This window comes from Molothrus ater, chromosome 12 (assembly GCF_012460135.2).
Source record: "Molothrus ater isolate BHLD 08-10-18 breed brown headed cowbird chromosome 12, BPBGC_Mater_1.1, whole genome shotgun sequence".
Lineage (NCBI taxonomy): Eukaryota > Metazoa > Chordata > Aves > Passeriformes > Icteridae > Molothrus > Molothrus ater.
In genome coordinates, this window is record NC_050489.2 from 16862705 (window position 1) to 16933174 (window position 70470).

The window sequence follows — 70470 nt, forward strand, 5'->3', positions numbered from 1 at the left end:
AGGTTGAAAACTAGGATGTTAAAGAGAATAATTAAGAATAATAAGAGGTAGGATTTGTATCAGAACAGTTTTAGAGTGGTATAAATCAAATATCTGCATGTAGGAACATGCAGACCATTTACTTTTTGCTTGTCTAGGACCAGCCTGAGCCTGTCTCCCTGAGCCTTCACCTCCTGGTACAGCACTGTGGCAGTACCTGTCTTTTGTGCAAGCCAGCTCCAGCTGGGATGTGGAGGCAAAAGGAAAATATTGCTTCACCTGGCTTCTCCAGTAAATCTGTCTCCTGGATGTGACTGGAAATATGATGATGCACCTCAATTATTCAGCTAATTGGGAGATGAGTTAATTTTTGTGTCAAGCTGTGCAAATAAGTCAATGGGTTTAAAGTCCTCCCAGCCCAATACCAGTCTTTTTGACATGCCTCTGAAAGCCTTTTCCTTTTTATGCTTTCCTCCACACTAAAAGAGAGGTTAATATTATTTATTTTTTCCAGAAAGAAAAAAAACAATATCAAGTGTTTTGAAAGCTGTGACCTGGAGGCTTTCATTGTGCTGTTCAGTCAAGGGCAAGGCTCATATTCAGAATTGCAGAGAGACAGACAACAACATGGATCAACATTATTAAAGTTATTCAGCTGAAAGAGAAAAAAAAAAAAGACTACACCAATACCCCAGACATCAAATATTTACTGGTAAGTGCAGTGAAACAGGTATAAAGAGGTGGTTGTGTTCTGAGTTTTAAAGACCAAATTACCTTCCCAGCAAAAGGGCTGCTGAGTGAGGCTTCCATCCCACCAGCAGCTGTGGCTTTTCTGTGAAATAATGGGGCAATTATGCCTTGTTGACTTCAGGAGTGTTTGTAGGGAACAAGAGGAGAAGCAGGAGCTGGTCAGGGCACACTGGCACAGAAGGAGAGCATCACCCATCAGCAGCAGCTCCAGACTGTCTCTGGGACAGCAAAGATGAATTTTAGTTTGTTTTCTTTTTTTTTTTCTTGCAAATAATGCCCTAGGCTGCTCTGACTCTGGCTGCTGGAACATGTTCAGTCCCACACAACAGCTTTGCCTGGTGCCAAAAGGCTGAGTGGGAGCCCAGGCTGAGCAGGGGTCATGGAGGCAGCTGAAGTCCTGATGTCCCTGTGCTGAGGAGCTGGGTGCTGCCCAGTCTCCCTTTCCCAGCTCAAAGGGCAGCCTAAGGTGGGAGCACTGCAGCAGCACAGATGGGCTGAGCTGCAGAAGGGAACAGAGCACTTCCCCAGATTTTCCCTCCAGTGCCTGAGCTTCTGAGGCTAATGAAGCTTTAAGGGATAATGTGAATTGCTGCATAAATTGATATCCTTTGCTAATTGCATCAGCATTTTGCTTTGATGATATTCTAGTATAAGGTGCCAAGAAACTAATAACATACAACAGCAATAGCTATGTTACAAAAAACAAAAGTTGATGATTGATTGATTGATTGATTGATTGAACATCTGATCATTCACGGAGCTGGGAGTCAGGTCACCAGAAGAGGTTTTGAAAAGTTCAGTGGAAAAGTATTTCAACATAGTAAAGGATCATCACTTTAAAAAAATCAGCCCCCAAACATTGTCAGAACATGATTCAGGCTACTCAGAGGAAGGTCACCTTGTTCTGCTGGCTGAGATGAGACTTACCACCACCCACAAGTTGCTTCAATCCTCTCTTGCTTTTCCCCCTCTCTGACTGCCAGCCAGTCATCTTGGCCCAGCTGCAGGAAATCAGGTGGCCAGAAAACCCTGCTGAAGGTCTTCAGAGCCAAATGACTCCCAGGCCAGGGCTCTGTGAATACCTCACCAGCATTTTCATGGCCAAATTGGACAGAGGCACGCTGACTCTCTTTAGCTCGGGGTCTGACAGAAGGAAAAGCCCTGGTATTCCTGCACTCTGCTGCCTCTGTGTCAGATGGTTGATGGCAAACAAATTGTTATTACCTTGGCAGTTGGTTGGAAAGAGAAACTCATTCACTCCGTCTTTTTAAGGACATCAAATGCTCATTGAAGTGGTGCCATGCCCAGAGAGCCAGGGGCTGTGTCCTGCATGCTGTGACCTCATTGCTGCTCCTGGCCAGCCTGTTCATCCTTATTTTGGACACCTCTGCCTCGACCTTGTGGCAACCTCCTCTCACTGCTGTGGTGTTGACAAATGCATTTCATGTCTGCAACTTCTGTGCTCCAGGGAAGCCCCTCCCCATCTCCCCTGTGTGAACCAGAGGTGTTTGCAGGGACAGCAGCGTCACACAGGGTCACAATGGTGACACCAAAGCCAAGAGCTGAGTTTGCTGTCCTGCTGAAGGCAAGGATTCCATGCCTTTATTTTCTTGGGTGTAATTTGTGATGGAAACTGTTTATGGTGGCTGTGAGGAAGTGGCTGGCTGGCCACTGGTGTGGGAGCTGGGTGCTCAGCCGGCAGGGCAGGAACAAACCCAAACATCCTGGCAGATCCTGGGACACATAACTCCTGGAAAGCATGGACAGAAGCACTGCTGCCTCCTGAAAAGATATAAAGTGTGAATGAGAAGAGAGTAGAGGTGAGCCCAAAGGTGCAGGGCCATGGGATGGTGTTTGGGGATGTGCACACACCCACCTCCCTGTCAGGGGTTAAATCACATCTCAGTGGTTGACAAAAATCATCCAAGTTGTATGAAAGCATTGCTAATTTCCAAATGGAGGAAGAACTGAAGCATTCCACTGAAACCACCTGGGTTATCCACCAGCATTTCCTCACTCTTCAGCTCCTGGCCCCTCTGCTTCACCTGCATGATTTTTATTCCCATATATTCCTTTTTTCATTGACACCAAGCATGTCACTGGAAAGTCTTATTGAATAATATAGAAATGTCTACAGGAAAATACATTGCTAAAGAGATTTCTGCAAGCAAATAATTTCAAGCCAATCTAATTTATTTCTGAGATGGAGCTACATATGCATAGATCTGTGTTTATCCTCACAGGACTTCAGATGTTGTGCCTGTGACATTCCTTTAAACCAGTGGAGGAAGTACAGGCTAAAAAAAATTTACAACAAAGTGGATGTATTAAAATGGGAAGGATGAGAAGAACTCTCATGATCTCAGCTCTGCATCCCTGAAAGCTATCCAGGGAAAATTTATGGATGTTTTGTCCAGGTGCTCAGGCTGATTGTACTGGAAGAAGTCAGTCCTCACTTGCATAAAGGATAAGATGATTAAACTAAGGATAAAATGATTAAGTTTATTTGAAGTTTCTGTGGTCATGGGCAGCAGTGTCTAAATCACACCAACAATTGCTATTAAGTCCTGCCAACATGAAGAATTTCTTGTTTAATCTGATTCCACTCTTCACATTAATTTAGCTAAATGAATGCAAGTCACAGTGTATTGAGAGAGTGGCTTACTTTAATTAATCTTAAACCAGTTCCAGGTCAAATGCAATAACTAAGAAGAAGTCACTAAAACTGATATAAGTGTGCCTGTATAGGGATTTCCCTGTTTAATTAAATGGGGTTTAAGTCTTGCTTTTATATAAAATGATGCAACTTTCACGTGCAAAGGTTTGGATCAGTTAAGCAACCTTAAAAATTTAACTCTAAAAAGTTACAAATTAATAAAATAATCAGAGATGTCGTCAGGAAAAACATATGCTAGAGATCCAGGACATAATTTTCATTATTCTGTTGGTTTAGTCATTGAATTTCCCTGTCCCTGTTGGGCCTGCAAGCTGTGGCACTGTGCAGCTGCATGAGGTAGGTGTGAAGCAGCTGAAATCTGGTCTTCAGCTTCTCCTTTCCTCCACATTCCTGACACATAATGAATTTCTCCTGCTTTTTAAGCAGTGTGATGAAAGCAGTGGCACTGCAGGCACTTGGGTTTGGTCCAGCTGGGGGGTGAGGCTGAGGTAAGTGTGGAGCTCTGATGGATCATTTGCTGATTCAGGATGGGGGCTTTGGGCCACAAGGGTGCAATTCCCAAATGAGTGGATCCCAGACCTTGCTCCCCCACAGCCAATTATACAGCTCTTACCAATTTTATGCTTTGTTGGGTATTTTTAAACCAGCCCAAAGGAACTGTGTAAGTATGGAAAATAATTGCTAACAGCACCGTTCATAACTCTTCTTCTGCTCCCAGTTTATGCCTCCACACTTGATGTTACCCATTATGCAGAGATCAATGTGTCAAAATGAAGTAGATTTACAGTGAAGATAATTCTGCTTCTGAGTTTGAAAAAAAAAAGTGTGATATTTTCACTGAGTTAATCACAGGAATTCAAAGGGGGTTTAAATCTTTCAATTTTCCATGGCTCATGGAGGAGATGAAAAGGGTTTGACCTCTAGTAAACCAGCTTGAATTCATGTGGTGGCTCTGTAGATAAATAAAATGTCCACCCAGACAGAATATTGATTACTTAGGTGCCATTTGCTGAATCCCAAATAGGACCATCAAACACAACGGCAAGGAAGTGTCATAAAATACATCAGGGCATCCAAAGTGTTGGGCTTAATGCAAAAAGACAAGTTAAATAAGTGGTATTAAACCAACAGGGCTGAGAACTGGCAGGATGCATTGTTGCAGTGCATTATTCATGGCACTGGCAGGAGCCCCCACTCACCCCGGCCCTTGCTTTAGGGGCAGCTGGATAAAGGCACTGAGGTTGTCAGGGCAAATTTGGCCTCCAAATGCTCTCACCTGGCACTGAGACAGGAGGCTCTGGCCAGGTGATTGACCAGAGCAGGAGTTACCCATCTGTGCCATTTGCAGGTGCATTTTTTAAAAGTGTTGGTTGTGGATCAGAGCTCACAGACTGCTGAGGTGACCAATGCTGGGGCTTCTGGGGACACTGGAAGTGTCACTGCTGGGGACAGTGGCCACTCTCACACAGTGGTGGGATCAGCACACAGGGGAGGATCCATCACCTCTTTAGACATTAGGAATGAAAGAGTTGGGATTTTTCACCTCTTAAGAGACCATAGCCCTGGATGGATATATCAGCCTGATTTAAACCAAACCAAACCAAAACCCAAAAAACCCCACAAAACCAAAACAAACAAACAAATCAAAAACCACACACAAAAAAAAAAAAAAAACCAAACAGAAAAAAATCCATAACACAAAAAAAAACCCAACAAAAACCCACCAAACAAAACCAAACCAAACCAAACAAGCAAACAAACAAAGGAAAATCTGGGGAGTTTGAGTAGTTGTCTGATTTCTGAGCAGAGACCTTGTGGCTCTGATCCTGTGAGGGATTATCACAAGTGAGCAGAGGGTACAGAATCACCTTCCCCACCTGTTAGGGATCTCTTCCATGCTGAGCAGTGGTGTGGGAAGTAAGAGAAGAGGATCATGGAAAAAGTGGCATGAAAGATTCACTTCTCTTTGCCTTCCTTATGGAAGTGAGCTCTGGTCAGTCCTGCTGGGTGTTACATTGCTTTTACTATCAGAAAAAACTGAACCAGTAGCAGGGCCCAAAGAGACAAAGTTACAGATATTCTCACATGAAAGAAATTAAAATAACTAACTTTTGCTCTTTTATATTTGTGCAAGAAGTCACCATGAAATCCATATCCTGTTTCACCTTCTTTCTACAGAAAATACAAAAAGTGCAATTAATTTCGAGTGTAGCAGCACTGCTGGAAGAAGTGCTCATAAGCCAAACCTCAGACTAACAATCTGGTTAGTAATATTTCCAAGTTGAGAAAATTTTGGACTTGTCATCTTTGGCCAAAGTTCCAAGCCAGGCATATTTTCTTTTGTATTAAATATTTTATGTGTCATGAGGCAAAAATGAAAATAAACCAGGACTTATTTCATAGAGCTGTCTTCAGACAGAGCTGTAGAAACTGTTTGTTTGTTTGGTTTCTCTTGCATGACAGTGGACTTCAGATTGAAAGAATCTGTGCTGTGGGAGGCCCAGAGCAATCCCTTCAGCAGATGTGGGTATCTCCAGTAATTCTTGTAGCAGGGTAAGAACCTCTGGACCTGAGCAGAGAAATGGGGTGGATCTGGGTCTGATGGGGCTATGGACACTTTCACCCTGCTATGGAAATCTTGAAGGGAATGAATTCAGAAAGAGAGCCCTATTTGCAGCAATTTATGCCTTTCAGCACTTATCCAAAGCCATTCTGCCAGGGATCTGCTGAATTACTGCATGAGCTGAGGTCAGCACCTCAGCTCCTTCTGAAGGGCTTTTTTATTGCTGGGTTTTGGTGTAAATGAGGGGGATGGACTTGCACAAACATCTTCTTGGACCCAAGGAAGCAGAACAGCAGGACAAGGATGAGCTGGAGTGAGAATCTACCAGCCAAGGAGGAACCTGCAGGTGTTATGGCTTGTGCTAGTGTTTGGCCATAGGGGGAGGATTACGAAAATATCTGTGTTAAAAACCCCAACAGTTGAAGAACAGGGGTTTTGAGAAAAAAACCAAAAATAATTCTGTTCAATTATGTTCATTTCAGTATCTAAATATCTTAGAAGTCAGACTGTAGGTTCTAGGTCTGATGGGCAGACACCTGAACTAGCACCAGCTCCTTGGTGTTAATGAGGGAAAGAATCCCCAAAACCCAGAGGGGTTTTTATGCTTTGGCATGGGCTGTGCTGCTGCTCTGGGAGACCTCAGGAGGGACCTGATAGGATTTGCACATGGCCCTTGCTCTGTGCATCCTGTGTTTGAGCACACATCTGGGGAGGTTTCCTGCATTTTAACTGGCCCAGGTTTGGAATTTGGGACACTGGAATAGGCTCCAGTGCTCACTGAGCTGGTGCTGGACTGCCAAAATCCCATCTCTACCTGGGCTGACTTTATGTGATTTTGTGCCTGTGAGGTGAGAGATAAAGTGGATTTTCCTGGGGCTATGAGAACAATATCTAATCTCTATCCCCTAGATTTTGAATGGTGTGATTTCAGGTTAATAATTAACAATGCAGGTTAATGGAAATAAATGTGTCAGCTGCACTGATTGCTGGGGCCCTTTGTTTTCTTATGGCTGCCCATGTTTTGGAAATGGAGGAATTCCCAGAAGGCTTTCCTGATTTATTTGTATGTGGAGCCATTTGGTCCATCTCATCCCCAAATCTCCCCTTGTCCACTTTAATGCTCTGCTGGTGCTGCTCTTCCTCAGCTGCTTCTTTGCAGGAATACCAAAGAGGGGGGTTATAATTTTACAGATAAAAAGGCTGGATAATTAAACAGAGCTTCTATAAGTGCATTAAGGTTTAGCCTGATGGCTGGTTGGAGAAACTTGATTTTTTAGATACCAAACTATCCTCCTGCCATAAAAAGGCAAAAGTCATATACATCCCAGAGATGGGAGACAAAGCAGAATTCTCTGAGCTTGGTGTTGATTATAACAGGGGGATAATTTTTTATTATTAATGATTACTTATTTTCCTCTTATTTTCTTATGGTCCTGGCTGGGCACAGACTACCAAGGAAGTAAAATCCTGGTGACATCTAGTGGCTGCTGGGGCTTCTCTGAGGCATTAGAGGTGAGAGTGCCTCTGCTCTGGGCATTTCAGCAGAACAGAGATGGAAATTAACCTTTCAAGACCAACAGACTCCCACAACCTGAATTTAGAGATCTCCCCATCTTGCTCAAGGACAATATTGCTGGAATTGCTTTGATTTGTGCAGCAGTCTAAGCAGTCCTGTCCCCTCTTCCTGGTCATACCCAGCACCTGTGATGCTTTGGAGACACCACCAATAGGTGATGTCACCAAAGTAAATAAATCCAGCTTTCCTTTAGAACAGTCCCTGATGTCCCACTGCCTGGCTGTGTGCTCAAATGTATCACAGGAAGATTGGTTTGCAGATGCCTGGTGAGAGAAATTTGGGCCAATTACAGAAATATTTTGAAAAGCCAATTTGCAAGGAACATAACGTGGCACTATGTGTTAATTAGGCAAATCCAAAAGGAAATACTGAGTGAAGCTGGGAGATTTGGGGTGGGTGGTAGAACAAAAGCTGCTTTCATGCCAAGGAAAGCTGGTGCTTAGACAAGGAGCATTGATGTGATTTGAGTTTGGACACGAAGTTTGGGCAGGCTGCAAGAACAGGCTCCTGCCAGTGTGCATCAGCAATTGGAGGTAAGGGTGGCTGAGGAAAGGCTTGAAAACAACAACTGCAGACAGAAAGCAACACCTGTGTGCTGCAGGGCTCCTGGCAGCTGTTTCCCCCAGGGCAGCCTCAGGGAAGGGTTACCCTCATTAAGGCTGAGCACAGATGCCAGCTTGGTCTTTTCCCTTTGCTCTGTGCCTGGAATGGGGAAAACAAGCTTTGATTTTGTGATGAATGAGTGAAATTGTATTTGGGTTGTGCTGGAACAAATCAGCAGTAATTTCAGAGTGCCTGAGCCAGGGACAAGGCTGGCACGTGGGGCAGCACTGTGTTTCTGTGTGTTGCTGCTGTTTCTGTGTGTTGCTGCTCTCTCAGGCAGCCACAGCCTGGCATGAGCTGGGCACTGCCTCACCCAGCCAGGGCTCTCAGATGCAAACACAGCATCAGCAAACACACACACAGACCCAGTTTCAACGAAATAAAAAATCCCAGAGGTGTACAGCCAGGCAGTCATCCCTTCCCACTCACCATCTGCCCCTGCACTTCCACATCTACCCTGGTCATCCAGCTGGCCTGGCTGGTGCTGTGGGCAGCTGGGCAGAAGCTTGCACGTGTCCTGCACTCATGGCTTGCTGGGGAGGTTTAAAAGAGAGAGATTATAAGGGAAACTGAGGCTCTTGATGGTGCAGTTGACAGGTTTCAGCATGGCCAGTCAACACAGCACGTGTCCAGCTAGGAATGGGGGTGGCCCATCATGTATAATTCATCAGGAAATGAGAGCTGCAATTATGATGTGTTTGCACAGCAATATGCCTGTAATTACTGGATATATTTACACCCATTACAGCTCAGTACAGAGAGAAATGAACTCCTTCCCCTTCTGTGCTGCAGTGCTTCGAATCCTCAGAGTAGTCAGGGCTCAGACCACCAACACCCTCCTAGGAGGAAAAAGCAAGCAGTCTCCTTTTGACAGGAAGCCAGGTTAAAAATGATGATTGGGTACCAATCAGGCAGCAGGTAAGCTGTGTGGGAATACAAGAACCCTACAAATAAAGAGGCAGAAAGAAAACCCCTGGAGGGAGCAGGCTGCAGAGGGGGGAATGCAGCACATCCCAGGCTCCAGATGTGGCTGGAGAAGGCTCCTGCCTGCCTTCCCCTGGCTCTGTGCTGCAGGGCAGGAGTGGCGCTCCCAGGGGAGCCTGTCTCCTTCCTCTGCTGCACCCCAGGTGAGAGCTGAACCCAGTGCAGCTGAGCCTGGGCTTCACAGAACATTCAGTAATTCAGATCTCTTAGTGGGGACTCCCACTTCACTCAAGGGCACGTGCATGAAGTGCCAGCCAGAGTGAATTATGGAGGCAAGGTCTGACCCTGAATAAATGTTCCCAGACTGGGGATTCACTTTTGTTTAGAAACACCTAATGCTACTTTTGCATTCAAGTCCAGTTTTCAAAATGGGGTTGAGAGCTGGGCTCCCTGCAGCCCCAGCCTCAGGGCCTGTCTGCAGGAGAACTCTACCTGCATTTCTCCTGTAGTCAAAAGGTAAATAAATAAATCCAATTGTGGCCACGTTTTCTCTGATGGAGCACATCCACACAGGCTCACCATCTGCTTTAACTAATCTCTGCTATGAATTCATAGCCCTGTGTTGTTCAAGTTAGTCTTCTGGGGTATTTTTGGGTAAACAAAGATTAAATCTGTTCAAAAATATGATTTACAGCAATGTTTATGTAAGGGTGTTCTACATAACTTCAGTCTTGTTTTGAGCTGTTTTCCATGCAATATTAATCTGTTTTCCAACTGATGAAATGAAATGTGTGCTAACTCTTAATATGCAATCCCTCACCTTGGACTGAAAGTGGTTTATGGTGGCTTTGGTTGAAAGGGTTCCTGATTGAGTTGAATTATGTTGAAGTAAGTCAATGACCTGGAGAGGCATTCTATGTTTAGGGAGTTGCCTGTATTTAAATGGGGCTTAAAGCTGTCACACCTGTAATTGAACTGTTGCAATGTACTTTATGTATGCACAGTCAGGTTCCAGGTAATCTATGGTCCTTCAAGATGAGAAAGAAAGTGCATGCAATTCCTTAAGAGGAGCCTGCTGTATACATGAAAGCAGATTCAAGATGTTATTTTCATTACTTACTTGCTTTAGACCTTTGTTTTCTCTCTCCCTCCTTACATTTTTTACCAGTTATCTCCAGGACAGACCTTCCAGTGCTGCTCCTGGCAGAGGGACACCATCAGAGCTGGCATGATTTCATGTGCCCACCACAGATGTGGACCCTCAGGACCCTGAGTGTGACAAGAGTTGTGTGCAAATCCCAAACCCACTCCTCCTGCCTCAGGCAAACCACCAGTGGCTCTATATCAGCTTTTTCCCAGGGCTAATGAGTCTCCAATTAACAATTTCTTGTCTGTTGGGCACTAACCTAAGAGAGACATGGTGGTTGTAATGATATAACAAAGCTCCAAGTCATGTTGATAAGTGAGATCTGTTTATGGGTACTATAATTTCATTCAAGGCCTGTTGCATAAAGTGCCAGTAAGAATGATTTAAGCAGCAAAATCCTAATGTTTGCCTAAATTCAGTGGCAAAACTTTTAACAGTCTCTTTACCTTTGAATTTGTCTGTTGCTGTTACTCAAAATGTGGTTGTGTGCTGTTGAGTGGAGGAGAGTTTCTAAAGAGGGGACTGTGCCACTTCAACTAATTAACAGAATCCAGAGGAACTTTAGGACTTTTTAGGCTGTGGCTGACACAGAAGACAAAAGGTGTTTGACAAATCTCCTCTGGTGGCTCCAGAGAAAAATAAAATGCTGGTCCAGAGGCATTTTTGCTCATGAGTCCTGAATGGCTCATCAGAACTGAGGTGGTGTTGGTACCAGGGGTATCAGAGCAGCCAAAATGTTGGGGTTTCTGGAGGTGGGCAGGCCATGTAATTTGGGTGAAAGTAGCAGAAGGTGCCTTTATTTGTGGCATTTCCCCTTGCCCAGGCAGCCCACCCCTGGCTTGTAGAAGTGGCAGCACCCAGGAGCCTGTAAAATCCTGGTGTCACCCTGGCAGAAGGTGACAGAGTCAGCGTGGATGAGTTCAAAGGGCAAGAAGTTGTTTCAGAAATCTCAGCTCGTTGTACCCACTCACATCCCCCAGCAGCTCTCACACCATCCTGACTCCCTGGAACTGCTTCACAGAAAATTCTTTTTCCTGCCTCTGAAGCTCTCCTGGAGGTGTCCAGGCCCTGCCACTCTGTCCCATGGCACTGCAGGGACATGGACACCCCCGTGGCCCTTGGTCCTTTCTCCCTGCTCACCAAAAGGTGCCAGCAAAGAGCTTTGGTTCCTCGGGCTCAGCTGCCAGTGCTGCACACCAGGGAGCTGATTTTCCTTGAAAGGTCTGACGTTGGCATATTCCCCAGTGGGACTGGAGTGCAGAGTGAGGCCTTATTCTGCTGATTTGGATAATGTCATCAGATGGAGAAAAATGATTTTTAAGCAGGCATTTTCACTAATTTTAATGGTGGAATTTTTTTCCAATTAAAGAAAAAAAAAAGAAAGATAAATCCCATGTGTGCCCATGCAGGAGTGTGGTCTATAATATTTAAATTGCCATATCCCAAGGGCTGAGTACAATGGAGAAATCAACAATTCAGGAAATAGGGAGTGTGGATTTGCATTGGCCTTGAAGAAATGTATTCTGTAACATCTTTTAAGATAAGGGAAAGAGGCAAGATGCTTCTATAGAGTTTTCTGAGTTCTAAAACCTGTGGTTTTAACTGAAGTTACAGTAGGAATGGGATGATTGGATGGAAAAAAAGGAGATGGGAGTGCTTAGATGATGGTGAGGGAACCTGGGGGTCTGTGTTTGAGAGAGAAGTGAGGTGATTATTAAGGAAAAACAACAAAATTCTAAGGGCATTTGGTCATTAAAGCTACAGGGAAATCTGCAGAAGAGCCCTACAAATGTCCCAGCCCCAGTGACCCACACACAGCCAGAGGTCTGCAGGGCTGCACACAGCTGAGGGATTCAATAATTCACACAAAATTAACAAGAATTTCAGGTGTTCAGCAGAAAGTGTGAGTGCAGCCACACATGACACGTGCACTCACACGTGTGTGAGTGTTTGGCCCCAGAGTTGCCTGGGGTTTTGCATTATTCACACACCAGAACCAACAAAAAACTCAAAAAAACTGCCCCAAAAACTCAGCCAAAGCTGGTTCTCAGCCCAGGAAACCCTCTGTCAGGACAGCAGCTGGGCAATTTTCTGATCACTAAAAAATTCTCCAGAAGGATTTTAAAGCGAGCTCTCTAAAGCCCAGGGATCACAAAGGTTCAGTAGGGCTGGACTGCAGACAGAATAAAATCACAGTGACATCTAGTGATCACTAATGTTTCACAGTGGTGTTGCCAGTGGAAACAATAAACATTAATTAAAAAAAAATTAAAAAATCAGCATTTTAAGCACTTAGCACAAAAAAATCAGAAGCCAGGGAAAGAGGCTGGCTAGAAGTGAGGGTAGATTATGTGAATTAGAGTGCTGCAGGGCTGACAGAGAGCACAGTGCCACAGCTGTGCAAGGGCTGGGGGATGATTTCTGCAGGGATCTTTCCTGGGGCTGCATTTCTCCCTGTTTCAGCAGAGTTTGCTGATGGTACTAAATTGCAGCACATTCATATAAAAGAAACTTGACGTTTTGGAGACTGGGAATAGAACTAATAAAATGATGTGCAGCTTTGGAAGTGTGAGCTGGTCCCCAGGGAGGGGAGAGCAAAATGAACCTTGTTTCGTGGCTGGAATATGTGGTGTGGCAGCAGCTCTGCCTCAGTGCCAGACAGACACAGGGAAAAGGCAAATAAAAAGGGAATGCCAGCTGGGCAGCAGATTACAATTCGGGTTTGCATCTTGAACCAAAGAGGGATTTGGGTTTGTGCTTGGCAGCAGAAAGAACTACCTGGTTTTGTGATGTTGATTGAGTGTTTTCCACTCTGGGTTACTGATGGCAGTTTAAAAAAACCAGGGTTTTTCTTTTGGTTGTATCAGCCAGGCAATCTGGCCACAGTCATGGCCACTTGGCCAGGCTGGATTCCAATTCTGCTGTCCTGTTCTGTCCTGTTGGGGCTGAACTCCATTAATGGTGCATTAATGAGCAAAGGATTAAGAGAAACTCTTCCTCCAAGGAGGATGGGGCAGGGCATTGCCTGTTTATGTCTTCATTGTGCAGAGTGATGAAAGCCCAGTCAGATAGGTTGGCTGGAGTTACAGTGGGCATGGAGAACTGATGCAGTGGGGGAATTGATTTTGCAGCTTTAACCCAGGAATCTTTGTGGCCACATAAATATGGAGGGAAATTTTCATATGATGAAACATTCAGGAGCTGCTTTGACAAAAGTTGAGAAGGAAGCTCTCAGCCAATTTCCAAGCCCTTCCCTTGAGTCCCCAGCAGCCAGGCAGGTTTAGTCTCTCAATTATTAGCTGAAAGCAGAATATACATTCTCTGATTGTGGATGCCACTGGAGGATACCCCTCAGATAGATGCATAAGGGGAGAGACAGATTCAGGCACATCAGATGCTGTGGCTGCCTCTGACTGTTGTGAGCAATAGCCACAGAATGGGAGTTTATTAAAAATGGTAGCACAAATTAGCTACTGGGTTTCTATGATTAGGTATGAGATTTTCTAGGAGGAAGAAATGTGTAGTGGGACTTCAGGTGCTGAATTTCAGTAAAGATTTTGATACAATTCTGTCTGGAAAGTCATTAGCTATGCTGACATAGACAGGAATTGGAGGAATAGTTGCAAATTGGGTAAGGACCTGGCAAAAGACAGATGATTTGGTGAGGTTGCTTAGTGCTTTCATGGGGATGAAGGGGAAGGGTTTCACTTGCTGAAGGATTTACAGACCTGCTCACCACATCTTCCCTGCAGAGCTGGGGAGCACCTGGTGCCACTGATGGAAGCTGGAAAATGAAGAAAAAGGGCATTGCAGCTGCTTTGCTGGCCTGGCTGGCTGCTGCATCTTGGAAATTTCCCAAAGGGTTTGCACAGCTCAGATATTTTAGCAGAAAGCTGTCCTGACTTGGAGGCACTTTATTCCATCACCACCCTGGGTTCAGGGTCTCAGCCTCCAGCCCCAGAGCCAGCAATGGATTTGTCAACATCATGTTTGAGTCTGTTAGTGTGGCCCAGGGGATGGCAGGGGCTGCACTGCAGCACAAGGTGCAGCACCTGGCACTGGGCAGGTCCCAGCACAACTGCTGAGAAAGCAATTAAAAATAGCATTAGTGGGAATTGACAAATCTAGTGCTTGGTTTGGTCTCAGGAGGATGTGGCTGAACCACAGGCTTTTCTCCATGACAGCTCTATTTATTTTAAATAGAGGAGCTGAAGAGATGTGCCTCCAGATGCTTAAAAAGCAGGTGGTTACTTTTCAAGGACTATTTGACCAGAATTTCACAGCACAGCTCCATTTAAATAAGGGTTTGGAAGGTGGATGACAATCTTCCATCACGACAGAATCCTCAGCATCTACCTGTGAGGAGACACTGCCCTGGGTGTAGCATCAATTTGCAATGGTGTGATGAGGAAAAGGAAATACCATGACCAGTGCAAGGAAATTAGTTGCCTTTTACCTTATGGAATGAAAATGCCCAGGGATGATGTCAAATTAATCAGGTTCATCATCTCACAGCAAGGGCCATTCAGTAGTTTGTATGATCAAGGATCAAACTGCTCCTTGCTAGAAAAAAAAAAACTTGGGAGTCACACCAGTGTGTCCCCCTGAGCTCATTGCAGGGCAGAAAGCCAATAAAATCCCACTAAAGGTAAGTCTGGGAGAGCATTTTTAATCCAGAGCATCTCTACTTTCTTCTCCCTACTTGTATACCAAATTCAGCAGTGGAGTGATAGGAATACTTTGTCATCACAAACATGTATTATTTCTGTGATGTGTGCTGGTACATTGTAATGAAAATGTGTTTTCCAAAGGCACAGTTGCTTTTTTCCCCCTTTGCTGTCACTATAACACTCTTTGCCAAGATAAAAGGTTTCCTTCCCACCTACCTCAAAAAAAAAAAAAAAAATAGAAAGCCTGAGTAATGGGAATGACAGAACTTGTGTAATTGTTCTGCTTTGCATGCTTCCAGGCTGATTGTCTGAACTGTGACTGATCCAGATTCCCACTGAAATCCAGGAGGGTTTTTGCACTGAAACAGCAGTTTGGTTTCAGAGGAGCTTTTTTGAGGAGCAGACTCAAAGCCAGGGAGTGGAATCAGCATTGCCACATGGCTATGGTGGAATGATAATTTAACCCTGCTGAGGATGAGGCTTGCAGTTTCATGGCTCATAAATGGTGACTGCTGCTGCATTGGGGCAGCATATTTATGCCCAAAATTAAGACTTTTTTTCTTTAGAGGTTAAAAAAAAAATTGATGTCTATATCTATCTATATATCTCTATCTCTATCTATGAATATAATATAATATAATATAATATAATATAATATAATATAATATAATATAATATAATATAATATAATATAATATAATATAACATAACATAACATAACATAATATAATATAATATAATATAATATAATATAATATAATATAATATAATATAACATAATATACCTTCATTTCTTATATGGTGTGCCAGAGAGCTGAATATAGAAGGGAGCAGACACTTGGCTTTTACCTCAAATAGGGCACCCAATGCTTTTATTTCCCCAAGCAAATATTGCAGCATCAAATGCTCGATTAAAGCAGAGAGGGAGGGATATTTGATGAGGCCTCTCAGGAGAGTTAGGATGAGAGGAAGATTTCAGTATTAAATTTAATGCTGTCAGCAGTTTAAATTTATATAAAAATGAGTGCAATTACATTGAGGAACTTCTGGAAAAATCTCAGCCAGCTCCAGCTCCTGCCAAGGCTGGGAAATGGCGTTTCAGTGTCCAGGTGGACAGCAGTGTCCTTTCCAGGGACATTCCTGAGGTTGTGTCCCCCATCCCAGCTGGCCCAAGCTGGGCTCTGCCCTTTGTGGCTCTTGGGGGCAGGTGAGGGCACCTTGTGGCCATTGCCCACAGCTGTGATTGCAGTTTATTGCCCCACCTGGAATTAGCCCTGCTGATCTGGCACGGCACTGAGCAGACTCCAGGAAAGCTTGGGGCTCAAGGTCAGCCTTTCCTTCCCTTCAGCACTCCCTGACTGAGCTTTGACCTGTGCTGGCCTTGGGCCTACCTGGGGAGGATGGGAGCTCATGGTTTCATGGCTTGGCTGTAAAATGTGCCTGAAGAAAAAGGAGAGGGATTCTGGAGCTGCAGGCTCATCCTTTGGCTGGTGGGATGGACAACAACCAAGTGCACATGGTGGATGTTGAGGATGCAAATCCAGAAAGACAAGTAGCCACAGCTTTGATAGCTGGAATTACAAAAGGAAGAGAATGAATGTAGTGAGCTGGGATGAGAATTTGAAAGGCATGGAAGAAAATGCTCAATAGCAGAAAGTTTTTAGGGAGAGGAGTTGAGAAAAGCTGAGTATCAAGGTATGAGGGAAAATGGGTTTTGCTCCTTCTGGGTCAGAAAACACCTGCATTTAAAAAGGACCCCAAATTTCCCTGGAACTGACCCTGAGCCAGTTCACATAAGGGAATGTGGCAAGGGTTCAGTTCTGGCACCCTATAGAACAATAAAGATTGTTATTTGTCCCAGGTACTCTGGACAAGGAGCATGGATGGCTCTCCTCACATTATACTGAGATGGGTCCACAGAATTTCAGGATGGTTTCCATCAGGACTGGGATCTGCCTGCTTGACTTCTGGCTTCTGCCTGTCAAAATGAGGGTCTGTGGGAAGATAAGACCAGCAAGCTCCAGACAGGAGTATGAACTTTCTCTTTGTACTGATTTGGACCTGCCCAGATGAGCCTGATGAGGGCAGGTTCTCCTTTCCCTTCAGCATTTTGTGGCTTGGGCATGGGTTCTCTCTTGTGGGGTCACAAACAGGCCACTGATGGGATCATAAAGAGCCAAATTTGGATATGGGAGTGGAGCTACTAATGGGTTATCACAGACATCTTAGTTTCATCTGATTTATTAGCTCTGCTAATTATCCCAATAAATCAGTGTTTGAATGGAACTTGGCATTGACACTACAGGTGAAGGACTGGAACGACTGTTGGGGAGCTAACAGAAGGGAAGACCCAGCTGCAGATGTCAGGGAAAAAATGAAACTTGACAAAATGCAATCAGAATTGGGAGATACAAAAGCAATATGAAATACTCTGAGAGGATGCAGCTCCCTGTGTGTTAATACTTCATCACTTTGCCAAGAGCATCTTCACCATCAACAACATCTGCAAGTGATTCCTGTGGGCAAAGAGCAAAGGAGACACTCACTGCTGCCCCAGTGCTTTTGTACATTCTATGAAATTTGATGCAATAGAAACGACATGGAAATTACACAGAGCAGTGAAGTTCCTGTGGTGCAGACTGGGGTAAGCAGGTTGCAGGTGCAGGTTACCATGCTGAAATCTTGCTGTTCTTCAGAAACAGTGCAAAAACCTTATTGGACTGAATGCATGCCAGCTTTCCTTCCCCACATTTCCAAACTAATACTAATCTAATGACTGGGAGTAAAAAACGACATCACCTGAGCACATTCAGCAAGCTACTGAAACAAGAATATTTTGGTGACAGCCTGAGCAGGCCCCCGCAGACAGCATCAAACCACTGAAAATGTGAAGCAGCCTCTGCTCTGACAACAGCCAGGTTTGCACTGCTGCTGGCTGTGCTGGCTCACTCCAGCTCTCATGCTCCACCCTTCGCTGTTTGTTTTTTTTTTTTTTCAGCTTTTGCAATCTGACAGAGGCGGGTGAAAGCAAGTTGAGGGAAAGGACATTCCCCTGAAGAGCAGCTGGAGAGCAGTCCTCAAGCCTTGTCTGCCTCTCTGTGCTAAGCAGAGGACAGCAACGAACCTTCTAAGCTTTAGCCTAGAACCACCCCAAGCCCCGGAGCACACTGGCACTTCAATCGAATTTCCAGGTAAGCCTTTTTTTAACTCCTGGATCTTGGTAGCTGAGTGCTCTCTAACCAGGAAGTTAAATCAGTCTGGGGACAAAACACAGCAGAAATGGTGTAAGGGCAGAGCAGGGAGCTCAGCTGCTTGATGTTGTAGCTACGCTGCGTTATTTACTCAGTGGTGAGCCTCAAGCTACTCGGGCATTTGTGCCATCTGCCTCATTTCAGCAACCCCCATGAAAACAGCCCTGTAAACACCCTCAAGAGATGGACAGACAGACAAACGCACACCAACATTTTCCTTGTGAGTAAAAAGTTACTGCACATGTTCTGCTTGCTGTGGCGGTGGGAAAGAAAGGGAGAAAAAGGGAAAAAGTGGTTTAACTGGGATGTTAAAATTCACACAAGAAGAACTAAGCTTGTGCCAAGCTTTCAGAAATGAATGGAACTGTAGTTCTGGGAAAATCCTGGGAACAGCCAAAAGCTGAACAAAGAGAACCTCCTGACTCTGATGCTCTTAACCCCATCGTGGATCACTCAGGCCTGCCTGGATGCTGAGACAGTGGTGGCCATGATCAATAGTCAGAGTTCTGTAAAGCCTCTGTAATAAACGTTATGTGGGGACCCAAATTGTGGCACCCTCTGCTTCTTCCAGGATATTACACCAAATGGGAATTTTTCATTGTCTTTGTTTTGTGTATACTGAAAGTACCTTTCTAAAATCCCCATACAATTGTGGGTTTACCATTTTTCACCAGATTGGGAATATGATCCTGTTGAACAGTTGGATATTTTTCCTTTGATTTTACTTTGGGTGTTGCATACAGGAACTTGAGAGCATTTTTGGACCTCTTGCGTCAATAATGGGAATCAGATTGCTCCATATTTACAGATGTCTGAAATTTAGCAGTGCCTGGGGAGAAATAACAAAAATACTTGGCTCCATCAAAATCCCATTCCTTCCATCAAGGGCCGGGAAGGCTCGAGCTGCTTTCCAGCCCTGTGTTTGTGCAACAGCCTTGCACTGAGCCCTCTGCCATCCCAGAGGAGGGCAATGCCCGCTCCCTCACCCAGGGGCAGCCACCCACCACTGGGAAGACCATGAACAGAAAGAGGAACTGCATCCCAAAACATGATTTTAGAAAATGTGAGGCCTTTGATCCTTGTGGTTTAGGCCCAAACCTTGGTTTCCTCCTGGTCCTGGAGAAGGGCCGTGATTATCAGGGCTGGGATAATCTAAGCTGTGCTGTGGGGAGGCAGCTCCCAGCAGATGAGCAAAAACCCTCCCACAGCCTTTTCTACCCTAGAAAACCCTTCTGCACTCCAGGTCATGTCTGTTACTGCTGGCACGAAGAGCAGGAGCAGGTGAGACCGGTTCGTGCCTGGCTGCCTAAATAATGGATGAAACACCATGGCAGGGCAGATTTGCTTCAGATTTGGTTGCAGAAGAGGTTCTGGATCACAGTGCAAGAGTGGGAGGGTTTGTTTTCTGCTTCTGCTTTGCTGATACCATGAGCAAAGCAGTTCAGATCTGGAGAGTCTCAGTTCCTATAATTTCTAGCAGGGAAACATCGCTGCTACTGCTTTTGTTCCTTCCTACAGAGATTTGTAGCTTTGCTGGGCAGGAACTCTGCTGAAATGTGCTTAGCACAGCTGGAGCCTCTCGTCACAGCTGTAAAAGAGGCAAATAAAAATAACATTTGTGCTCATCAGCAGTGTCCCATTGGCTTCTCTCAGCACTATTACTCAGCTGCCTTTGATTCAGATATTAGTCAAATCCTGCTCCTCTTCTGAGCACCCCATTCTAAGGGATGGGCAAGAGCCTTCCACCACTTCTGACACAGCCTCTTATTTTTTCCCACCCTTCTCTCAGAGGCAGCATGGACATCAAGGAGTATTTTGCCAGAATTTCTTACCAGGGCTCTTACAATAAGCCAGACCTGGCTACCATGTCAGATATATTCCAGCACCACATCCAAGCTGTTCCTTTTGAAAACCTCAGCATCCACTGTGGAGAAAGAATTGAGCTGGACCTGGAAGCCACCTACAACAAGATGGTGAGGAAGAAACGTGGGGGCTGGTGCATGGAAAACAACTACCTTCTGTCATGGGTCCTGAAAACTCTTGGCTACGATGTCACCCTTCTGGGAGCAAAAGTTTATGTCCCAGAGCTCGACGCCTATCCAGAAGAAATTGATCATTTGCTGCTACAAGTGGAGCTTGATGGCAAATCCTACATTGTGGATGCAGGATTTGGGATGGCCTACCAGATGTGGCAGCCAATGGAGCTGATTTCAGGGACAGATCAGCCTCAGACTCCTGGGGTCTTTCGTTTTCAGGAGGAGAATGGGATTTGGTATTTCGAGAAGGTGAAAAGGAAGCAGTGGGTTCTGAACCCAAGCACCTCGACTTCCCCAAATGTGGAAAATGAAGTTTGCCGTCGGGTTTATCTCTTCACCCTTCAGCCACGAGACATTGAGGAGTTCAGGGGCTGCAATGACCACCTGCAGACAGCACCAGACTCCCTCTTTGTGACCAAATCCATTTGCAGTCTGCAGACTGCTGACGGCATCCGGGCACTGGTGGGGTGGAAACTCACAGAGATAAAGTACAATTATAGGGACAATATGGATCATGTGGAAATCAGAATGCTTGCAGATGAAGAAATAGAGAAAACACTGAGGGAGAAATTCAATGTAACATTAGAGAAGAAATTTGTACCTGTCAATACGAGCAGGTTATCTCTGTTCTAACTCACTGCCTGGATTACAATTCAATTCAGTGGCATTACAGGCAATTCTTCCCTCTCTTTCTGACAAGCATCCAGAGGTTAATCTTTCTCCTTCCTGCTACACCTGTGTAAGGCAGAACATACTATCATGAATCTGGAAAACAAATGGATTTTCACAACTATTCCTGCATTTCTTTTTAGGTTGGGTTCCAATAATTTCTGCCAAGCTCAATCAAATCATTACCCTTGTGTTTGTGCTTAGTGGGAAGCAGACTCAGCCCATTCCCTACTCCTTCCACCTCTTAAAAGCTTTTCTAAACACACCCAGTGTAGCTGGGCAGAATGATGGAGCTGTATGTCTTTGTCTTTACTACCTGGTGCTGCCACCTGGGAAGAGGTCGTGCTTGCCTATTAAATGAATCCTATATTATTTTGGGAGTGTAATAGCCAAACCACAAAGACATCCTGTGCTGAGTTTCTCCAGTCAAGCCATTAGACTATTCTTTTTGCTCTCACATCCACAACACCCTCGCACATGGCACTCAGGCCATCCCACACCTGTGCAAAGTCACCAAGTGAGTACTTGAGGACAGCTTATTTATGACTCAGAACTGACGATAAGAAATGTTATTGACAATTCTGTGTTGTTTCAGACTTTGCACAGCTCCTGTTCTCTCAGTGACATAACCAGTGACATAACCTTCCTTTGAAGTGAAAGCATCTCCTGAGCATTTTGTTTGCTCACCCTCAGCAGCAGACTGCTGGCAATACATGTTCCTCTCCTCAGACTACTCTGGGTGCTATTACAGCAGAACCCAAACACACGCACAGAACTCTTTTTGTGAAACAGATCTGTTCTACTGAGGATATGTTTGCAGTGACACTAATTATATTGATATAAGGAGAAATGATGAATCTTAATCACATACCTAAGGGCTAAGATTTCTAGTAGGAGAAACAACTCAAATGTGACCCCTTTGCCCTTTGAGAAGATGCTTGATGCTTTATGTACAAATCCTGGAAGCATTAAAACTCTGCACTTATAATTAAGCAAATTATATTAGTGAATTACAATGAAATAAAAAAATCAAGCACTGTGATCTAGAATTATTCAGATGTTTTACCCCCTAAATTACAGCATGCATTCCCATAGTAAAAAATAAATGTCATTAATCAGTGAAGTTGTCCTGATTATTTGTATGTGCTAATATTTTCCAGCTAAGGCTTTTAAATGATAATAACTCATGGACCCTTTTTCACTTGTTATGCAGCCAGTACAGCTTTCTTGAACTAGCAGTTCAGATTTAACAAAAGCTGCTATTCTGCATGTTCAAAATGTATTTCTTAGAGACATGGCAAGTTTCTGAAGCCCCTGTCTTCCCAGAGTCATAGTCACTTATATTTGCTTGGCCGCAGGAGTGCAATAGTTCCTTATAGTACATGTGGCCCACCCATCCTACGATAAAATGAAATGTGGTTGTAAAAGAAAGAGAGAGGCTTCTTATTGTCTGGACCAGGAGCTTGCAACACAAATGATCAGCAGACTTGTCCCAGGATCAGGCTTGTTTTTGAACTGTGTTTTTCTTTGGCCCCCAAATTAGTGGGGCTAGCTAAAGGAGCGAAACTCAGTGGGACAGCAGGGACAAGGCATTGGGATGAGGTAAAAGTGCAGGCACGTCCTGCAAAGCTGTGGAGCAGGAGAAGATCCACACAGAGCCAAGAATCTCCATCCTTTGTGGGAACAAACATAGGAAACACCTAGAAAGGGCTGTGCCCATCCTCTCTTCCTGTGTCAGGGGGTTTCCTGCACTTTGTGCTGGACCATAGGCTTGGGGAATGAGTCCAGAGCTATAAAATCAGAGACCTTTAAGATCAGAGTAGGGAGTTATGTCCATCGCCCCCATGATACAGAGTGTGGAGGGCGGGAACAGGGAAAGGCATTTTTCTTTCTGCTGACTCATCTGGAGTGAGTGCCCAGAGCTGCCAGGGTGCTGCCCCTGCAGGGCACAGCTCAGAGCTCCTGCCTCCCGCTCACCACAGAGGCACAGTGCACTGCTCAGCAATGCAATGGAACTTGCTGTTGGAAGGATGAAAAAAAGGAAAAAAAAAAAAAAAGAAAAGAAAAAGTTTTCATTTCAGATTGTGCTAGTTTGTTTTTTTCCTTATCATTAACCTTGGAGGCAGATACTTAAAGGCACAGCAAGTTCAGGGAGCTCAGAGTTCTCTGGGGGCAGCATCTTCCCTTTCAAAGGACAGGGCTTCTCTTTGAACCCTGGGGAATTGGCACAACTGTGTGACTTGGCAAATCTGACCTTGTTGCGTGTTGGGGCTGGTGTCGGCCACGAGGAACAGCTCAGTGTGCTGTGATGAGTTCAACAGCTGCCATCCCCACCAATCAATCAGTCACTTCCTGCCCTGGATTGCTCCCTGTCTATCATAAGTCATTTCTCACAAGGATCCCGACCATATCAGCAGTCAGTAATGTAAAATCTGCATCATTTTTGCACGAGTGCTTTGCTGCTTTAGCATGGGAGCTCCCACCAGAGTGCCCCAGACCCTGAAGCCCCTGGGTGACCTGCAGTGTTGAGGATGGGTTTATAGGTTATAGCCACTTACAGAAGTTGCTCATGGTACCCCTACTTTGCACTCCTGCAGGGTTCAGCTGCCATTCAGTGATGTGGAAGGTTAAAGTCTCCTCAATATTGTAAGCAGTTTGTGAACTGGATCATTTCCAGGCTCTCTGTGCAGCACCTAACACAACAAATTGCATGACAGGGATTTCCACACAGATGCCAATACAAATAAAGCAATAAAACCTTCAGAATATAATCTACTCTTAAAGAAGAAACTCTCTGCCCTCTTTGGCTGCTGGGCTGGAGGATAAGGCAGTCCCTGACAGGCACTAAAGGCTGCCTGGACCTTTAAGAGCTGCTGTTGCCAGTGCAGCTCTTGCTGGGACCTTTGGAACAGCCCAGGGTGGAAAGCCTGAGCTGACTGCGTGTGAGGTGAGCTCTGCATGCCTGATCTTTAACTTCCCTCTGCAGCTCTGGGTCAGCCCCTCTGGGAAAGCTCACCCCTGTGAGTCTGCACAGCCTGTGCACAGCACTGTGGGTGTATTAGCAAAGCACAAACTACAGGAGCCATGGAAAGTGGGTTTTGCTCCTTCTGGATGAGAAAACACCTGCATTTAAAAAGGGTCCCCAAATTTCCCTGGAACTGACCCTGAGCCAGTTCACATAAGGGAATGTGGCAAGGGTTCAGTTCTGGCACCCTACAGAACAGTAAAGATTGTTATTTGTCCCAGGAACTCTGGACAAGGAGCATGGATGGCTCTCCTCACATATACTGAGGGTCCACAGAATTTCAGGATGGTTTCCATCAGGACTGGGATCTGCCTGCTTGACTTCTGGCTTCTGCCTGTCAAAATGAGGGTCTGTGGGAAGATAAGACCAGCAAGCTCCAGACAGGAGTATGAACTTTCTCTTTGTACTGATTTGGACCTGCCCAGATGAGCCTGATGAGGGCAGGTTCTCCTTTCCCTTCAGCATTTTGTGGCTTGGGCATGGGTTCTCTCTTGTGGGGTCACAACCAGGCCACTGATGGGATCATAAAGAGCCAAATTTGGATATGGGAGTGGAGCTACTAATGGGTTATCACAGACATCTTAGTTTCATCTGATTTATTAGCTCTGCTAATTATCCCAATAAATCAGTGTTTGAATGGAACTTGGCATTGACACTACATGTGAAGGACTGGAACGACTGTTGGGGAGCTAACAGAAGGGAAGACCCAGCTGCAGATGTCAGGGAAAAAATGAAACTTGACAAAATGCAATCAGAATTGGGAGATACAAAAGCAATATGAAATACTCTGAGAGGATGCAGCTCCCTGTGTGTTAATACTTCATCACTTTGCCAAGAGCATCTTCACCATCAACAACATCTGCAAGTTATTCCTGTGGGCAAAGAGCAAAGGAGACACAGACTGCTGGCCAAGTGCCTTCTTGCTTCTATGAAATTTGCTGTAATAAAAATTACAGGGAAATCACACAGAGCAAAGGAAACAAAAGCAGCAGTGAAGTTCCTGTGGTGCAGACTGGGGTAAGCAGGTTGCAGGTGCAGGTTACCGTGCTGAAATCTTGCTGTTCCTCAGAAACAGTGCAAAAACCTTATTGGACTGAATGCATGCCAGCTTTCCTTCCCCACATTTCCAAACAAATAGTAATCTAATGTTAAAAACGACAACACCTGAGAAAAAAAAGCACCTGAGAAAAAAATGACATCACCTGAGCACATCCAGCAAGCTACTGAAACAACACTATTTTGGTGACAGCCTGAGCCCACCCCTGCAGCCAGCATCAAATAAGTGTAAATGTGAAGCAGCCTGTGCTCTAACAATAGCCAGGTTTGCACTTGTGAAAAACAGGGTTCACTTTGCTGTAAAAATTTACAATTTTAATAAAGGACAATAGGAGGCAAGACCAAAGAGCAAAGGTTCTTAGAGCTGGGTGCATCTTGGCACTCAGCCCAGAGCACATCTGATATTTTGGAAACATCCATTTTATACCATTTTTATTGCACTGGCCTGTTACACATTGATAATAATTATGCACACTAAATTTTCCCTGAATTAGTTTACCTTTTCCAAGAAGCGTTTAGCATGGCTCCTCCTCTGTTCTGCCTTTCTGGAGCATGCGCATTCCTTGGCCGTGGTTTCAGTCCGTTCTTATCACCTCCAGTTTTTGGGCCCTTTGTCCACACTGTCTTCAGACAGGGAGTGCTGATAGGTGGCATATCTGTAGCAGGGTCCTCATCCTGTGTTCATTGGATGTTATCCTATCCAAGTAGGCATTTTAACACAAGCATACTTATATCAGCTATTTCACTATGTCTAAGCTTAATTAACAACCAAAACAAAAAGTATATCTTTATAGCAAAGTTACTTTAACACACACTGCTGCTGCTGCCTTGGCTGGCTCACTCCAGCTCTCAGGCACCACCCTTCCGGGTTTTCTTTTCTGTTTTTTTTTTTTTTTTTTTTCAGCCTTTGCTATCTGACAGAGGCGGGTGAAAGCAAGTTGAGGGAAAGGACATTCCCCTGAAGAGCAGCTGGAGAGCAGTCCTCAAGCCTTGTCTGTGCTAAGTATAGGACAGCCAGCTATGCCACTTTAACCTAGAACCACCCCCAAGCCCTGGAGCACATTGGCACTTGAACTGAATTTCCAGGTAAGCTTTTTTTTTAATCCCCAGATCTTGGTAGCTGAGTGCTCTCTAACCAGGAAGTTAAATCAGTCTGGGGACAAAACACAGCAGAAATGGTGTAAGGGCAGAGCAGGGAGCTCAGCTGCTTGCTGTTGTAACAACACTGCTTTATTTACTCAGTGGTGAGCCTCAAGCTACTCGGGCATTTGTGCCATCTGCCTCATTTCAGCAACCCCCATGAAAACAGCCCTGTAAACACCCTCAAGAGATGGACAGACAGACAAACGCACACCAACATTTTCCTTGTGAGTAAAAAGTTACTGCACATGTTCTGCTTGCTGTGGCGGTGGGAAAGAAAGGGAGAAAAAGGGAAAAAGTGGTTTAACAGGGATGTTAAAATTCACACAAGAAGAACTAAGCTTGTGCCAAGCTTTCAGAAATGAATGGAACTGTAGTTCTGGGAAAATCCTGGGAACAGCCAAAAGCTGAACAAAGAGAACCTCCTGACTCTGATGCTCTTAACCCCATCGTGGATCACTCAGGCCTGCCTGGATGTTGAGACAGTGGTGGCCATGATCAATAATCAGAGTTCTGTAAAGCCTCTGTAATAAAGGTTATGTGGGGACCCTCTGCTTCTGCCAGGATATTACACCAAATGGGCATTTTTCATTGCCTTTGTTTTATGTACTGAAAGCAATTATCCAAAATCCCTCTACAATTCTGGGTTTACCATTTTTCATCAGATTGGGAATATGATCCTGTTGAACAGTTGGATATTTTTCCTTTAATTTTACTTTGGGTGTTGCGTACAGGAACTTGAGAGCATTTTTATACCCCTCGGGTCAATAATGGGAACAAGATTGTTCCATATTTACAGATGTCTGAAATTTAGCAGTGCCTGTCTCTGGATCACAGTGCAAGAGTGGGAGGGTTTGTTTTCTGCTTCTGCTTTGCTGATACCATGAGCAAAGCAGTTCAGATCTGGGGAGTCTCAGCTCCTATAATTTCTAGCAGGGAAACATTGCTGCTACTGCTTTTGTTCCTTCCTACAGAGATTTGTAGCTTTGCTGGGCAGGAACTCTGCTGAAATGTGCTTAGCACAGCTGGAGCCTCTCGTCACAGCTGTAAAAGAGGCAAATAAAAATAACATTTGTGCTCATCAGCAGTGTCCCATTGGCTTCTCTCAGCACTATTACTCAGCTGCCTTTGATTCAGATATTAGTCAAATCCTGCTCCTCTTCTGAGCACCCCATTCTAAGGGATGGGCAAGAGCCTTCCACCACTTCTGACACAGCCTCTTATTTTTTCCCACCCTTCTCTCAGAGGCAGCATGGACATCAAGGAGTATTTTGCCAGAATTTCTTACCAGGGCTCCTACAATAAGCCAGACCTGGCTACCATGTCAGATATATTCCAGCACCACATCCGAGCTATCCCTTATGAAAACCTCAGCATCCACTGTGGAGAAAGAATTGAGCTGGACCTGGAACCAATCTACAACAAGATAGTGAGGAAGAAACGCGGGGGCTGGTGCATGGAAAACAACTACCTTCTGTCATGGGTCCTGAAAACTCTTGGCTACGATGTCACCCTTCTGGGAGCAAAAGTTTATGTCCCAGAGCGTGATGCCTATCCAGATGAATTCAATCATCTGCTGCTACGAGTGGAGCTTGATGGCAAATCCTACATTATGGATGCAGGATTTGGGATGGCCTACCAGATGTGGCAGCCAATGGAGCTGATTTCAGGGACAGATCAGCCTCAGACTCCTGGGGTCTTTCGTTTTCAGGAGGAGAATGGGATTTGGTATTTCGAGAAGGTGAAAAGGAAGCAGTGGGTTCTGAACCCAAGCACCTCGACTTCCCCAAATGTGGAAAATGAAGTTTGCCGTCGGGTTTATCTCTTCACCCTTCAGCCACGAGACATTGAGGAGTTCAGGGGCTGCAATGACCACCTGCAGACAGCACCCAACTCAAAGTTTGTGTTGAAGTCCATGTGCAGTCTGCAGACTGCTGACGGCATCCGGGAACTGGTGGGGTGGAAACTCACAGAGATAAAGTACAATTATAGGGACAATATGGATCATGTGGAAATCAGAATGCTTGCAGAGGAAGAATTAGAGAAAACACTGAGGGAAAAATTCAGTCTACCACTAGACAAGAAATTTGTACCTGTTGATAACAAGTTGTTCTAACTCACTGCCTGGATTACAATTCAATTCAGTGGCATTACAATCAATTCTTCCCTCTCTTTCTGACAAGCATCCAAAGGTTAATCTTTCTCCTTCCTGCTACACCTGTGTAAGGCAGAACATACTATCACGAATCTGGAAAACAAATGGATTTTCACAACTATTCCTGCATTTCTTTTTAGGTTGGGTTCCAATAATTTCTGCCAAGCTCAATCAAATCATTACCCTTGTGTTTGTGCTTAGTGGGAAGCAGACTCAGCCCATTCCCTACTCCTTCCACCTCTTAAAAGCTTTTCTAAACACACCCAGTGTAGCTGGGCAGAATGATGGAGCTGTATGTCTTTGTCTTTACTACCTGGTGCTGCCACCTGGGAAGAGGTCGTACTTGCCTATTAAATGAATCCTATATTATTTTGGGAGTGTAATAGCCAAACCACAAAGACATCCTGTGCTGAGTTTCTCCAGTCAAGCCATTAGACTATTCTTTTTGCTCTCACATCCACAACACCCTCGCACATGGCACTCAGGCCATCCCACACCTGTGCAAAGTCACCAAGTGAGTACTTGAGGACAGCTTATTTATGACTCAGAACTAACGATAAGAAATGTTATTGACAATTCTGTGTTGTTTCAGACTTTGCACAGCTCCTGTTCTCTCAGTGACATAACCAGTGACATAACCTTCCTTTGAAGTGAAAGCATCTCCTGAGCATTTTGTTTGCTCACCCTCAGCAGCAGACTGCTGGCAATACATGTTCCTCTCCTCAGACTACTCTGGGTGCTATTACAGCAGAACCCAAACACACGCACAGAACTCTTTTTGTGAAACAGATCTGTTCTACTGAGGATATGTTTGCAGTGACACTAATTATATTGATATAAGGAGAAATGATGAATCTTAATCACATACCTAAGGGCTAAGATTTCTAGTAGGAGAAACAACTCAAATGTGACCCCTTTGCCCTTTGAGAAGATGCTTGATGTTCCTTTATGTACAAATCCTGGAAGCATTAAAACTCTGCACTTATAATTAAGCAAATTATATTAGTGAATTACAATGAAATAAAAAAATCAAGCACTGTGATCTAGAATTATTCAGATGTTTTATCCCCCTCCCCAAATTACAGCATGCATTCCCATAGTAAAAAATAAATGTCATTAATCAGTGAAGTTGTCCTGATTATTTGTATGTGCTAATATTTTCCAGCTAAGGCTTTTAAATGATAATAACTCATTGAACCTTTTTCACTTGTTATGCAGCCAGTACAGCTTTCTTGAACTAGCAGTTCAGATTTAACAAAAGCTGCTATTCTGCATGTTCAAAATTTATTTCTTAGAGACACAGCAAGCTCCTGAAACCCTGGTCTTATCAGAGCCATATTCACTTACATTTGCTTGGCTGCAATAGTTTTCATGGCACATGAGGCCCACCCATCCTATGATAAAATGAAATGTGGTTGTAAAAGAAAGAGAGAGGCTTCTTATTGTGTGGGCCAGGAGCTTTCAACAAAATGATCAGAAGAAATTGTCCCAGGATCTGACTTGTTTTTGATCTGTGATTTTCTGTTGCCCCCAAATTAGTGGGAGAGCGAAAGGAGCAAAACTCAGTGGGACAGCAGGGACAAAGCATTGGGAGGAGGTAAAAGTGCAGGCAGGTCTTGCAAATCTGTGGAGCAGGAGAAGATCCACAGAGAGCCAAGAATCACAGCTTCAAGCTCTTTCCTCCTGCTCACCACAGAGGCACAGCACACTGCTCAGCAATGCAATGGAACTTGCTGTTGGAAGAAAAAAAAAAAAAAAAAAGATTGCACTGGTTTGTTTTTTTCCTTATCACTAACTTTGGAGGCAGATATTTAAAAGCACAGCAGGTTGAGGGAGCTCAGAGTTCTCTGGGGGCAGCATCTTCCCTTTCAAAGGACAGGGCTTCTCTTTGAACCCTGGGGAATTGACACAACTGTGTGACTTGGCAAATCTGACCTTGTTGCGTGTTGGGACTGGTGTCGGCCACGAGGAACAGCTCAGTGTGCTGTGATGAGTTCAACAGCTGCCATCCCCACCAATCAATCAGTCACTTCCTGCCCTGGATTGCTCCCTGTCTATCATAAGTCATTTCTCACAAGGATCCCGACCATATCAGCATCAACAATGTAAAATCTGCACCATTTTTGCACGAGTGCTTTGCTGCTTTAGCATGGGAGCTCCCACCAGAGTGCCCCAGACCCTGAAGCCCCTGGGTGACCTGCAGTGTTGAGGATGGGTTTATAGGTTATAGCCACTTACAGAAGTTGCTCATGGTACCCCTACTTTGCACTCCTGCAGGGTTCAGCTGCCATTCAGTGATGTGGAAGGTTAAAGTCTCCTCAATATTGTAAGCAGTTTGTGAACTGGATCATTTCCAGGCTCTCTGTGCAGCACCTAACACAACAAATTGCATGACAGGGATTTCCACACAGATGCCAATACAAATAAAGCAATAAAACCTTCAGAATATAATCTACTCTTAAAGAAGAAACTCTCTGCCCTCTTTGTCTGCTGGGCTGGAGGATAAGGCAGTCCCTGACAGGCACTAAAGGCTGCCTGGACCTTTAAGAGCTGCTGTTGCCAGTGCAGCTCTTCCTGGGACCTTTGGAACAGCCCAGGGTGGAAAGCCTGAGCTGACTGCGTGTGAGGTGAGCTCTGCATGCCTGATCTTTAACTTCCCTCTGCAGCTCTGGGTCAGCCCCTCTGGGAAAGCTCACCCCTGTGAGTCTGCACAGCCTGTGCACAGCACTGTGGGTGTATTAGCAAAGCACAAACTACAGGAACCGGGGCTGATGGTGAGTGAAGGGCATTTTCTAAGTGCAACCTCGAGTGTTTGAGAGTGAAACTAACCCTTTATTTTGAGCCAGAGTGTATGAAAAATGCAGCTATTGACTCACAGTGTAACTTGGAATCAAACAAACCGTGTAGGCATGTACATGAGGATCCAGCCTTGGAACTTCCTCCTGATTCTCAGCAGAAATGAGAATCCTAATATTCAGCCTAATTACAAAAGGACCCAGTGATCCCGAGGATGTGTGCAGAGAGGCAGAACCATCTCTGAATCTCAAAGCTGCAGGAACACTGAGCAAACACTGCCTCAGCTGCTGCAGGGGCAGAAGCAAACGAGGCTGAGATCTGGACTGAGGCTTGGGATATTTGGCAACTCAATTTTGGAATACAGATTGTCCCCTGGGAGAGGGTTTGCTCACTCCTGCAGCCTCCTGGCTCTCACAGCAGCAATGGCTGTGCCAAGGAAAAATCTGCCTCCAGGAGAGCCAGGGAGTAAACACTGATTTATGTGGATGCTCCCTAATGTCAATGATGTTGTAGTGCAGCTTTATTGTACTTAAACCTCTTTAAGTATTCATTGAGATTAGAGCACATGTTGTCAGCCACTGCAAGGCTGTCTCTGAAGCAGACTTTAAATTGATGAGGCCAGAGAAGGGGAAACTGAGGCATGAGCAGGGAATTTCCCAAAAGGCTTTCCCAATACATTTTCCCAAAGCCTCATTGGCAGCACCCTATGGGGACTCTCCATGCCTGGATGAAGGGAGCTGGTTTTATTCTATACTTTCACCATGTAATGGGGACACCCAGACCCAGGAGATGGCTTACAAGGGGAGGCATCAGGCCTTCTGCTGCTGACCCAGGGCAGGGACTGATCTGGTTTTGCTTGAAGGTAAATTCCAAGTGTGTCAGACCCACCAAGCTGATGCACTCCTCTGGACTCCTGCTGGTCACAGAGATTCAGCTCCACATCCTGATGGGGTAAAGATGTTTCTATCTTCCTATGTAAAAGAGCTGAAAGTGGGAGGAGAAAGAAAAATGAGGCAGAGTACCATAGGATGAGCCTGCCCAACACGTGTGCTGTGTGTTGGGAGGGAAATGGCTTTCTACAAGTGTTTCCAAGGAGATCCTGCCAGAGATGAGGCCCTTGTCCTACAAAAGGGATGGAAAAAATCATAAAATGCAGTATCAAAGAGACATTACTGTTTTTTCATGTAGACTCTTTGGTTCCTTTTGAAGTGATAATGTTTATTTGCTATTCCCTTACTGGGATGATCTTCTATTCTATCAAATTTTCCTGTGGTTTGCATTATCCAGTCTGAATGTTGGTACTAGTGCAGATCAGGAACAATACAACCAAGTCATGTGAGTTGTGCTGCTGGAATGAAGACTGGGGTTAAAGTCTAGAGATTAGGCCATTGGATGTGCTCATCTGCTTGGGTGGAGGCACTTCCACCCATGGATTTGAGGTGGGATTTTCACAGGCTTCTGGCATGGACATGGGGTCAAATTGCTGGGGAGAAACAGCTGGACCAAAGCTGAGAATACTCAGTGGAAGGGAGTCCGTCCCATCTCATCCACATCAAGGGATTTTTGGAAAATTCTCCCAGGGAATATTCAATCAGTTGAAGGAAGCAAGAAATCCTCAGACTTTCTGAAAATTAACACAGCCCTTAACAGATTGTGAATTGTTCTGAACAACAAATATCTTTACATGGAAAAAAGCCAAATTAAATCTAAACTAAGGGCAAAAGAAATCCTTGCAGAGAAGGTGAGTCACTGAATTAGAAGTCATACAGGGAACCTTTTGTATCTTGGCCACACAACCAGTGCCAATGACAGTGTCTTTCTGCTAATGAAAGGGGATCAGAGATATAGACAGAAAACCACAAAATATTTCCAATAATTTGATCTGAAACTAAAGCCTTCAGTTTGTAAAAGATGATCAAAGAAAAGAAAAGATTATGACTTCTTTTGTATGTACTTTTAGATCAATTCCTTTGATCCTTAGGTTAGAAAAATTGAAGTCCTTTCCTTTCACAGTCAAAGCCCTGTCTAAACTCCTCAGGGAAATTTAAGAGATTAAGAAAACAATGATCTATTTCACATGGAAACCTGTCTGAAATGGTGACACACTGAGATGTTAATCCCAGTTAACTTAATCCATGAATGCAAAACCTACCAGTTAAATTACCTGTGGGATAAAGAAAGAATTGCTTACCTGGTACAGTAAAAGAAACAGTAAGATCTTGCTGTGATTTTTATGCTGGTATGGTGTGGCAGCTTTTCTGCAAACCTTTTGTTTCTTGATTTTTGAAAAATTTTGTTACGTGGGATCCTCCTCTGTGGCCAGAGATTCTGTTCTGGCATGTGCTGTATCTTCCCACAGAAAAAACCTCCTGGTTTGAAGGCAGCCCCTGAGAGAGGGAAAGCATTAATGCCACCTGCTCCTGTCCCTGTCTCTTTTTAAAGAAATACTTAAATTTTTTTTAAATCGTCATTAAAACAGCCCAGATTACATCTGCAGGCTGGTGAACCTGTGCTACAGAAACAGGAGTGAACCCCTTGTCAGCTGCACAGCAATAACTGGCTACTTTTCTGCTCCCACAGGCAAAATGAAAATTCAGGAGTATTTTGGAAGAATATCTTACAACAAGCCCCATAAGGATGCAGACTTGCAAACCCTGACAGCCATCTTCCAGCATCACATCCACAGCATTCCTTTTGAGAACCTCAGCATGCACTGTGGGGAGCCCATTGAACTGGATTTGCAGGCTATTTACAATAAGATTGTGAGAAAGAAACGTGGTGGATGGTGCCTGGAAACCAACTACCTCCTCTTCTGGGCCTTGCAAGAATTAGGGTATGACATCTGTATTCTTGGTGCAAACAGCTATGAACCAGCAGAGAAGGGATACACTGCTCAGATAAACCATATCCTGCTGAAGGTGGTGATCAAGGGAGAGCCCTACATAGTAGATGCTGGGTTTGGTGGTGCCTACCAGATGTGGCGGCCGCTGATGCTGATTTCTGGGAAGGACCAACCCCAGGCTCCTGGCATTTTCCGCTTCATGGAAGACAACGGCACCTGGTACTTGGAGAAAGTCAAAAGGAAGCATTACATTCCTGAGCACAGCAAGAATGACTTCCCTCATACTCCAGAACTGGGGAATATCCGAAAAATACATAAATTTACCCTCGAGCCACGGCACATAGATGACTTCCAGGAGCTAAATGCGTACCTCCAAGTGTCTCCAGATAACATCCTTCGGAAGAAGTCAATCTGCAGTCTCCAAACCACCAGTGGGGTCCTTGCCTTAGTTGGATGGACCCTCACAGAGATGAAGTACAACTACACAGAGGACATGGACCTGGTGAACATCACAACCCTTACAGATGAAGAGGTTGAGAAGACACTGAAAGATAAATTCAGTATAGAACTGGAGAACAAACTCGTACCAGTAAATGTTCGTGGCTTGCCACCTAATTTAGTGGATAAGATATAACTGCAACACTGTGCTAGATGGATCTTTAAATAGCCAAGAGGAAAGTTCTAAAATTAACATTAATTACAATAATCTCATTTTTAACTCGAGCTAGTCACAAAGCTTGGTAAATTCCAGTATATTGCTAATTAACTACATATATCAATTGCATATTTTTTATTAAACCTCTCCTTCTTTAGAAACCAAGACATCTTACTAGCTCTGTTTTGCTCATCTGGAAGTTGGTTTTTGACTCCTGAACTTTATGTTCACCTTCTCAAGAACTCATTTTATTGCAGATATATTTTGTGGCAAATGAGACCAAAATTATGCAGAAGGAGAGGTTGTGTTACCATTTTTCAAAAAAGACCTCTATCCTTTTTTGGCATTATTTGCAATCTTCTCAGTCACTTTTACAAATTATTCACTTCTCTTAACAATCTTAAAGTTGAGCTGAATTTGGCCTTTAAATACTGTAGAAAAAAAGAAAGGTTAAGACTTTCTCAAAACAAGCCACCATTAGGTGCTGATTGGCTTATGAAAAGTTGAAAGACTTAAGTCCTCTTCCCTTTTCAGAAATTGACTTAAAGTAAGATATTTATCCAAGGGTACCTAACCCCCTTCCAAGATCTCTCTAATTTTGAGTACCCACTTTTTCTGAGTCTGATTTATCTGTGTCTGAATTCACAATAAGATCTGTAGAAGATGAGATGATTCAACAGTTCTTAACAATCAGGCTTTTGGTATCACAGCTGGAAAAAAAGTTAGATCAATCTTGGCACACTATAATCTAAACTTTCGGGACCACACATTCATGTGATGTCAAGAGGAGACGATGGTATTATAGATAAAATCTTCATATTTATTACAAACAGTATTCTGCACAAAATCTACCTTAAAAAGTGTGGATGCAAAAGAAAGCCCTGGGAAGTGAGGACATGCCACCAGTGTGGTTGCACAGCAAGATATCGAGGACACAGAAGCCTTTTCCCTGATGATACCTGTGGTACTGTACAGGATGTGCCATGAAAGAGGGCAACAGAAGAACATCAGCCAAGAAAAAGACTTTGATTCTTGTTTTAGTCAACCACACAGACCCATGGGGCACCTGGTGTGCTTAAAACTCAGGTGCTTCCCCACGTGCAGTCTAATGTGCTCTTTGCCTTTCCCAGAGGCCTCCTCTGATATTCCACCTCTATCCAGTGAAGGGGAGACAGGCTTGACTGGAGAGAATTAAATAAACAGCACTGCAATGCTGTGAGGATGCAGGAGGCCAGCTTTTAGAGCAGAAATGCATTACTTCATGCAAATAAATATTTGTCATGGCATTCATCAGCTCCACAATAACTCCCTGCTACAGCTTGAGTTGAACAGCTTGAAACAGTTCCTGTGTGGACAAAGAAAGCTCATCTGTGCATCCATGGAGCTCAGCCTGCAACACAGCCTGCAACACCTTGGCACCTCAGTGTACCCACCAGGGCACAGATGAACATCCTCCACTGCAAAGAGCTGGTTTGCAAAATAATAATATTTAATTAAAAAAAGTTATAACGCCATCTGCAACTGCCTACTGTAATTATTTTACATAGAAAACGAGTTCATTCTGGTCTTAACTAGGGGAAGGCATAAACATCTACTAATAGGAAGAAACAAAGTTTAATTTGCTCACGGATCAGCGAAGTCCAAAAATGTGAATTCTTCTTGGATGGACTCTGCCCTTTCGTGGAATTTAAGATTCAGAGGCGAGGACCAGCAGAGCTTAGAAAGACAACCCTCACAATCTGTATCCACTCCTGGCTCCACTGACTGCTGCCCCTGTAATAAACCCCCCAGAAATTGAATACCTCAATAAATAAAAAGGGATCTCGTTAGAGGTAAGTTTATTTTCTTAAAAATCCCCTCCAAAGAAAGATACAAACCCCTGGTTTCTTTATGATGGTAAAGGTCATGGACAATAACATAAATGTTCTAAAATGTTCTAAAAATGTGTGGACATAGAGCTAAAATATCACCTGCTAAACAGGAGCTGTTAAAGAGGGCAAAACAGTGATATGCAATTTCAATTCTTCTACCTTTCACTCTTCAGGAGAAGCTTCATTTCACTATAAAATAGATTCTTTTGTTTAGGTACAATAGTAGATATAAATTTAGAACTGCAACTTCTTATTGGAAGTCATGCTTTTAGATACTTGAATTTGCAATTTGCAAGTGCAAAGGAAGCAAAAGTTCAGACTAATAATCAATAGACTCTGCTTTAAGGGAATAAAATTACAGCTCCTCAAAAACAACTTTAAAAAATTACAGACTCTGTGTTGTACAACCCAGGAAGTCCATGTGCTGATGTATTAGGATAAAGAAGATAACATATTTTCAACAGTGGAATTACTGATACTGTGTATAATCCTGGTAAGGAATAGTTTTGTATGAACACCTTCATTTGCACCTTTAATATTCTTTTGCTGATGTTTTTCTGTACATAAATCATAACCACATTTGTGGGCGACCTTTTCAGTACCTGCCTTTTCATCTGGTCTGCTCACATTTCAAAAGAACAGTGGCTTTCATCTCCTGCAGTACAGATCTAGTGCCGATCAAGCATATTATGGAGCTGCAGAAAGAAATTACAAATAATACAAACTTGAGAACCAGCTTTATACTGGTGTGATCTATTTAGCATTCACAGTCAGAGTGATAGGATCAGATATGCTCAGATTCTGCAAATCAAAAGTGCCATGACTTTTATGTTACACTGAACAAATATTACATTGAACATATCCTCCAACAATACACTTAGATATCACTGGAAGCTAAATTCCTCTCTGTAGCAGGTAATGTGTAGTTTTTGCTGGTGCTCTCTGTTCACTTGGGACAGCTGCATCCACACCATGAATATGCACAGCATGAATCTGCCACTGAGAATCATTTTGAGAAATTCTAGTTTGCAGTAAACATTCAATAGTTCACTGCTGAGTTAAAGGATTGGTGAGTTTTGAGAAAGCTCAGGACCAGAGAGAGTAAAGCAGCCGCTGTTCATTTTCAGGGTGGCCTGTGAGACACAGGGCACAGGAGGGAATGGTGATGTGCTCCTTGTCTTTTAGGTCACTCACTTCCCTCCATTCAGATCCATTATTCCAACACCAAAATGAGTTTCTACAACACTCTGAGCAGACACAAGATTCAGTGGTCTGTGACTTTCAAAAGTCAGACTTTTTCAGTTATAATTATCTGAATAAAGCTTTTCACTCTACTTTTCATGTTAACTTTTTGTAAGTAGTGGAAGAGCAATGTGTATTGAACAAGTGATTCATTTACTATCACGTCCATCAGTGGCAGACTCATGAAAAGAACATGTGAATCCTGGCTCAGAATGTCCTCCCTCCCACTGGCAGATGACACAGCCTCCCCCAGTGACAGTTCTGTCACTGAGCAGTGGCTTTAGACCATTTCTCATGAACCCTTGTACACACTCCCCAGCAAGACCTTACATTTCTTCTTAACCCTGCTGTTACAATGCAAATACAGCAAATCCTCATCTCGCAGCCGCCCCGTATGAAACTGAAATGGCATCAGCTGTTTGCCAGAGGGATGACTCTAAGACAAAAGCAAACCCTCGTGTGCACTGCTCTTTGCTCAGGGAACCATTTGATAGGAATGCTTGTTTCCTTTAAAAGCTGTTCTGATGAGGTTCAGTAGATTAAAGAATCTTTGCTGGCAGAGCCAGGGCAGCTTTTCACAGCATCATAAATCACTGATGTAAAGAAACCAAAACACAATTCCTTCCTTTACAGGTGAGATGAACCTTGAAGAGTATTTTGCAAGAACTGGCTATAAAGGCTCCACTGAAAAACAAGATTTGGAAACCCTAACCGATATATTCCAGCATCACATCCGTGCTGTTCCCTTCGAAAACCTCAGCATCCACTGCGGGGAGAAAATTACTTTGGAGCTGGAGCACGTTTACAACAAGATTGTGAGGAGGAAGAGGGGTGGCTGGTGCATGGAAAACAACCAGCTGCTGGGCTGGGTGCTGAAGAGCCTGGGCTATGAGACCAGCTTCCTGGGAGCCTATGTGTTCAACCCCCAGCAGAACGCCTACGCCACCCTCATGACCCACCTCGTGGTAAAAGTCATCATTGATGGCAAAGCCTACATCGTTGATGGAGGCTTTGGGGTGTCCTACCAGATGTGGCAGCCCATGGAGCTTGTGTCAGGGAAAGATCAGCCCCAGGCTCCCGGCGTGTTCCGCTTCACGGAGAAGAATGGCGTCTGGTACCTGGAGAAAATGAGACGGAAACAATACATCCCCAACCAGAGCTTCTCCAACTCTGACCTGCTGGAGAAGAAGGAGTGTCGCAAGGTTTATATGTTCAGCCTCGAGCCACGGACTGTGGAAGATTTCCGTTTCCAGTGCACATACCTCCAGACCTCTCCAGATTCCCTCTTCACAAAGAAGTCCATCTGCACCCTCCAGACCACCGACGGATTCCGGGCGCTGATTGGGTGGACGCTCACCGAGACCACGTACAACTACAAGGAAAACATGGATCTGGTGGAATTTGTAACTCTTGAAGATGAAGAGGTGGAAAAGACCCTCAAAGAGAAATTTAACATCAACCTAGAGAGAAAACTTGTCCCCATTAATGTTAAAGGATCTTACACAATCTAGAATGCCAGGAAAACCTACAGTAATGCTATGTGGGTACAGCAGCTTCCACTGTCTGTGCAATCCCTACTGCAAGGTTATGGGATTCTTTTGCAGGTGACTGAAGGATATATACATTAGTATGAGATTAATGTGAATTTCACTTTGGGAAAAATCAGGGATTTAAGACTCTTGAGTCAGTTAGGTAAAATTATTTGCTGGGAGATGACTGCCGTTCAATTTTTGGCACAAATGTAGGATTTGATTTGAATCTGGTTATAAGCTTGGGTAAGATATATGCCTGGGGGATTTTGGACTGCCTGTAGCACATGAGTATGGATTATTAATTGTGATATGCTGCCAACACATTTTCTAAGGTTATTATAGGGAGACAAGTAATCTGTGAGCATTTAGACAAGAAAGCACACATTTAAAACTTCATTTTTCACAAGATCAAACCACTCACAGCTCATCTCATTCCTCTACCTTTAATATGAGTAAAACATTGTCATATTGGAAAGGAGCATTAGGAGGCATAATTCTTTCACCATCATCCTTAGACAAACCATAGTAGAAAATGAAAATCGTCATCATGTGCATCCCTCTGGCCATTACTGCAGTAAACTGCCCCAAGTAATTTTTGGTATGTTGCTATTCTTCTGGTGATGAAAATTCTATATATTGCAGTGTTATTGTGGCTGATGGGCTCTAAGGAGATAACTACTAAGCTTTGTTTCTGAGATATAATCATCCTGTAAATTGTGACTGGTACTTAAATGTCACAGCTGGCTTAGATTTACTTTTGTCCCAAAAGGGGTGGAAATTCTGTACTTTTAGGACTGCATTATATTTGTAGATGAAGCTAAGCCCACTATACCCTTAATTTTGTCCTGCAAACGTGAGTGTCTATATGGCTGTCCTGAATGGGTACCACTTAGCCCTTAGCTTTAATGCCATTAGTGTTCATCTGTATCAAAGTGAAAAAACAACCCAAGAAGCCAGCCAAATCTAAAGGAAACATTTTCTTTCACAATCATGTTTCCCCATTTTCCAGAAAATGTTGTTCCTCCTACCACGCTTTCTCTGCAAAAAGCCCAACCAAGGAAACCACTAAGAAAGGGGAAACATTCTTAAATGCATCGAAAATAGCAAAAACACTGAAAAACATTCTTTCTCCCCAGCCTGTAATAAGCCTGAGTATCAGTCAAATGTTGATTCCTCCCACTGAATAGTCTTTCTGCTCAAAGACATAATCTGATCATTAATCTCACAAATGCTGTAAGTGTATATCTGAAATTAATAAAAGGAAAATAAAGACACTCTGAGTTGTTTTAGGTACAGCTGCTCCCAGCTGCACTGACTCTTGCACACCCCATCTGCCAAGTGAGGGCTGCTCACTCATGGTGCAGATCTGCTGGCCACCCCTTCCCACCTCAAACTTCTTAGGAACACTGAGATTGGAAAAGCCCTTTAAGATCATAGAGTTCAACAATCAACTCAACATCACAACCATGTTCACCATTAAACTCTGTCCTTCAGGTGCCACTTCCAGAGATGGCGACTCCACCACTGCCCTTGACAGTCTTCCAGTCCTTTCTGACCCTGTGAAAAAATATTCCTAGTATCTAATCAAAACCTTCCCTGGCATAATTGGAAGCCATTTCCTGATATCCAGTCACTTGTTACCTGTTCCTTGGAACCTGTTACCTGACGCTTCTTGAACTAAACAGGCCAATATTGAACAAATGCAGCAGTGGTGCTGGAGATGGTGACTTCCTACAGGTGCCTAGATGAAAAGGTTGTAGGCTGAGGAAGATGATCACTGAAGAGGAGACCCAGGAGCCATCTCTGCTGGGCTTGGTGTGTGCCAGCTCTTTGTGTGACCACCCACAGAGGCAGCTCATGGCTTGGGTGTACAGATAGTTGCACAGGGATAAGGAACTGAGAGCCAACAAGAGGTGACAGGGGACACTAAAAGATCTTACTGAGGTCAGAACACAGCTTCTCTGTTAATAATGGAATTATGGAATTTGCTAAGTAATTTGTGTTCTGTTATTCCCTCACATTAATGTCCCATTAAGGGTTTTTACCCCTTTCTAAATAATTGATCATGACAAGGTGCTCCCTGAGACCTTACAAGCTTCAAAACACTGACCACCTCCATTCTATCTGATGGGATTCTCATTCACTCAGCTCACCAAACTACATTTCTCTCTGTGCCATCAACCACAGCTGTTTTCTTGTCTTGAGAACACTAACAGGGTGGTTATTTTGCCTCCCAACCTCCCTAGAGGTTTTCCTGCTGTTGCACCCAGGTAAGTGTTTGGATTTTGGTATGCAAGGGTTTCTTGGGGATCAGTGGGCTCCTATCAGCATTTCACTGAGCCTGCAGTGATGGGACTCACCCAGCTACCCCTTCCACTGTTTGGTTCTTACCAAAGATTACAGAGCTGCTGGTGATTGAGGCTCCAACCATCTCCCTGACTCCCATCTGTTAATTTTTCATCTTGACATGACAATTATAAGCAGGTCCTCACTGAGAAACATGAAATCACACAAAGAAATGTCAACACATGCAGCTAAGGAACAGTTTCACAGTTTAACTAAAGCTCCCCAAAAGCTGATGAAAGCAGGTTATTGAGGTGTGAATGCCAGGCCTGAAATCTCTCAGAGGTTTGAGATGAGAATGGTGTAAAACCAAACAAAACCTGAGGCCTCATGCTGGGGTTCCATTAGCAAGGCAGTATTGTGGAAGCTGATGTTCTTCCAGACTGAAAAGAAAACAAACCACCAAGTCCTTAAAGCATCAGCTCTCACAGAAACCTCAATTCACATGTGGTTGGGAACTGTGGGATGGCTGCCATCCTTCCCTACCACAATGCTTTATTAGGATTCTCAGAGAAGAGTTTAATGAGAGGCTAAATGATTTTGCAGTTTTAGTTGTGGACTGTTGTTCAAATGAAGCAAAACAAATGCTGAGAAACCGCCCCCCTCCACCCCCAGACTCATCTAATTCCAAATACAATTTAAAAGTATGGTATTCCAATCAAGAGAAAGACAAACAATTTCTTTTAAAGTCTGAATGCTGGATGAAGTCCCAGAATCCCAGCCCAGCTGCCCATTGCCCACACAGGCAATGCCCAATGGCAAGGACAGCCACCCGTGGTTGGAGCACTGCATCATGGAGAGTCTCATTAGAGAACAAGACAGAGAACAAGAAGCATGGTTCAAACTCCACAGCATCACTGAACATCCTGCCCCTCCCCAAGAAGCAAAGTTTAATCAGCTCAAGCATTACTAAATTCACACTGGATGGCTCACTTCAGTTGGACTCTGGTCCTGGATTTTTTAAGATCCAATATTAAGCAAAATAGAAGCAAAAGAGAAACATCAGCAAGAAAGACAAAGTTGTTCAATACTTTCAAGCCCAGCAGTTATTACAAAATAAGCACCACCAGCCTGTCAAAGGGAGGGACCAAACTTCACATGGCAAGGGACAGACATACATGAGCTGTCAGTGATCGCTACTTAAAACCACACTTCAGGGTCACAGACACAAACACTTCTGGTGTCTGGTAACACTCTACCAGTTTGCAGGTAGCCATTTTCTGTAACAAAACCACTACTTACCCAACTTGCTTCTGTTTCCAGAGAAGAAACACTTTCATTTAGAAACATGACCACTTGGGAAAGTGCTACAGCTTCGGAGCTTGCACATAAAATGTACTGAAGCCTGTGTCAGAGCCAAGAAAGCCTGAATCAATGCAGGTTTGCTTTATGAATATTTCACTGCTATGCTTACACCTCTGTCAAGAGTAGTTCAAGCATAGATTTTATACAGCAGAATGTTTCTACCTCAGGTAGGAAGCTCGAGTCGGACTTAAATCCCTCCATAAATGTATTTATACCATTGGAAATGCAGACAGGTGTTTCAGAACATCCCACCATGTCTGCTTGTAACTCTGTACTTAAAGTACATTTAAAAAGTCACACAGGGCTGAGTTGTGGTTTTGTCTTGCTCACAATAACACACTATGGATGGTGCTTTTAAAGGCACATTTTGCAAATGCCCCATGAATAAAAGATTGTGCTAAAAATAAGTAGCTGGTCTTACTGTAGCACTGAGCCACCAGCTGAATGTGAACAGCAAAGCTCCCAGATTTAAAGACAATAAACTAAAATCTACCTTTTCTTCACAGTTTGTTCAACACAGTTCTGTTGAAACAGAACCAACCTTCCTCTGTCCCAATTCCAAAATTGTGGATTTTCTAGGAAGCTCTTTAGCTTTTCATGTGCTTATCCATGCACTGTGGCACTCTCATGTCCAGCTATCCCTCAGGAAATAGCATGAAATTCAGGAGGCAGAATGCCCTTAATCAGAATTACTCCCCACCGGACTGAACAGAACCCTGCAATGCAGGAGAGCTCTCTGCAGAAGCCTGAAAAAGGAAGACTCCACATAGAATTCATCTCAGCCACTGCTGTTACCAAAATAACACAAAAGCTTCTTTACATGGCACCACTGGACACTTCCCCAACTCAAGTCTCTCAGGACATGCAATTGCAGTGACATCTCCTGGTTGCTGGTGGTTCACCAGAACACACCTCACCACTCAATTATTCAGCACAGCTATGCAGAAATTCACTCTCAATTCAAGAAATCCATTCAGAGGAATCATTTTCCTACTAATAAGCAAGAAGAATAATGGGATGTATTCCAAGTTTTTCTTGTGATGACCAACAATAAATCATTTCATAGCTCAGGTCACATCTTCCATGGGAAGAAAAATGTCTTGCCATCATTAACTCCTTTTCAGCTAGCACTAATATATGATCAGGTTTTAAGTAATTGAACCAGTAGCATTTAATTAGCTCTGAAAAACTATCTCAGATCATGAATCACAGCCTTTCCACCTGCACAAAGTCCCCTTACTAGGTTAAAAGTATATTTCTCTTTCCATGGTGTTATCCATCTTGAATATCTAATTAGGTGCTCCTGATATATGGATCACAGTTCATGTATCACAAGCAAAATACAGCAGACACAGTGTGTCCTTCTTTAAATAATTGAGTTTCTCATCTTGCTTCACTGAGCTGTTAAAAAAAGACCAAAAAAAAGCCTTGTGCCCATGGCAAAATGGCCACCCCTTACTTCAATTAACAAATTCCTTTCTACAGAGAGCCAGCATTAAGGATGAGTAGCTTGGACATCCTGAGGAAATGTAGCAATAGCAATATTTCTTGTTGAAAGGCTGTGCACAAAGAATTGCTATGATTTTAGACAAGAACACACTGATGTTTTGCAAAAGACCCAGAGCACCAACTGACCAAAGAGAGTGGTGTTTCTATCCTAATACTACTTCAGATGGCTTCATCACATGCTAAATAAATCAGTGCACTCAGCTAAATGTTGGGGGACATCTGTGGCCAGCACAAAAACAGGATTTCTCCTTGTATCAGACTGTATTAAGCATAATTTTTTTACACTAAATAAACTAATCCACAATCATCAACACAAAACCCCACAGTTTTTATTCTGCTTTCAAGTATGTTTCCGAAACTGTTATTATGCTTTTATGACAAGACTTACATAATTATAAGATTGGATTTTTTTGCTGAAAAAGAGGCAAAATTAGCAAATTTCTTTTGGAAGGCAAAAACTAAGATTCACAATCTGCTCAGATGTCAAACTGTAAACGTCGCCCAATATTTGGCTTGCTGTATTAAAAAAAAAAGTTTCACTACAAAATCCTCTATTTTTAAATAAACTTTATAAAAAATAAAATTCAATAAAGTGGATTTTATTTCTCTGTTCTTCTCTCATCTTATTTTTAGCACAGTAAGAAAGATCACAAACCAAGCATGTTTCTGCTGACTTTTTTCAATTTGAAGAGAGCGCAGGTTTCATTTTCATAATAAAGCAAGCAGTGAAAGCTGAACTGCCTTACTGAATTGGACACAGCTCATCTTTACTCCAAATACTTCTTTCAGATGTTATCCTAAATTGTAAATAACGTTGCTTTTGATTGCATGCAACACTCAATTTAACTATGCAGAACATTTAAAGAGACTGATGGGATGAGTGTCCCAGTCATGAAAAGCTGCTGAGAGAGGCAAGGATGTACAACATCCATTATATAAACACCCACTTTGGAAAGTGTCTGTCCTGTGGATGGTAGAAATTTCAATGAGAATAGAACAGATTTACAAATCCACCCTTTACATTAAATAGCAAAAACTCCAAACAATCTCCAGTTCTTGGTACTCTGTTTGGTAGGCATTAGGTAACAAGCTCCACTTGTGCAGTTGACCTTAATCGTGAGGTTTTAAGAACATTTTCTTAGCTCTTTTACTAGGTCTTTTGTTACTATTCCCCTCTTCAACTTCATCATCTTCATCTTCTTCATCATCCTTGAGTACACGTTGGTCCCTTTTTCTCAAAAATTTCTTCCCTATTGTTCCCACTAGTGTTTCATATCTGTAGAGAGAATAAAAAAAATTACACCTTCAACTAAAATCAGAGGAAAAATCGTGGTGTATCTCCTAAACATAATCAACAATTCAAGTGGAGTAAAAAACCTGGGCATTAAAAGCTTGGAGAAGCACAAGTACTGCATGACTTATTACATTATTATTCACTCTGATAGCTTCAATTTGTTAGCAGCTGGTAACAAGGAGGGAATTAGTATGGAATACCTGGATATCAAAGGGCAGAAAATCCCTACAAGTGATGGAGAATTCACCCCCAAATGCAATGGATATTCAAGTGAATATACACCAGCATTCCTGGAAAATCAATTTGCTACAGTTCCATATCTATTGTGGGCTTTTTAAAATTTTTGTTTGTTTCATTTTTGGGTTTTATTTCCCCACACATAATACAGTAACGTATCATATTCCTAGCTAGTACTGATTATATCATAAAATGTAACTTACCTTCTGGCCATTTCTTCATCTGACACATCAGCCTCCATTTTATCATCCTCTTCGATTTTATCCTCCTTGCACTTAGAGTTCATTTGGATCATTAACTTCTGAAAATGAAGTGAGAAACAGCTTAAGCATGTGACCATGACACAATGGCAACAGTGCTGAAATTCACTGGTAGAAGAGCATAAGAGGTAAGAATCAAATTTAGTAATTATTTTCTGTTCCTGGTTAGGCTAGAGCCATCATTATAAAAACTCAGGAAGAAAAGGCAACAGAGACAGCGTTTTCATTGTATTGTACTACTCAAACATCCTAGAGGGCACTCCTCCAAACATCTCCAGGAGACCAGATCATAATTAATTTTTCATTGTGATGTTAGCACACACAGACCTTGAAATGGTTTTGTTAAAAAGAAAGAATATTTTCAAGCATTTACAGTAAAAGCCATGAAGCAATCATATGCTCAGTCACAGGGACAGCAAGTTCAAAGTAACTGGAAGAATCTCCTAGTAAATTACCTTACATGGCCTTCTGCAAATCTCTCAGTCTTTACACCTTCATCCTCCTGCTTCAGGTTCAGTGCTAACCTTTTTATTCCTGTCCCTGTGTACTTCTATCAGCATGAATCATCATGAATCAAAGAAATGAAAGACTCTTGCCCAGCATTTTTACTTTGGAACTCTAAGGCCTTATTGATACAAGTAAGTGTTGAATAAATAGGGTTGAATGTTTGTAGATCAGACTCTGCATTCTATGTCAGGAGGAAAAGTGAGCTTTTGTTTTGGTGAGCAGCATGTGGGATGGTTTCCTCACTTCAGGGAGGGAAAATCTGCAGGAGTCATGCAATTACTGACCAACAACACAGGGAGCTAAAAAGATTCTATTTACCAGATGCTGCATTGATCAACATTTAGGGTTGAATGATGGAGTTTTGGGACATGGGAGGGTTTATGGGAGGTGCTGCAACGGCGAATAAGGCTGCAGTGTGAACACTCAAATCCCCATCCCCAGGGGCTTCAACCCTAATGTGAGACAACCTCAAAGCAGGACACTGAAATGGTACCTCAATTTCAGGATTGAACCCTTTGAAGGACATTCTGCCATAAACGAGATCCTCACATCGCAGAAAGCTTCTCTCTTCTATTATACAGCTCCTGAAACCCCAAACCCAGCATTTTGTCAAACCATGCACTTGAAAATAATCAAATTAAACAAATGCAAAAAGGATGTGCTGTCTTCCCCCCACACAAATAAACAAAACCACAGTGTATTTTAAACCATCAACTACTTTCTGCTCAATTGCCCTGATAAATCTTTCAGTAAAAGGAGCTTGGAGTGCAAAGGAATCCTTTTTGTTAGCAAAGCTGTGCCAGCTCCACAAGCAAAATTAACTCTTCTGACAAAAAGCACTCTTTGCTGGTATGGTTCTGCCTACATTAATACTTTTGCCAGAATAAAATACCACATAAATATCACTCCCCAGGTGGCACTACTATACCAGCAAAAGCTTCTAATTAATTTTTCATTGTGCTGCTGGACCTGGCATTAGTTGAGTCTGTCAGGGTATAAAACACTGTGTCACTCTCTGTTCAGCAGACAGATTTCCCCCTTCTTCCTCCTTTTTTTCCTCTTTTAATGAGCATGGAGTGAGAAAAGAAACATGACCCTGAGGCATTCATAATACATGTGTCAGATAAAAGTACTTTGGTGGATTGTTCCATCCTTTTCCTCACACACATGTACCTATTCCCTCATCCTCTTCATCTCCCATGTAAATCAAACTCTCATGATCACAGAACTCAGGCTGAAGAGATTGAGCTCATTGTCCTGCCCGAAGGCAATATCAGTCACACATGTGCCATGAACAGCAGAGGTCCAGCTAACCTGTCCTCAAAAGACTTCTCATGATGAAGAATCCAGTGTCTCCTCAGGCAATCTACTCCAGAGCTTCAATAGCCTTATTGTTACAAAAGTTCTTCCAATGTCCAGCTTGAACACTCCTTGCTCCAACTGAAGCTCAAATACCTTTTTGTCATATCCACCAAGAGTAATGGAAAAGCGTTATCAATGGCCTTATTCAGCTACAGTTAATTCCTTGGGTCCCAGCTTTTTCAAAACTATGTATGTTCTCCTTCAGTGGATTTTTTTTTCACTTTAGAAAGGATGAAATCCAAGCAATTTCAAAAGTAGTTCTCCTGCTATTTAAGGCACCTTTCTAAAGAGCAGGACACTTTTTTTCCTTATTAGCTAAGCCTTCTTTTATTTTTGCCATTATCCCTCCTATTTCAAAACCAGGATTTGAAGTGAGCAGGGCACAAGAGGACAGAACTGTCCTGATTGATTTAACCATGTGTCTCGAGCTGAATTTACTAACACAAGGTTCCAAACTTTGTTTCTAATGAAGGGAAAAAGCAGCAATGAATGAATTGGACCCTGACTGAAAGAAACTAATTGCATGCATCTAGAAGAATGTGTGAGTGAAAGAAAACAACACACACAAGAATTGAAAGTAGGTCAAACTACACTAGGCAACCTCAAGAACAGCCCTAAAAATAAGTAATAAAAAAGTTGTAATGCTGGTCTGTCACTATTTTTGCTTCTGTTAACTGGTTATTTATAATACTTATCTTACAGGAAATAATATGAATATGCTATTTCCATTTCAAAACAATCCAATGACGATAAGAAGTACAAAAGATTACAAGCTTACTCTTTTTCCTTTAGATCTGGTACATCAAGATACCAGTGTTCTTCACTAATTATCTTCTTTTCTTCTTCTTCTAGTTGTTTTTTAGTTTGTGAATCCAAACCCCTTTGCATGAACTACAAAGAAAGACACAAACACACAGCTTCAGTTTTCTGCATCATGGGTATCTTCTGAACATGCAGTAATTACATGATAGCAATTATCCATTACATGATGTTTAGTAGTTGATACAAAGTAAATGTTTTTTGTGATTTTTTTTTTCTCTGAGTTTGGTCAAAGTTTGTGCAAACAGAAAATGGAAAATTAAAACAGCTGCTGATCACAGCTATCTACTGAAAGTCAACAGTCAGTCACACCTGTACTTACATATAAAGAAACAGACCTGTCCTGGCTAGTTTTGATGGATTGGAGTTGTCACAATTCCCCAATTTTACTAAGGTTTTTCTAATGTATCAGTAAAGACCAGAAAGAAGACAATGGTATTGAAGCTATTGCTGCACATCAGGAACCAACTCCACCCATACAAACAGCACTGGAGCTCAGAACTAGAGGTGGGTTATACCAGCCTGGCCATTTTTTGTATTTTCAACCATCCTCTTCTCAGATTTAATGAACTGGAATGTATTTGTAGCTCTGAAGGCACAAGCCTGCCTTTGGAAGTGGAAAAATGTAAGACTTTGAAACCAGACTATGAGGCAAACTCCTCTGTATGCAGCTGTGCTAAAGGAAGATGTTCCCAGCTCTTCAGCTCTCACTGACCCACCAAAGTCCTGGTCCAGCACTGCACTTAAGGACCTGTTCACCCACTGCAGGAACAGTCTGCCAAAAGAGCTGAGATCAATAATGGAGTTTAGGGCAAGACTGCTGTTTTTTTCCTAATACAAGGACACTCCTGTCACTTGCTTCCTTGGTGATAACCTCTGTCAGAGGATGGGAACAGGCAGGTAGGAACAGTAACCTCTCAACAGCTGGGTGTAGAAGAAGACATCTGTCACAGCCTATAAAAAACTGCTGAGAGCACAGAACTACAGACCTGAGGCCTGTGAAACAGCATTTTAATTTCCATTTGTCTTAAGTCAGGTGCCTGAACCGAGTGACAATTAAGTCAAAACAATGTCAATGACACACTCTGGGAAAAAACAGAACTCTTCAAAATTTTATGGTGATAACCTCCCTAAAAGTTGGGACCTTCCTGAGGATCTACAGAAAGTGTTTGGATAACTGTACCTGTCAGAGGTCTACACTTATACCAAGCTAACTCCCAGACAGAGGCAAATCTAACAGTACAGTTCACACACAGTCCTGTAAAAATATATAGGTGATATAGGTGTGCAATGTATGTATTATAAACAACCCACACATCTCTTCAGTCTATACAAAATGCCCAACCAAACCAAACTCAGAAGTACAAGCCAACAGAGCTAGTGTTTCATTTTATATTTCTATTTGCATCCACTGTACAAGATCTTTAATGAAAGAAAAATTGACTTCTGTTTTCTGAGTCGATTCAGAATATGTCAAAGCTTTCCAATTAAAATTACAGTATCTTCTTGAGGAAAATAAGTGAATCTATCATGTGGAAAAACATATTGCTCAAGGAAATTGGTTAGCCAGTTGAAAATCTCAACACAAGAAATTCTGCTACAAGAACCCAATTAAATAATCATTTCACACTCCATTTTAAAGATTATGTTCCTGAAGATTACTACAGGAAAAACCTAGATAGAAATTATGTGATCAGGTTTCTCTCGAATGTAAACACACACTGATGAATTAAAAATATACCCGTTGTGGTAGGCACAGAATATTATAAGTCAGTAACTGAGGAGTTGTTTGGGTGAGTTTCCCCAAGCTGTGAGACGTGGATGAAATGGTGCAAGATCTAAAAGTGTGTCTCCATGTGGCCCAGTATTTACTGCAAAAGGTCCTTCCAACACCACCCACCACACGTCACCTCTGGGTACCACTGCACCCACCTGCTGAATTCTGCTAATACATTGGATCACTACCTGCAGAGGCAGCTGCTAAAGGCTTCATTAAAACATTTGTAAACAGGAGGATCTGCAGAAACAAAGTGCTAAATGCAAGATCTGTGTATGACCTTTTCAAAACCTACTGATCTCTTCAAAGCTGGTTATTACTGCCTGGACTGTGAACCTGCAAATGTCATGGCAGCATATTCACGTGGCTGGTTCTCCATGGCAGTCCAGAGAAAAACAAGCCAAAAACCTGCTTTTGAAATCTCCAGGGGGTTAGTATGCTGGCAAACAACAGAAAGAAAAATTTCATTTTAAAAGTGTATTATATAAAAATAAGAAAAAGTAATGATGCTGCCATCCAGGTTATGGGAGTCTGTATTATACATTGCTGGCTGACTCAGTTCAACACCTACTCCCTTTAGAGAGTGAGGCAAGATGTATTTTGTTCCTTCTGTGTACAAGTTTTAGATTTAGAAGAATCTGTTAATTAGGGTAAATATTCCATCATCCAACTGTAGCAGAGTGCACTTTATGTGAAAAATTGAACTGAAGTCAGCTAACTCTTTTCAGCCAGAATGTGAAATATAGGCCCATATACGTGGGGAAAAAATGGCTAAATAAAACACCACAAGCAAGAAGCCACAAAGGCCCCATCATGTTCAGTTAAAAAATTGAATATTAACATAAAAAGAAAAAAAAAGTTACTCAAGTTTTCCTGGTTGTTTTCCAGCAATAAAGGACCATCAATCAGAGAACGTACTCTACTGAATTAGGAGTTGTAGTACATGGTGTGAAGCAGAATCCATTAGCCAGTGAGCAGAGACCAATTTCACACTGGTGACATGAGATTCACAATTCCAAGGGTAATAAGCACACCGGGATGTTACCAAGATCCCTGGCATTTATGAGTTGGGAAGGCTGGTTAATACTGGATGCTAATCCCCATTCAGGCTGGGATTTGCTTAGCCAGCAATGTAAACAGGGGTAAAAATGGACACACCAAAACTTTCTTTTCTCAACACTAAAAGCCCCACCCCCAAGCAAAGCAAACAGCATTGGTATTTTCATTTCAATGTGCCGTTGAAATATTTTTATTTAAATTCACAACAAACAACCCAGCTGCAGAGGAGCGAGCTGGAACGAAAGCACTCCGAAAAGGTGCGCTGGAGCTGGCCCTTGAGGCCAGGCTTTAGCTGGAACCATGAGGCTGCTCTCCTGCACCGAACCTTGCAGTTTGTAACCCCCGCGTTCGAGCGGCTCGGTGCCGGCATCAGCGATTTATTGCCGGGGAAGCAGCCCATGGATAAACACGTCTGTTTATCCGGAGCGTGGGTGGCCGGCGATGGGCACGGCAATGCCCAAACCAGGGTCCGGTACGGCCGCGTGTGGCCGGGGACACGCAGCCCGCCCGCGCCTCACAGCGCCGGGCCCCGCTCGCCATCGGTGCCCGGCCCTGCTGCCCCCGCTTCCAGCCCCCCCCGAAGGCCTCCGGCTCGCCCTCCCCTCCTTCCCCCGTCACCTTCATGCGCAGCAGGTTCTTGGACAGCTTGGTTTTCACCTCCCCGGCCATGGCGGCCCGCAGGCCGCGGCGGATCCCCGCGCTCGCGTAGCGCCGAGGCCGCGCACGCCGCGGGAGGAGCGGGGCGAGGCGGCGGCGCGGCTCCACCCTCCGGCCGGGGGCGGCCGCGGGCACGGCACCCTGCCCACGGCACCCTGCCCTCGGCACCCTGCCCACGGCACCCTGCCCACGGCACCCTGCTCACGGCACCCTGCCCACGGCACCCTGCCCACGGCACCCTGCCCACGGCACCGGGAGCCGCCGGGGCCGGGGACTGCGCTGGTGATGCAAAACCAGCGGTAGAAATAAACTTTACGGTGTGCGGGGTGAGGGAGATCGGGGGTGTGAGCAGGACATAAATCCGCTTCGGTATGAAATGGTAAATCAGTATGTGAACCTGACATGCCTTACCCATGCTTGGGTGTTGTGTAGTACTGCCGGCTTAGAGCTTCATCCATAATTTTCTGGTGTTTCAAAAAGAGTATTAAATACTTCTCACACTGGCATTTGGAGACTGCTTGGCTTTATAAGAATTTATTTTTTTATAATCAGCACTGACTTTTATTTAAAAAAAATCACAAAATGGTCAGATGTGATTAAATCTGGAAAGCACACAAATTCAAATATATTACAAAAAGCCTCAAAGCTTTGTTAGTCCTGAATTGTGATTTGTGAATTCAATATTGGCAGTGCTGGTGTTGGACTGCCCTGCTGGGCCCTGGGAGCTGAGGAGGAAATCCTGATAGGGAATTGCCAGCTGACTCCCAGTCAGAAGCATGTACCACAATTTCTCTATATATCCTCATAAATCAGATTTCTGATGCCTGTTTTGACATTTGGCACATAAACTGGGTGATAAAGCAATAAGAGTGAGGGTTCAGTGTTCAAAACTTTAATGAACTGGTGTGTTCCAAAAGACCATTTAGAGAGAAAAGTTCCCGTATATGCAAGATGTAGGTCAAAGCTTGAAGAACTCTGTAAAGATTTATGTTCTAATAGACTCCACAGAAAGGTATAATGAAGGACAAAACCTGATTGCAGTGGGAAAGGAAGGAGAATTTTCCACATCCAGCCTTCCTTATTACACGTTTGAGCTTAGTCGACTAAAATGACCACAAATGCCAATGAAACATGGAGCCACAAATGCTTCAAGGCAAAGTCGTAACACTGCATGAAAACATTTAATTTTCATATCAGGAAGGCACCTTCATTCCCAGGCTCTGTAAATGAGTTGAAGCTGCTCTGAAGTTCAAGGCCCCAGTGAGAAAGTCACATTGTGAGTGTGGCAGCTAAGCTGTTTTGCTCCTTCTCTGTTCCCTTTCTCATTAACAGCTATCATCCCTTCCCAACAAAAGAAGGCTGGGAAGAAATTTGCCATTTTCTGAATACAAATGTTCATCAAAGAATGAATATGTTTGGATCTTAGTGAGCAAACCAATAGGGGAAAACTGTTAATTAATGTAATGACAGAGTACAGCCATAATCTGTCCATTTTTCGGTGTTTTGTTCTATTTGCTGTGCATTTTAATAATGCATTTACTTTTTGTTGATCATTGCAAATCAGAGCCCTGTGTTAAATTGCATGACCTTCAACGTCAGGGCTTTTCTGAGCAGTTTCGGTTCATTTACAGTGCAGGAATGTACTTTGATGATTTCTTCTAAATACTGTGCTCTCCTCAGCACTTCTGCAGCCACTGAGCTGTGCTAGTGCCTGGCTTTGCTTGGTGGCCTTTTCAAGAGCTGTTTCTGTCCCTCCATCCTGCAGAACATCCCAGCTCAACCATTCCTCAGCAGACTCTGCTCACAGCCTGTTTGGGATTTGTGCACTGCACACAACAGCTCCACTCTACATTTGTTGAGAAGGAGCATCCTGCCCCCAAATTCTGAGAGCTGCAATCTAATAATTTACATCACCATGCAGTGATGTGTGATATGGGGAGAGTGCAAGGGGTTTTCACCTTATCTAACCATGAGGATTATTCCTGGTGCTCCCTGCTCCCCACTGTACCCCATGTCTTGGTGCTGTACCCCAGATTTGCAGAGTTTCTGTCACTGTCTGTTTGCACATCAGCTAAAAACCTGCCTTGATACAGGCAGGGAGAAGCATTTTGCAGTAAAAGCAGTATAGGTTCTGTGATGTTTATTTAGAAAAGTGGAGATTGTAAAAAGGCTGCCAAAGAATGTGATCTATTTTGGCAGTAAAAAAGCCCAAAGGAAATTTTTGGGTTGCATCTCCCATCACTTGAATTGGATGGGGAGGTTATAGATAACAATCAGCTGCCTTGTGGACCAGATTATACTGTCTGGTAAATGTGAAGACACTCCATTGATTGCAGGAGAAATTTTTATGATTTACTGGTGGTGGTGGAGGTAACTCAGGGAAGAATCCAGCCCTGTAAATACGCCTTCTTGTGAAGTGGAGTGAGGGTGAGGAGAGTTAGGAGAGAAAAAGAAGCTCTCTATGTTTAGAGAAGAATCGAGGGTCATTGTAAATGACAATTAGACTCTCTCCCACAGCTGAGTGCTTCACAGCAGCTCCATTTTCAACCTAGAAATCAATTTCTTTTTCAAAACAAAAATACTCGGGAAATAACTTGGGGGAAAGGAGTTCCATCTCATCAAAGATTGTACATTAAACAAGCAGATAAAAGATTTTTCTTCCTAGAAATGTGGTCCCTTCTCCCTCTAGTAATTACTGAAGTCAAATCAAAGTTGTCATTAACATTATTTAAGGAGTAATCTCTCTTGGAGCAACACATGTGGCAGCTGTGAAGTAATTTCATGCCAATGGGATCTAATTTGAGGGAACTCGTGGCTTACTTTTCCCATAATCTTTTATTTATTCATATTATTGTAGTAGTGTGATTTTAGTGCAAAACGGGTGTCTCAAACCTTACAGCAGCCTACCAGTTGATTTGATTTCTTATGAGCTGTCTTTGAATTCTGAGGCAGCTTTTTACAGCTCTCCGAATACCTGAAGCCTTTTTCCCCTCCTTGCAAATATCAAAATTCTTGTAGTATGACAGGCGAATCATTAATTTGTGTCAAACTCCTCCACTGTGTTTTAAACAAGGACATTATGTGTTTTTCCTCTATGAATAAGGAAAAGAAAATGAGGAGCTGCCGGAGGTCTGTTTGCAAACGTGAAAGGAAGGTATGAAGTGCACTGGGACTGGGTGTGATCAGGAAAGCAGTTTTGTCCCCTGTGCTCCCCACGGAGAGAGGGTGAAATCCTCCACGTGGCAGAGGTGCTGTTCTCATGGGGAGGACTCGTTTTTCATCTCTGCTGCTCCCACCCCGCTCTGAGCCGCTAATGCATGCGGTGCTTTGGCAGCTGCTGAGGTGCTGGGGGCCGGGGATTTGTTGCAATATTCAGCACCTTTGATGTGCTCCTGTACAACCTGTGCTGCTCATCCTCACCTCATCCACGGAGGATACAGGGTAGCTCGAGCTCTCCTTCACACCGCACTGATTCACCCTCTTTTGCGTTTTTCTTTTCTGGCATTGACACCGGTTTAGGTGGCATTTTGTAGCAGTGTATCTGAACTTAAGCCCCATTGTGCACCAGCCATACCGCTGGTAGCTATTCTTACCAGAGTTCTCTCAGAGCCCTCTGGAATGCATCAAAGTTACTAAGACAGAAACTGTGTTAAATTAAGAAAGAAGAGGCTGAGAAACAGAATACCAAGACCACAAGAACTAGATAACAGAGGGCTGTGAACCACCTGGACTGTAACCAGTCACATACCCTGAGAAGTGCATGCAGAACACCTGGACAAGATAGAGGCACCAACGAAGAAAAGCATGATCAGCATGTGCAGTAGAGCTAAAATGTATAAATAAGTGTGTCATATAAACAATAAACATCTTCTGCTTCATGATATTGATTAGTCATACAGGAGTCCTGTTTCCTGCAACAATTGACACACAGAGGGTGTTTTAAATCCCTGCCCTGCGTTCCTCAGCTGACCCTGGGTTTTCCTGTGGATGGGAATGACGTGGAAAGAATGCAGCAGGAGCCAGGCTCCTGTAATTTGGGTAACACGGATCTGTGAGCTCAGTTCACGTGGCTGACTCTTTCCTTTTAATAGCCTTCAGTAGTTCACAATTTGTGCAGCATGGAAAGGTGTGTTTTAAAAATGTGCTTGTGGCAAAACAGTTACAAAATCTCCAGAACAATTAAGATGTGTCTTTGGTGAAAATGCTTGGTGTCAGTCTGGGAGAGGACAGTTTGTCCTGAGTGCTTTTGGCTGGTCCAGTGGCAGGGTGACCTTTGTATGAATAAATAGAGCAATTCCTTTTTGGTTACAGAAAGAGCAGCCTCATGATGGCAGCTCTCTATATTTTGCCATCAGCTGAAGTGGTGGAGAGAACTCATGCTGGTCTGTCATTCTGCTGGCATGTGGAGAAGCCTAAGTATTTGAAATTATTTGATATATGCCCATGTTAGGAGCCAGAGCAAAGAGAATGACTGCAGAACGGTGTGGAGCATCCTTCTCTTTGCTTTCCTTTAAAAATCAGGAGGCTTTTAACTTTTTGGATTTGAAGGAATCACAATTAAAAGAGAAAAAGAAAATATCACCCTCTGTTTGTTAGCCATAAAAATGCAATCCAGCAGTGCTGCTGGTGCTTTGCTGTTTCCCAGGTCAATAAATGGCTCCCCTGACTTTAATAAACATTGATGCTGCAGGCTTGTTCTACAGTGATTGAACATTTTTATAGTTTCAACCACTCGCATTGCATGAAAGCTTTAAGATTTTTTTTCCTTTTTTTTCCACCCCTCTTTTCAGGAGGGTTGGTTCTGATTGATTAAATTGTCATTTTCAGAGTTAGTTGCTGAATTATAACTTGGCATTTTTAACCATGCGATTTGTTTAAAGAGACAGCGTTTTGATATAGCAAAGCAGCTGAGAATTTTTAAGCAGTAAAAGGAAATTTTGTTCACTTTGTTCTCAGCCTTTCATCACTGCCTGACAAAAATGCTCCTGAAAACAACATGAAGGCTATGATATGAAGAGAAGGTGCTTAGATCCATGCTCACTCCTTTATTCCATCATGGAGCTGCTCTGTGCAGAGCTATATTGCTTTCGATTAGTAGCCGGAGACCTCATTGTTGTTGACACGTTTATCTTTCTGAGGAGGAAGGAAGGGAGGGAGGGGGAAGTAGAAACATAAAACGAGTGCCACCCAATGTGATATTGAGAGTAAGTGGCAGCGCAGTACTTTGGACGGACCCCTTAATACGCACGATGGATTTCTTTGCACCAAAATGATGGGTTCTGAGTAAAAAACCTGCAGGGGTTTCACCTAAATCCAGACTGAGCCTGGTTCAAAGGGACAAAGACCTTGTAATTCTTTATAAACTGAGAAAATCACATCCACGTGATGATGCATTCATTTTTTTATTTAACCAGCTGCCACCTTCCTTCTCTGTGGATAGCTGCTGGGTTTCAAGGTCTGCTTTTTCTACTTTCCTTCACTCCTCCCAATTTAAATCTGTATTCAAGACAGTAAAGCTGAAGTAAATGAGACTCACATAAAAAACATGTGTGTTCAGATTGTGTTTGAAAAGAAAGGCCAACAAAACTGTCCTCTAGAACATAACAGGGTATCTTTTGCTTTTGATTTACAGTGCCTGCAGGGGAAATGGGATAATCTAGTGGCCTGAATATGGGAGATCTTACACTGCAGTGTTACCCTGGTCAGACTCTGAAACAGTGCTTTGCAGTGGAAATCTCAGGGTATCAATATGAAATACTGAAGTCCAATTATACTTCTGCTTGTACACTTTCCCCTTTCTGGCCATTTCAGCTTCTGCTCTGAAATAATAACTTACAACAGTGCAAAGCTGAATTTCAGCAGTGAATTATATCCCTGGCCTCTAAATTTAATTGCATGGTACTGCAACTAACCCACTATCCATCTTGGTCCCTGGAATTCTTTCTGCCTCTTTTCTTCTGCTTCTATACCATTCATTTGAGACCTTTAGAAAGCACAAAATAGATGCCCAGAAGGAAGGTGAATTGTGAAGGGAATGTTTTAACTTCTTACCTGCCACCAATTCTTGATGGTTTTTAGCTAAAAAGGGAGGTAGGGTTCAGCAGCAGTGGGGTCAGGGTGAGGTGCTGCAGGCTCTGAATGTTTTCCTGCAGTGCTGGGTACCTGGGGTCAGGAGGACAATTTGCAAGCAGCAGTTTGGATTCCATCCAGCCAGCTGGGTGCTGTACAGAATGTCCTTTTCCCACCATGTAGTGCCTGGAAATGGAGCCAGGGCAGGTGTCAGAGCAGGGCTCTGATTCAGCAAACCTGGTGTTCTGATCAGCTGAAGGTTTCAGCAAGATGTTGATGCCTGAGCAAACCATTTAGAGCAAAAGCAAAAAAGATTCTCTGCAGTTATCATAAATACAGTATGATTACATTTTTAGGACAGTTACTCATGTTTGTTTCAAAGTCGTATTAAGGCTATTTTATAAGTTGGGGAAATAAACTGTAACATGAAAAAGAGTAAAATATTCATTAATGCCGTAATGATTTATATCAAAACATTATGGGGTAGCACACTTTGCCTCGGACCAGTTCCTCAATGAATGTTTTTCTAATTTCCATAAGTAATTGACCTCTCATTAGCGACTCATTAGAAATATTGAGGTGATGTGACAAAAGCCAACCCACTGCACAGAAACTCTGCATGTGCATAAATCATTGAAAACTCTAATGGATTCGAAATAAAGGACCACAAGAACCTTGCTTTCTCTGACTGAAAAAGGATTTTGTTTACGTCTGTGAAGTGAAACACTTTTCTCTGAATACATCTATATCTATATCTATATCTATATCTATATCTATATCTATATCTATATCTATATCTATATCTATATCTATCTATATAATCTATCTATATCTATATCTATATCTATATCTATATCTATATCTATATCTATATCTATCTATATCTATCTATATCTCTAATATATCTATATCTATATATCTATCTATCTTATATCCTTAAATCTGTACTTTGGCTCATGGCTGATTTTCAAACCCTGAGCATTCACTTTTTTTCTCCTTGCATGTAACTTCATTGGAAAAAGAATTAGCTAAATAATTCAGGCATATGTGTAAGTGTGAGTCTATGTCAGGTCCTGGTACAACTGTAGACATAGGTTGGAAAAATGGAGTACAAATTTTGGAATGGGGATTAAATACAAAACTTAATTTTGGAAGCAAATAAACATCAACTGATGCTTCTCACTGACTCCATGCTAGAAGCAGATGCCTTCCAGAAAAGGTATTGTGCTGAATCCTTGCCTGTGGGCAGTTGTTTCAGAGGGGAGGGGTCTGCCTTGTCCTTTTTCTATCCACAGTTAACCTACACAGCAATGTTAGCAAGCCCAAGTAATAGATTTTTCGCATATTGACATATTAACTTAATAACCTTATATATCTGTCTTTTTAGAGATCAATAAATCAATTCTGAGCTAGTTCTTCATCACTGCAATATTGTGAAAAGTGAAGCTGATATTTAATGTAGTTTTATGAGGCTTGGATGCTACTGGACAAACCTAGAAAAAATCTATTTCTTTTTAAAATATTCTTTAAAGTCCTGATGCCCATCTGAAACTTATTTGAAAGTAACTGGATTTGTGGGTTCCAAGTTAATGTTTCATTATGAAGTTACCTGAGTATGAGAGAGGGAAAAAAATGAGTGTGAGAGAGGAAGTTTTATACAGCAGAAAAGAGCTGAACTGATGACCCTCCCCTGACTTTATGCAATACTGGCTAAGAAACTGCAGGGTCTAAAAGGTGAATAAAAGCAGTGAAGTAACGTTGGAAAAGAATGGGAAAAGCTACTGGCTTAGGCCTGTCCTGGATCCTCATTTGGGAAATGTATCTATCTGTTGTCTGGCTACCCTTCTTACAGTTTGTTTTTTTTATTTTTCTTCCTGAATTCTCTTGCAACGGACCATTGCATAGCACTGCTTTAACATGGGTGAGTATCACTTTTGTTTTGCCAAAGGAAGCACAGGGGTGATCATGAAAAATTTCCTATTAAGGAAGAAAAATGCACTTTTGAAGGCTCACTCAGAAAAATCAGACTGCTTAGCTTTCCATGACATTTAAAAGGAAAATATTGAAAAGAGATGATAGACAAATAGTGAAGTTTCGTGGTGTATTGATTGTTTAATGCCAAGTGACTTGTTTTGTGATGATGCTCCTGTATCTTTTTTTTCTGTCTTGTTGCAGGAACTGTGGTTGCATGGTTTAGTCCTGATGATTTCAGCCCAAATGTACTGAAAAATCTGCTTTCCAATGCCTTTTAGCACCAGAGAGAGCATCTTCCTAGAGCCATGACTGAACTGATAGGAAACCAAATATGGTGCAACAGCAGAAAGCTGAGACTCAAACACCCAAAGATCTGAATTATGTCCAACATCTGCTCTGGGATTTCCAGAGCTGCTACAGAGATGGAGCTTTTACACTCCTGGACAGCCTTCCTGCTGGATTAAAGCATCCTCATCAAGCTATCCCTGCATCTCTGCACAGCACTGCTGCAGTGGGCTGCTCCTTGGAGCCCACCCTTTCCCTCACAGTTACATGCTCCTACACTGCCAGGATGTCAGATGGGCAGAATTTCTTTGGGATTTAGGAACACATTTGGATTTCAGCCAGGCATGGAAGATATGCATACTTCCTCTTATACCCACGCACACACTCAATATATTCCTTTACATATGGAATCTGAATCAGTAATACTAAAAGCCTGAAGTTGAAGGAAGGACAAATGCATTTATAGTCATGTCCCTTGATAAGGTTTTTATTTTTTTTAAAAACTCATTTATTCAATCATTTTGTGGGAGTGACATGATCCATTGCAAGGTGGTAATAAAACACACCAAGATAATTCTCCTGATATAGATTGACTTTAAAGAAGTCCTAGTGCTAGGCTTAAACTTTATAATTTAACTGAACTAGTTAAAAACACTTCCTTTCCTTCCCTTGAAAAAGCTCACTGTGGCAAATGTATCTTATTTGCAATATTTTGGGTGTGCCCCTGCACTGCCTGTTAGTGGTTACCTAGGACTGGCTGTATTTTGCTGCTTTATGCTGAAAGCTGCTAGTGGAAAAAGAGAGTGTTATGATTGGGGGCCCAAACAGAATTTCCAAACCTGCAATATCATATCAGTATTCCCTGAGGCAAGGAAAGTTGTAGATATTCAGGAACTCACCAGATTAGCTAGGAAGGGCATCCTTAATGACACCAGCAGAAGAAAATAACAAGTTTTTTTTTTTTTTTGTTGCAGCATGTTTTTGCTTGTTGTATGCAAAGTGGTTTAATATCACCTTAATCTCAGCTTGCCATGTGAAAAATGACCCTGTCTACTTGACACAGAAGTAGAATATTGAGAAGTGGAACATTTTGTCTAATGGGGAAGAGCTGACAAAGACAGACTGAATAATATTTAAATGGATAAAACTGACTTGATTTCGAATTCCGAATGAAATTAAAAATATTACACTAAGATTTATAGGGTTTGTTTTCTGTCTTCTCTTTTCTGTCTGTGTTTGCTGGGCTTTGCTCATGTCGCCAATATTTCAGTTTAGCAGCACCATTCCATTCTTTATTGATAAAAGCCAAAGGCTAAATATTGCAAGACATTTGGCAATGCCAGTATAAATGGGAATTCTCAGTTGTGTACAGCCCAGTTATCGATGTTTTTATTAGCAATCTTTGTAAGAGCACATTCTGCTTTCCTCCTCAGCACTGCAATGTGGAAATGAGGAAAATGCCTGTTGGAATTAGCTAAGCACGAGCCAGTGTTGATTGAACACATCTGCCACAGGGCCAGGGTGTCTCAGCAATGCCTTTTGCCCCTTTGCCCATCCATGCCTCTTCTGCTGTCCAGGATATGGGAACAAAGCAGACAAATCTTCATCTGATGCAGGAACCACCACCCCTTATTTCTCCACTGCTTTAAAGAGTTCTCCACAACCCACTGATTTCCTGCAAAATGCATTATCATATCTATTCAGGGCCAGGCTTTGGTCTGAGGACACTATAGGGAAATTCTTTGAGAAAATGAATTTCTGAGAATTTTCACTAGCCACTATAAAAAGTTTTATCTGTGTTATTTTTTTCTCCCGCTCTGCTGTATAAACAAACATGACACTTTATTCTTCAAAGTGATTTCTTTCTGAATTATAGAACCATGGAAAAAGCATATAAAACCCACAAACCTTATTATTTTTGTATTCTTGAAACTCAAAATTGATTTAAACCAAGTTCAGCCAGCAATATTTCCTCCCCATCTGAGAAACTATATCCTGAGCTTCAGACTAAAGTAAATTTTTATAGGCATGTTGTAATTATAAACCCTGGAGAAACAGATTTTGTAACAGGGACATGGGCACAAAGCTCCTCTGTAGTTACTCTGCTGAGCACTGATGTGGGGAGGCTGAACATCCATCCTCCCAAGAAGGAGCTTATTAAAAGACTGCAGTGGTTTTAATGACATTTCTTGTGACATCAAAATTATTTCACTCAGAATCACAGAGCATCTCTGTTTCTGCATCTTTGAAAACCCAGGGGGGAAAATACTTCTGCAGCCTCATAGTGACTGAGGGAAGCAGTCCAGAGGGATAAATCTGCTCTGGTGCTCATATCCTCCCACGATGGGAGATGTAAATTAAGCTATTTAATATAATAGTCATCACCAGGAAGGCAGGAGAAATGTTTGGAAAATACTCTGGGTTCAGCTTTCCCCCTTAAATTGATGAATAATGGCTGAAAGGTCAGCAATAACTGAACTCCAAATGAGGGGGTTTGGCTCACATCAGGTGTGTGTGGTAACTTGTGTTCTTATTAAAGTCTGTAGAGATCCTGGATTGATTTTCTTGCAATATTTCAAGCCAAGTGGGTATTTTTAAGCAATATACATTTCTGATTGGACTGATCATTGTATTATTTATATCATGTCGTTTGTGCACATGAATTCAAATCAAATGATGGCAGGGTGCTTGGCCCAGATATATCACATAAGAGATTAAATCCCTCTCACTTGATCAACCTTAAATTCTCTGCTATACAGGTATGCAGATACTTTGCAAAGATGGATAAATAGCTTTATTGCCATTTTAGAGGTGTTCAAAGACAAGAATTGCCCCAAAACAAACACTAGCTCAGGGGCAGAGGTCTGAACTGCGTCATCCCTCATCCTACATCCACTGAAGCCTAACAGCAACATTTTCACCTAGAATATCCAGCCTCTGGCAGTAAGTTTGCCTGGCTTTCTTCTGATCTCCCAAAGTTTACTCACAGGAGGAAGGGGCTAAAGTCTGACATGTTCTCAAAGGAGATGTATCAAACAAGTGGTGGCAACAGCATTCAGGGAAGGAGGAGGGTTTGGTGAAGCTGTTGGACTGCTGCAGGCTGGTGAATGTGAAATGGCACAGGCTGTGTTACAGCCCTTGAATTTTAGGGATTTTTGGAGTTGGCTCTTTGATCAGTCAGACAGTGAAGTGGGAAATGGAAAACCACAGAGAACTCAACTTCATCCACAGTGCATGGGAGTAGCCAAAAATAGCTGGTTGAATTGAATAGCAGGCCTGGGGAAGTTTTCCAAAGTTTTTCAGGATCTCCAAGGAATTTTTGGCCCATATTCTGAGAGAAAAATCATGTTAGACTCCCTTTTCCTGAGCCAGTTCTCTCATCCATGCACAACTAGCCCAGACACGTGGGACTGAACCCAGCTCCTTCTGAAGCCAGGGGAAAGCTCCTACAGGCTTTGGTGGAGGCAGGATTCATCCCTTTGTGAGACAATCATATTTATATTCAATACCCTGCAACTTAAACTGAGGATTAGCAGAATTAAACTCTCCTAATTTGTATATCTCAGACTGCCAAGCCGCAATTAACTTTTGTACGTTTGAATTAATACGGAAAATTATTAACCACCCTTTCCTCACGCAATTATCATTACACACTTCTGGAAAAAAATTTCTTCCAAATATGAAAAGTAGCCTGCACCCCTGTGACCTTATCCCTTTTAATATACTTTAGGCAGTAGAGTAGAAAACAATTTTTCACCCCACTGCTTCCATGTGCAGGCGATGCTTTCGCAGTGCCACTGCCGGGCTGGGCACTCTGTGGATGCAGTGGCTCTGTGTGGGGCACTCCTCACAGGGGGACAGGACTCAGAGCTTTAAACTCACCCCAGGGCAGCACCTGTGTGTGCAGCCCTTGGCAAAGTTTACATCCAGCTGCTTTTTTGTGTTATTTTTAATTGTGCAATGTGCAGGATCAACATTGTCCCTTTTGTCCCATGCAAGACCAAGCAGGACATTCTTTTTTTTTCCCTCCGGGCACAGAGCTACAGGTTGGCAGGGCAGGGTGAAGGCAGCCTGGTGCAGACAGAGATTTCTGCCTTATTTTCTGCCCTTCTCTTGCATGGGCTGCCTGGGCTCTGCCCTTACACAGCACTGGGAGGGCCCAGGTGGTTCCCAAAGCTGGCAGAGCATCTGTTGTCCCATGGGTTTTCCTTGTGCTGCACCATCCCTCTTTCAGGTCCTCATTTCCTTAAATTTAGTTTCTTTAGAAATGTTCAGTTTTAAGTTATTTTTTATTAAGGGTAGGGGGAGATTTGCAAGGCCAGATATATTATTTAATTGATGTATCCCCCTTTTATAATAAATACATTTGTAACAACATAATGAAATTGTTGAGCAAAAGTTCTTTTCCAGAAGAATAATCTTTAACTGGTGCAAAATGTCTCGCTGGGATTTTCTCAGGTTTTAATTTCAGTTTGAATAAATAGTGTGAGACACCAGGCTGCAGAAGATAAAGGTGAATTTCATCTGCTTCCAACTTGTCATAATGGAAATAATAACTACTTTAGCTAAAAACAAATTTCCAATTAGTTTCTCTAAAATAATATTATCTCCTTTTTTAATAGATACTGCAGCTCATTTTGGAACCTAATTTTGATAATATATAAACAGTTCTAAAATAGCTATTTCCACCAAAAAAGTGACAAGCACAGATTTTGGCAGCACATGTTGGGAGCCTGTCTATATTGAAAAGCAGTATTTGCTTTTTTTTTTTTTTTTTTGGTGGTGAATCTTAATGAAAATAGAAAAATCAATTTAAAATATTCTTTAGGAGGAAGACATCTTTCCTGAAAGGCTTTATTTTAAATGTGTGGATAATGGTCATTAAACAAGACATTCTGAAATGATAAAAAACATTTGTTTGAGAAAATGCATAGGCTATCTATTTTATTATTGTTGTTATTTTAAGAATAATTAATGTGCTTTATGGGGGGTTTCAAGACACAGGAAAAGTGAAATAACACTGGTGCTTAAATGCAGCTGAAATTGGCTGATCTATATATAACCCTAAATTCAGAAAGCAACAATAACATGGCTCAGAAAAAAGTGATTAATGTGAAGATTCTTTGCAGGGATGTGACAGGACTATATTCTGTCCAATCCCACCCTGGGATCTCTGGGGCAATTGTCATCTTAAATGCCAGTAAGGTGCAAATAAATGAACTTTTACTATTTAGGAGGGTGCTTTTTAGCACAAGAAGAAAACAAAACCCAAGCTCTGGCATCCAATGCCATGTCCAGTACTTGCAGAGAATATGTGACTCTGTCAAAGAAGCCAAGATGTGGGGCCCTGTTGGTTTATCCATCCCTGCCTAAGCAAAGGAAATATATTTCACCAAAAAAAAAATCCCAGAATGACACAGAATTTCAAAAACTTTGTATGACAAGACAGCATGAAGTAAAACAGCTATGTTAAAACCCCCACATCTAATTTAAAAACTGAATTTCATAATGCATAAACCTCTCATCATCACATGTACATATGTGTGCAAAACTGTGGGGGAACAGATCCAGGAGACACTGATAGTTCCAGGGATGTTTTTCTAAATGTTGACATTTTGCAGCGTATTTTAGCTGTGGTTATGGAGCTGCATGGAAAATTATCTCCTGATGAAAGAATGAAACACCAGACAAATAACCAGGATCTATTTTTGAGGAATGTGGCTGTCAAACTGGCTTGGACGAGGGTCCTTCCAACCCACCTGTGCAGCCTCTGCCAGCAGCTGACAGGAAATGCTGTGCATGAAAGAGTAAAGATCACGCAGGAGACAATTGTAAAATAATTCACCCTTCACACCATCTTTCAGTCTTTCTGTTTTTGTAAATTCTTGCTACTCATCTTTAATATCACGAAATGATTTCAACAAGTAAACCTCAGGCTTCTGGTATGACATGGTGCTAACAGGAGACTCTTTCAACTTTTGTGATGATACAAGAAAAGTCTGTCATAAACTGCCATCAAAGAGCTGCTTGGTAACACCCAGGCTGGTGTCTGCCCGGAAAATCGTTCAAACAATTGTGAAATAAAACATTTGCAAACATCATGTGCTCTTTGCAGAGGCAGATCTCTGACAATACCTCACTATCACACAAGTTGTAATAATTAGGTCAGCACAGGTAATTTTCTGTGGAAACAGGTTAAGAAAACAGTTGCAAAGCAGGGCAGAAACTGGAGGTAGCAACATGCAAAATATCCCAGTTCACCTGGAAAAGAAAACCTCATTTGCATTTGCTTCCTGCTCTGTTGTAAATGGAAAAGACATTATCTCTGTGATTTACAGAAGATTTACAGAAGTATGGTTTACATAAATGAAAATATGGCGCTGATTTGGCCAAGCTGAGCGTGGTAATTTTTGCAGTGAAATGCAGAAGATTTTGTGAAGCCTCTGAGATGCCAACTCATAGCTCAGAGCCAGGCTGTGAGTGACTTTTTGTAGCTGGTTTGATTTTTACTACCTGAGTAAATGGACATTAGAGGGGAATTCTATAATGCAGGTAGCAGATGTAAAATGGTGTTGCAAGGGCCATTCACGACTGTAAGGGGAGGCTTTTGACACCTAATCATCTCCTTAATCACAGATCTGAAATTCTTCCCTGGAAATACAACGGGACCAAACTCAGCAAGAGCAGCACCCTTCCCAGATGGGATTAGCTCCTGGGTGTGGAGTGCTGAAATTTCATCTTGCCCAGCAGAAAAAGGAGGTATTGTTTTAGAGACCTGTGTGTTAGTCAGTGCAGGGTAAAAGGAATATGTTACTGGAGAGTTGGAATATGAAGTTTATATTCCATGAAAACTGTCTCATGAAACTGTGCATTAAATAGGTTCTTAGAAATGTGCAGCCCAGTAAATAAACCCAGTAATTCCACCTGTACAATAAGGAAATGAGTCAGTAAAGGTGTGGAAAAATGAAGGAATGACAGGGAAGCTTCATCACGGTTACACTGAGGGTGTTTCCAATTTGGGCAGGGAAGGGAGATGTCGTTTTTTCAAGCTTGCAAGCAGAAATCATTGGCTGGAGAGATGGGAAAACTTATGCTTGATGAAATGGAAACTTAATACCAGCATAAACAGACCCACTCAAAAATAATGAAATGAAGTTTTAAAAGGCTTTATGGCACTCCAGGTTCAGCCCAGCAGCTGGATTTACATAACTGCAGAGAAGAAGCTGCAGAGGTGGAAGCTAAACAAGTTCTGGTAGAGATGGGAGTGCAGAGCTAAAGGGCTCCCAGAAGAGTGATAGCAAATTCAGAGTTGCTGAATGTTTCAGGATAATCCTTGAAAATTTTGAGTTTTTCTCAGTCCCTTCCATGTAGAAAGAAAAGAGTTAATAAATATTGTCAGTGCCTGGGGAATTGTTCACAAGGGATCTTTTGGAAGAGTAATCTTCATATTTAGAAGTATTTCCTCATTATGGGTAATAGGATGATGAACTGAGAAATGATCCCAGCCACTTATGATTCTAAAAGCCCCTAGCCTGAATAATCTATGCTGATTTAGAGATAATAGCATCAAAGGCAGAACTCATTTAGCACAATGTCCATTTACTTACTCCAAAGACTTTTACTATCCTGCACCTATTTTATAGACACTTATAAAAGTTGATAATGATGTGAAATGAAAAACGTAATCAAAACAAAAATGTCAGTGTGCAGTGAGAACTATTGTGTCCCAGCCTGTTCTACAGACCTACCAACTCTCCTCCTCATGAAGAGCGGTACAAATGCTAAGAGAGAGAAAAACCAGAGAGCATTCCCACTGTGAAGGGTCACAGCCTCCTTTGGGCATCCAGCTGCTCTGATGTGGGGTTCTCCAGGCTCTGCAGGTGGATCTCTGCTCCTGCAGGGGCTGCAGGGGCACAGCTGCCTCACCATGGGCTGCACCACCCGGGGATCTCTGCTCTGATTGCTGGAGCAACTTTTCCTCCTCCTCCTTCACTGATGTGTCTGCAGAGCTCTTTCTCTAACAAATTCTCATTCCTTTCTTCAGCTGCTGTTATACAACAGCTTTTTCTCCTGCTTAAATGTGTTATCCCAGAGTGGCTACCAACCATCCCTCAGCCTTGGCCAGTGGTGGGTCCACCTTGGCCACCGTTGGCTCTGTGGGACATGGGGAGCTGCTGGCAGCTTCTCCCAGAAGTGACCCCTGCAGCACCCCTGTACCAGAACCTCACCATGCAAACCCAACGCTGCACTAATTAAACAGAACAAACTGATGGAGAGGATGGTTTTGTGTGCTGGATGCTGCAGCAGCACTTTGAGGTGACAGTCACACTCTCAGAGCAGCATTTGCTGCTGCACTGCTGGGCTTCTCTTTGGTGAGCAAGTCTTGATTCCACTGCTGCACCACCTTGGACTTTTGGAGGCAGAATTCCTCTTTGATGCCCTCTCTGTGCAGATTCAGAGCTGCCTCTCTGCAGCAGGCTCTGCATTCTCCTACAGCACACGTTAGCCCACTAGCACAGGCAGCTGTCCCTAATTGCTCCGGATCACAGCCAACACTTTCCCCATTTTGGTTCCAAGTCCTCATGACTGTAACATCTTATTTTCAGCCAGAGTGTTTGCCCACGCATGGGACAACAAATGTTCGGGCTGACCTGAGGAGCTCTTTTTTTCCTACATTTTTTGGGTTCTCTCTTCTTCAAAAGGTGATGATGAGCTCTTTCAAATGCCGATTAGATCATCATAATTAAGATTTCACTTTGTTTTTCTCACATGACAGAGATTGTGCTTGCACATGTCACTGGTTTTAGGCAGTTTTGTATTTCCTGAGGTGATCCCTGCAGGGGTTTCTGAGAGACTGTGTCATCCTGGGCGATTTGGGCTCTGGCATTTGGACAGTGGAGACAACATTTCCAGCACTGCAGCAACAAAGGACAAGTGTTGGACAAGTGTTTGGCTCAAGACAAGAGGATATTAATAAAGGAGACTGTAATTTATGCCTCTGCATTTTTTAGGGCAGAGCTGATGATACAGCTCAGCCAGGACAACACTGGTTGTCTCTCAAATGCAGCACTCCTCATCCCTTCCTTCCTACATTCCCAAATGCAGTACTCCCAGTGGAAATAATAATTTTTGACATCACACTTGAAAAATGCTATTTTCCCTTCTAACTGGTTCTTTCAGTGGGGATTTTCTGTGTATTTATTTCCTCTAACCAGCTCTTCTCTTGTCCAAACACAGCCTTGCCCCTGCAGATCAGAGGTGGAGCACGCTGGTGGCGTGGTGGGTGTGAGGGCAGCTGTCCACCTCTCCCTCACCTCGTACACTGAAAGTTCATTCCATTTCATCTTTCATTTTCTGTTTCCTCTTGTGCTGAGACCTTCTGCAGTTGGGTTTCTGTTTGATTGTGTAATAAACCCATGAATTATTAACAGTATATAAAATATTGACAAACTCTTCACTGAGATAGAACAGCTTTAAAGTATTGATTACGAATCCAGAGAATTATAATTAGTTTCTGCATAAGAGATAATTAAGTTATTATTGTTTCTTTTTTCTCTAATATAGTGATGGATAGAAGGCATTTATACCAAACTGTATGTAATCTTATTAAAATTAAGACAATAGGTTTATGAGCACTCAAGATAATGGGAAAATAAAGCATGATGGGGAAGCATTTACAATTCCAAAGAGTTCAGTTGGCAACATCCTCTTGTTGTGGAAAGAAATAATTTCAGGTTTGCTCTGGGGAAACTCCTGGGCACAGAGATGTGATTGACTTCAGCAGAGTCAAAATCTCATTTCCATTTGGTTTTAACAGAAATCAAACCAACACTGCAGTGCTTTGTGTGCTGGTG

General features: G+C 42.8%; 5 protein-coding genes and 1 long non-coding RNA gene across 10 annotated transcripts; 4 read left to right on the forward strand and 2 right to left on the reverse strand.

Annotated features, from left to right (window-relative positions):
* The first annotated feature begins 17965 nt into the window (after positions 1–17965).
* LOC118691289 (arylamine N-acetyltransferase, pineal gland isozyme NAT-3-like) lies at positions 17966–21968 on the forward strand. Of its 2 annotated transcripts, none has more exons than XM_036390431.2 (2): positions 17966–18080; positions 19930–21968. In XM_036390431.2, the coding sequence occupies exon 2, from the start codon at positions 19937–19939 to the stop codon at positions 20807–20809; it is 873 nt and encodes a 290-aa protein (XP_036246324.1). In that variant the 5' UTR covers positions 17966–18080; positions 19930–19936; the 3' UTR covers positions 20810–21968. The 2 variants fall into 2 exon arrangements, with proteins under 2 accessions (XP_036246324.1, XP_036246326.1); XM_036390433.1 differs by lacking the exon at positions 17966–18080 and adding an exon at positions 18096–18360.
* On the forward strand, positions 18003–34679 carry LOC118691291 (arylamine N-acetyltransferase, liver isozyme-like). 3 transcript variants are annotated; one of them, XM_036390437.2, is made up of 2 exons: positions 18003–18080; positions 33598–34679. In XM_036390437.2, exon 2 carries the CDS (start codon positions 33603–33605, stop codon positions 34491–34493), a length of 891 nt encoding a protein of 296 aa, XP_036246330.1. In that variant the 5' UTR covers positions 18003–18080; positions 33598–33602; the 3' UTR covers positions 34494–34679. The 3 variants fall into 3 exon arrangements, with proteins under 3 accessions (XP_036246330.1, XP_036246329.1, XP_036246331.1); XM_036390436.1 differs by lacking the exon at positions 18003–18080 and adding an exon at positions 25928–26012; XM_036390438.2 differs by lacking the exon at positions 18003–18080 and adding an exon at positions 30837–30995.
* LOC118691290 (arylamine N-acetyltransferase, pineal gland isozyme NAT-3-like) lies at positions 25903–29349 on the forward strand. 2 transcript variants are annotated; one of them, XM_036390434.1, is made up of 3 exons: positions 25919–26012; positions 26169–26293; positions 27312–29349. In XM_036390434.1, exon 3 carries the CDS (start codon positions 27319–27321, stop codon positions 28180–28182), a length of 864 nt encoding a protein of 287 aa, XP_036246327.1. In that variant the 5' UTR covers positions 25919–26012; positions 26169–26293; positions 27312–27318; the 3' UTR covers positions 28183–29349. The 2 variants fall into 2 exon arrangements, with proteins under 2 accessions (XP_036246328.1, XP_036246327.1); XM_036390435.2 differs by lacking the exon at positions 26169–26293 and having other exon boundaries at positions 25903–26012.
* On the reverse strand, positions 31515–34298 carry LOC118691295 (uncharacterized). The gene is made up of 4 exons (XR_004980988.1): positions 34230–34298; positions 33990–34081; positions 33209–33404; positions 31515–32001 (listed from the first exon to the last, which is right to left on the reverse strand). It is a non-coding gene; the product is annotated as an uncharacterized LOC118691295 (long non-coding RNA).
* A 1454-nt stretch (positions 34680–36133) lies between the features above and the next one.
* LOC118691292 (arylamine N-acetyltransferase, pineal gland isozyme NAT-10) lies at positions 36134–40433 on the forward strand. The gene is made up of 2 exons (XM_036390439.2): positions 36134–36346; positions 38261–40433. The coding sequence occupies exon 2, from the start codon at positions 38266–38268 to the stop codon at positions 39136–39138; it is 873 nt and encodes a 290-aa protein (XP_036246332.1). The 5' UTR covers positions 36134–36346; positions 38261–38265; the 3' UTR covers positions 39139–40433.
* A 4190-nt stretch (positions 40434–44623) lies between these two features.
* Positions 44624–52374, reverse strand: MPHOSPH6 (M-phase phosphoprotein 6). Its single transcript, XM_036390440.2, has 5 exons — positions 52250–52374; positions 48755–48867; positions 47108–47198; positions 46051–46148; positions 44624–45592 (listed from the first exon to the last, which is right to left on the reverse strand). The coding sequence occupies exons 1-5, from the start codon at positions 52298–52300 to the stop codon at positions 45427–45429; spliced, it is 519 nt and encodes a 172-aa protein (XP_036246333.1). The 5' UTR covers positions 52301–52374; the 3' UTR covers positions 44624–45426.
* Between the last annotated feature and the right edge of the window lie 18096 nt (positions 52375–70470).

Coding starts and splice junctions, on each gene's coding strand:
- LOC118691289 (XM_036390431.2), top strand. CDS start 19,937: ATGGACATCAAGGAGTATTTTGCCAGAATTTCTTACCAGGGCTCTTAC.
- LOC118691290 (XM_036390435.2), top strand. CDS start 27,319: ATGGACATCAAGGAGTATTTTGCCAGAATTTCTTACCAGGGCTCCTAC.
- LOC118691291 (XM_036390437.2), top strand. CDS start 33,603: ATGAAAATTCAGGAGTATTTTGGAAGAATATCTTACAACAAGCCCCAT.
- LOC118691292 (XM_036390439.2), top strand. CDS start 38,266: ATGAACCTTGAAGAGTATTTTGCAAGAACTGGCTATAAAGGCTCCACT.
- MPHOSPH6 (XM_036390440.2), bottom strand. CDS start 52,300: ATGGCCGGGGAGGTGAAAACCAAGCTGTCCAAGAACCTGCTGCGCATG. Junction 48,868..52,249: donor AGAACCTGCTGCGCATGAAG/GTGACGGGGGAA, acceptor CTTTCTTTGTAG/TTCATGCAAAGGGGTTTGGA. Junction 47,199..48,754: donor CCAGATCTAAAGGAAAAAGA/GTAAGCTTGTAA, acceptor TTGGGGTTTCAG/GAGCTGTATAATAGAAGAGA.